This window comes from Coloeus monedula, assembly GCF_965178545.1.
Source record: "Coloeus monedula genome assembly, chromosome: 12".
NCBI lineage: Eukaryota > Metazoa > Chordata > Aves > Passeriformes > Corvidae > Coloeus > Coloeus monedula.
Window position 1 is genome coordinate 3,732,174 of NC_138792.1, and position 70,672 is coordinate 3,802,845.

Consider the following 70,672-nt stretch of genomic DNA (forward strand, 5'->3'; position numbering starts at 1 on the left):
TCAGCATAAATTTGACTTAGTTCAAGCAGCCCTGTTACCCTTGGCTAGCATCTTCCTCATCAGAACTATCCAAAGTAGAAAATTAACCTTCACCTCTGTAGAATATTGAAGGAAAACTCCATGAAAAATGTTTAGTGGAAATGGTGTTGTTTAGAGCTTCTTGGTGCCCACATGGAAGGTGTTCTGGATTTTATCACTGCTCCTGACCCTCTGAATTACTTTGTTCCTCCATTTTCTGGTGCTCTTTTCTTCAGCTTCACTTTTCCACTGTTGGTGCAAAATGTTCCCCACCCACGATCTTACCAAATCTGATCAAGATGGTCCCAGATGTTCTAGAGGAGTTCCTGCAGAGCCAGGAGGCACCTGCTGCAAATCCAAAGTGTCCTCGTTTGTGTGGAGATCCCTGGTCAGAGTCTGCTGGCTGTGCAAATTCTGCCCAAACAAAGCATTTTTTGAAATCAGCAGCTGAATGGGAAAATGTTGATTCCAGTGAAAATTCTCGGCGGTGTTTTTGGGGAGGGGAAAAGTGAAGAGAGCAGTGGTTCTTGTATTTTTTTATATATCTTTATTTTTTGCTTTTGGCTAGTGTTTGAAATTGCCTTAGGAAAAAAAAATCAATTAAATATTGTTGTATAATATGCAAGTTGAAGTGAAATGAAAGGGAAAAGTTGAAAGGAAATCCACTGAGAAGCTGCTCATTGAAGAAGTTCTGAATTTGCCTTGTAAGGAACATCAACATTTTATCTGTCCTTGTCGTGATTTGGATCGAGTCTCCCTGAAATGTTGGAATTTCCCACAGAACAGATGCTCAGCCAGTTAATTTGGGCTTCATCAGCAAATACGTGAATTTCCAAGGCTGTGTGTCCCTTGTCAGCTGGAAGGTGGCGAGAGCCAGAGGAGCCATCCCAAATCAGGGCTTTTCCCACCAGAGCTGTGGGTGTGTCCATGCCAGAGGCTCCTGCAGCCTCCTTTGCTGTGAGGATGAGCTTCCCCGGCTGGAACTCAGGTAGAATCCTGATTAAATCAAGCCTGAGCACACTGTGCCTCAATTAATCCTTGCATTAATTTTCGAAAGGACTTTAAGTGAGTGATGGGGAGGAAGATAAAGGTAACCAGGGCCAAATGCTGGGTTTGTTTTTTTCCCCTGTGCCTGCTGTTAGTGACTATCTTGCCAGAACAAAAGCTGAGGTGGGTGGTAAGGACTGGTGGTGTCTGGCTCTTACCTTCTGCCTGCCTGGCAGCTCTTGTGCTCCTAGAGCTAAAAAACAAGCCTCACGCCCAGCCTTCAGGAAGACTGTAGGGCCAAAATGCTGGGCGGGGGGTGGGCAGCTAAATGCAGAAATGTGACAAAACATCACCCAGCCTGGCCTCGTGCCTCTTCTCTCCCAGGGGCAGGGGTAGCCAGGTACTCCTGTGTGATCTCCATCCCGCTTGGCTGAGCCTCCTGCTCCCTCTGCAGGGGATTTCTGCTGGGGCTTCAGCTCTCCCATGTCCCTGTGCAGAAACCCCTGCTCCTTGGCAGCACTGAGGTAGCTCCCCTGCTCCCTTCACCCTGGGGCAGCCTCACCTGGCTGAGATTTGCTGTCCAGCTGCTGGAGTTTGGCTTTCCCAGCACCTCCTTCAGTGCTGGAAGGAGCTGCCTGAGGCTCTGCAGGGTTGAGTGGAGGAATGCAGAGGTCCCATTTGGCTGGCACCAGCATCTTGCCCTGCTTTCTGCGTGCTGTGGTTGACTGGAGCCTTCACTGCTGGCTCTGGGGGCTCACAGGGGCTGGCTGTGCCTGGCTGCCACGGTGCTGAATCCCCCGTGTGCCAGACAAGGAGCGTTGTGAGGGGGAGATGTCACGACAAGCTGTATTTATCCAGGCTGTTGCTTGGCAGTGCTGCTCCAAGGTGCATCAACATAATGAGATACATAAAAGGAGAAGGCAGTTAAATGTGCAATAACATCACAATAAAAGTAAAACTGAGCATTAATGAAAACTCTGAGCACGCTAAGTGTAGCTTCGTCGAGCATTCCCACCACCTTGGGCCTCGGTGGTCAAACTTAATAATAATTTCTGGCAGTGTCATTACCGGAATTAGATGAGGGTTTAACTGTCTAGAAAAAGATGTTGGGAAAAAAAAATGGGTCTTGAGACTTCACAAGTGGTTCTGCTGTGTGGATGTTACCGAGGTAGCAGAGGCACCGGGTGAGCTGGGGACTGCTGCAAGGGGCAGGTGGTGACTGGGACTGCAGGGCCAGCTGGAGGAAGGGATGGGTGGAAGAATAGCCAGTGTGGTTACTTTGGAAATGGAGCTTTGCACTTGCTGCTGAAGCACCTGGGGAGCTGCAGGGTCTGCTGTGAGGGTTTTATGTGTATTTACCTGCTCGGCTCTCACCCCACAATGCGGCTTCCCAGGGCCAGCAGTGCTCCAGGGCACGCTGCTGCCTTTGTTTCCTGGGGGTCCCCTGAGATTTCAAATATGGGACCCCAGAAATAGTGACTGCTGCCCAACATTAAAAACTGAACTGTTTGCTTTTCCCTAGTAAATAAAATCTCTTTTCTCTCATTTCCCTCCCTGGCAGGTTTTGGAGGCTCGTTTTGCAGTGGCTGAACGCTGACACCATGGCGCCGAAGCTCCCAGGAATGGGGCCCTTCTCCCTCCTCAGCCTAGGAGTCCTAGTCCTGGTTCTGGCTCTTCCTGCTGATGCTGGGTAAGGTGGTGAGTGCTGAGCTGTTGGCCAAGGCTGCAGTCCTCTTGCTGAACTTAAATATCCTGGGGTCAGTACCTGCATGAAGTAGCCCAGGGCAAAGCACCAACAAGGGTCTCTGCTGTGTTTGACCCTCCCCTTGTCCCTGTCCCCCTGCCTTTCACCCAGGGAATGTTCAGTCCCTAACGTGGCTGACACTGGCATTATTTGAGGTGCTCTCACTGAGGACAGTTGTCAGCATTTTTTGCAACAAAACCTATTTTCAGCTTTGGCCTCTGCACGATTCATTCTGAGCAAGGACTCTGCTTGCCTGAGTTTTAACTTGGAAGAGAGATTCCCTCCGCTCCATTTAATATTTTAATACTATTTTAAAGAACAGAAAATCAATCTGCTTCATCTGTTTGGCTGCTAATGGTGTAATGACCCACGGGCAGCACACCTGAGCTGCTGCAGCACCGTGGTTATCTGCCAGCCCTGGCTGGGCACGCTGCTCTCCTGTGCCTGGGTGTGCAGGCTCTGGCTGTCCTGGCAAGGAGAGTGCTGCTGCCAGCCTCACCTTCCCAGCCTCTGGAAGCTGTCTGGAGGAGATGAAAGCCTGTTAGTCCATGACTGCATCCCACCAGAGCCTGTGCTGAGTGAGCTCGGGGAGCCCTTCGAGGAAGGAAGATGGAGATGCCACCAGCTGTGGGGAGAGAGGAGCTCTGCTCAGAGGGACAGAAATGCAAATAATACATGACTTCTATAAAACATTTAGAAAAGCCTTTAGAGTGCCAGGTATGGACACTGAAATGCTGTCTGCTGTTACAAGTCCAGTAGGGATCAAGGACCCTCATGCATGAAAAGACATTGGTGCTGCCCCTGCCGCCCTGTCCTGCCTGTTTTGCTTTGTCTGCTTGGGCCTGGCTTTGCAGCTGCATCCTGAGCCTGCCTTGCCCTGTAAACGCTGACCCTGCCCTCCTGCAGAGGCACAGCCAGCCCTGGGCTCTGCTCTCTCACCTCCAGCTGCTGGGGCCAGGTCCCCTCCCCACCATGGCTGTGGGGGTTGTCCCCATCCCCTGTGCCTGCAGCTCTGCCCTCCTCACTGCTGCCTTTTCCTCCCCATCACGTATTCACTGGAGCCACTGCTCCCTCGCCACCTGCCACGCAGGGATTGCTCAGAATATTGGTCCCCAGGAGGATTTGCTTCCTAAATTGTGTGCAAAGGGACCCCTGTGCCACTGTGGCACAGCTCCCCAGAGAGCCTATGCACAGGTGGCAAGGTAATGACTTTTCCTCAAGCCTATCCTAATTAAATTTGCTGTAAACCTCTGTCCTTCCTGCCTAAAGGATTTTAATTATTTTAAAACCCTGATCCCCCACATCTCTTTGCAGTTCCTTTGTGCCTTGCTAAAGGGCAGCTTTAGCTTTATGTTGAGGTGAGGTGAGGCAGCCCAGAGCTTTGCTGGGGAAGGAATTTTAAGCCCAAAGCAGGTGCCAGGCAGAGGTGCTGCTGGCTCTCCCCTGCCTGCACCTTCCCTTGTCCTGCCTACGCTGCTCTTCCCCCAGCACCTCCCGAGTGAATCCCACACTGCTCACATTGAAGTCAAACCCTCAAATGCCAGGCTAAGTAAAACAGCTTTGAAATTTGTAAACTCATTTTTCCCATCACCGCCAAGCCTCCGCCAGGAGTTCCTTCACAAAAATCCGTCCTCTCACTCTTTATATGATGGGTAATTTTTAAAGATAGCTTATAAAACATTAATGAATGAGCTTTCATGAGCATGCTAGCTATTCATAAGTTATAGATGGTTATATACTCATCAGCAGACACTGGGACAGATTGCTTTTAGCCATGACATCTATTGAAAGCTGGTACAATTGAAACCCCACTAATTACTGCAGGCATTTGTTAAATTTCTCAAAACTCTGCTTACCTGCAGGGAGTTCCAGCCCCGATGAAAAGCCAAAAGCAGCATTTTGCATTCAGATGGAAATCTTGGGGGCTGTGATGCAGTTTGTAATGTCAGGTGTGGTTTGGATCTGGCTGGTTGTGTTAGGGCTGGGTTAGGTGTTATCCCAACCATGCCTCACCTCCGTACCCTATGGAAACTGGGATTCCAGCACTGTGTTACCCTCCTGTGTTCCTGGAGACTCAACTTCCTGGCTTGACCACTCCTCCAGGTGTTGCTTTGCTAAAAAGCAGAGGCCAAGTGGTCCTGTGAGAGGTGGGATGTGACCCCTCAGAGAAGTGGACCTCAGGCACTTGAAATGCAATTTCCCAGAGTGTTTGGTCAATGAAGCCAATGAAAATTAATGTCAGAATTGCCCAAAACGGAGTATTTCAATTAACTGCAGCATTCTAAATAGTATTGATTCAACCTGACTCTAGAAGTACCTGTACCCTGCTCTCAATTTTTCCTCTTTTGCTAGGAAATACTCTTTGCTCTATTTTTATCTCTCAGAATCTGGGTTTTCTGTTGGGTGAACATTTTGATAGAGAACTCCAGGCCAGCTCTGGTACTTGTCACCTTACTGACCCTGCACAGTGTATTTACAGATGCACCAGTAGTGTCAGGGGTAACCATTCTGACCAGATGAGATGCAGCAGGATTAAGCTTTGAACTCCTTAAATAATATTCCTTTTCCTGTAGTTTTTTGTTGGGTTTCTTTTTTTCCCCTGGTGCATGCTCAAACCAGAGGCTGCACACAGCAAAGGAGATAAGGCTGAGGTGGGAAGGAAAGGGGCAGAAGTGTTAGGAAGTGACAATTTAGGGGCTTCTCTTCCCCCAGGATGACACTTCAGATGATCATAGGTGCTGTCCTTGGTAATTGTAACCATGAATTTCACCTCCACCACCTCTGGTTTGTGGCATTCGTGGTCTTCCTCTGGCCAGTGCTCCCCAGTTATTCCCCTCTCCATTTAGTTCCAGTTTGCCAGTCAGGGCTTCCCTGCTCCTGAGAGGCCCCTGGAGCCACTGCTGAGCATCCCTCTGCTCCAGCAGCCTTTTTTCCCCTGCCTGGCTGGGCTCCCTCAGCCATCCTTCTGCCTCTCTGTGCCTCTTAATCATTTTTTTGGGCCTCACTTGTCTCTCTCTTACTTCCTCTTCCATCTTCCTTGAAAACTCTTCATCTCTATAGATTTTTCTTTTTTGTTTCCTGTTACTTAATCTTCTCCCTTTCCATTTGTTTTGGTCTTAACAGCTATTTCTGCTGGGGAAAGCTGTGCTTGAAGCCACAGCACTCTGTGCCATCTGAAATCTCTTTTAGAGGCAGGTGGTTCCAGAAGGACTCGCAATCTCCTTTTCTGTTGATTGAAAGGAAGACACAAAATGCAAATGTATTACTTGAGCCCCTTGTGTTTGCAAAACTGCATTGAAGGTTTTGTTCAGTGAGATGTGCTTTTTTTAGAGGAATTTACTCCTTGTTTTATTCCACCTGGGGCAGAATGTGTTCTGAGAAGATCATCTTGTTTGGGGGCTTCCAGGCTTCTTGTGCTGAGCAGAGATGGGAATGTGGAAACTCATTTGTTTTTATGAACAGGGAAAGTTCAGCAAACTGCAGAGATGGTTCACTGAGTGTTTTAATGATCAGGCTTTAAGCCTGAATTCTTACTTTTCTGTCTCCCCTCTTCCCTGGGGCAGAGATCTTTGCTCAATCTGGCAAATCACTGGTGTCACTTTTTCCATGCTGCCTGTAAGGAGATGGTGGCACTTGAATGACTGAGCTTCCCACAGCCTCTGCTCAGAAAATGCCCCTTCTTAGGGGCAGGCAAGGGACACTGGGACAGGCTCCCTGTTAAATTAGGGCTCCTAAACCACCCCCTGTGGTGCTGCTGGCTCTGAGCAAGGAAAGGTGGGAATGGGGCAGCAGGGAGGCCTCAGTGGTGAGGTCTGTGGGGAGTTGATCAGAAATGCCCTGTGCTGAGTCCTGCAAACACATCACTTTATCAGAAGCTGAGCCCCATCCTGCAGTCCAGGCTGGAGCAGGAACCAGCATCCCTTCATTCCCTGTAGCTGCTCAGAGCATGCACAGCGTAGATTTCCCTCCTAACCTTTTTTCCCTGGTTTTTCCCCGCTCTGTGTGCGCCAGGCTCTCTCAGAAGCACGTCTCGGACGTGGTGGATGACAGCAAAGACAACATCACCATTTTCACGCGCATCCTGGACAGGCTCTTGGATGGATACGACAACCGCCTGCGGCCTGGGCTCGGAGGTCAGTCGGGTGCTTCCCACAGCTGTGTGGCTTTAGCAAGGAGAGGCAGCACAGATGACTTTTTAAAAACTCTGGTGCTGTCAGAAGGGGAGGCAGGCTCAGTGCCAGGCTCAGCCTGTGGCTGGTTCCCCATTTTGAGCCTGTGCTGTTTCGCTGTTTGATATCTCGTGGGCTGAGAGGTGCAAGTCCCTGGGTGCTGTGGTGGCCTGTGAGAGTGAAAGGACAGGTCTGTAGATGGAGCAGCTGTGGATGAACTTATTCCTGCTGTTTTAGAGGCTTTACCCTTCCAGAAATGCTGATACATTCAGAAAAGAAAGACATTGAGGGGCTGGAGCATGTCCAGAGAAAGGCAGCAGAGCTGGGGAAGGGTCTGGAGCACAAATCTGATGAGGAGCAGCTGGGGGAGCTCAGCCTGGAGAAAAGGGGGAGACATTCTCACCTTCTACAGCTCCTTGATAGAAGGTTGTAGCCAGGTGTGGGTCAGTCTGTTCTCCAAGGTAACAAATGACAGGACAAGAGGAAATGGCCTCAAGTTGCAGCAGGGCAGGTTTAGATCAGATGTTAAGAAAAAAAACTTCACAGAAGGGGTTGTAAAGCACTGGAATAGGCTCTCTGGGGAAATGGAAGAGTCACCATCCCTGGAAGTGTTGGTGTGGCACTTGGGGACACTGAACATGTGCTGAACATGCTGGTGGTGCTGGGTGGACAGTTGGACTTGATGACCTTTTCCAACCTGAACGATCCTGTGGTTCTGTACCACCAGCTTGCAGAACCTTCAGCTCGTGTGGGCATTGCCTTTTAGTCAGTTTGCTTTGCTACAGAGCCTCTATCTCCACATATTCTCAGTTATTTCCTATGCCGCTGTCACCTGGCAAGCTCTCCCCCTGTGCTGCTCTGGGCACCGGGCACTCACCCAGGCCCTGCTGCCACCATTGCTGCTGCTGCAGAGGCTCTCTGCAAGCTCCTGCACTTGTCTGAGGTGCTTCAGAAAGCAAAGCCATGGCAGTCACCTTCCCACCTAATGCCTACAGCTCCAGTCAGCATGATGTGAGGGGGCAGAAGGAATGGGGAGATGTGTGGGGAAGGCAGCTGTGAGGGTAGGGAGACGTGGGCCTGGCTGGTTTCCTGGTGTGTTGTTGCTGTGGCAGAGGGGGCCCCTCTCAGGTGCTGACAGCTGTGTGTCCCTGGGGCTGCCGGGGGGATGTCCCTGCACTGCTCTGAGCTCTCCTGGCCAGCAAAGGTGTGCTGCTGGACCGTGACTTCACCCAAAGCTGGAGTCACCACATGCTGTCCCATTTTCTGAAGGTCCTGCTGCTTTCCTGAGCTCTTGCTTGCTGATGGGATCGCCTGGAATGGCACTTTCCTTCCCCAGAGCAGCCTTTGCCTCTTCCCAGCCCCCTGTCCACCTCTGTGCCACAGCCCAATGCCCTGCAGCTGCCCTTTGAGACCACGCCAAACCTGGGGAAGAAGGGCTTTTCCCGTGAGCATCCTCCTCTCTGCTGTGCTGCGGGACGCAGACAGGAAAGGGTTACCGTGGCTGCATAAGCAATCAATCAGTTTTATTGCTTTTGTTGCTTGTTTCTTTCCCCTGGAATTAACTGTGGTCCCACTAATAGCTTTGCTTCCTCAAGTCTCCCCGAAGGCTGTATTGATTGAACTGAAACAGGTTCTGCGAGGGGACTGAGGGGGCATTTGTGTTCACTGCAGGCTCAGCTGCAGACAAGCCCGTGCAAAGTATTAACAAGAGGACTCCCAGGAGCCCCTTGCTGGGGGAGTTCAAACCTTTCTTGGAACATCTTTGCTCTGTTGCTTTAGATCCTTTAATAATGTGTTTAACATAATAAATTGCCTTTGCCTGAGCCAGCCGCTGCGTGTTTAAAGACTGCCTTCACCTCAGTGTTCCCCTGCTGAGGCACTCTGGCAGACCCAGATGGGAGGTGTTGATGAGGGCTGCAGGTTTTGGGGGCTCTTGATTTGAGTGAGTTGTCCTCAGTGTGTTCCTGTGTGCATGGAGCAGCCTGGTGAGCCAGGCTCTCCCCACTTTTAGCTGTTTTTTCCAGCCCTTGGAGGTCTCTCAGGAGGAGCATTAGAAGCAAAGACCTTTCCCACTGCTACTGGTGGCCAGAGAAGCTGAAATGGTCCTGCAGACTCCAGAGTTTGGGGTTGATGGAAGAGCCTGGGGTGGCAGTCAGCAAGAGATGGGCTCCTGCTGTCCAAGGCTGTGTGAGGGCTGGGAAAGTGATTGCTTTGCTCCAGGTGAGCAACTGTGCTGCTGTGGGAATGTGTGATGGACAAGGAACATTGGTTTTCCTGTGAGACAGCACTGGGCAGTCCCTGCAGTCTCCCCATTTCCCTCGGGAATGAATTCCACTTGCTTTTCTGAAGATGTCAGGCAAGAGCATCCATTAGTACCCTACAGTCCATGGAAAGGGCAGATGTGATGATCTTGTGCCCACACCCAGGCTGGTGGAAGGATGGAGTTCCCTAAACTGTGCATAACCTGTGGGAAGCAGGACATGCAGGCTCTTTGCTTGGTTGATTTCCCTGTTCTGGATGGGATCCCCCTGCAAACACTTGGGGTATGGAGGGCTGAGCAGGGTTTGGGGCTGCAGCACCTCTGAGGGCTCTGCAGTGCTGTGTGTGCTCAGTGCTGTCCCCCTCCCTCAGCTTTCTGTGTGCCGGGAACCGAGCAGTGTTTGTTTAGACTTTGGGAGAAGACACTGTGTAAGCAGCAGAGTGTTAATGTGGTGACTTCTCCCCTCAAGATAGCCTCTTTGTATTTATTTTCTTATCCCCTCTGTTTTCACCATCTGCTGCCACCCACTCTAATAGCTCCCATGCCAGAGCTCCTCTTCCTACCAGGATGCTGCAGACATGAGCTGAAGTAAGCCCGTGCTGAGGCTGCTCAGGAGTGCCTGGTGCTGCAGAGCCAGGCTCCAGGTGAGGGTGGCCCTGGGCCCCCAGACTGGACACATCCTGTGCAGCCAGGGGTCTGTGCTGTCCTGAGGCAAGGGGAGGTTTGTGAGCACAGTCCAGGCGGACTTAGAAGAAGAAAGGCAGAGGGAAGGTGGCTGTCAGACCCCTCCTTCTGCACTGGGGACATGACCATTTGTGTCCCAGTGTCTGGCAGGAGGTTTCTCCCTGTCTGTGCCAGCTGAGCTAGGGCTGGATTCCTCTTAGGAACAGCCCCGAGTCATTCCTTTGGCCCCATGACCACTGAAAGACAGTTTGGGCTTGGGGAAGGGGTAGCTGCATAAACAGATCATCTTCTAGGACTCGGTGGGGGAGGAGAGGAGGGCACTGTCAGCAGATAACCTGTGCTTCCCCTGGGAGAACACGGGACAGATTGGTTATTAAGTCAGAAGAGGAGCAACAATGGACCCCGAGGGAATGGAGACATCTGTTGTCCTGGCCAGCTTTGCAGGACCAGAACATGTCCCAGGAGAGCTTCTGTGGACAGCACGGGCCTCTGCTCCTGGTGTGGAGCTGTGAAGTCGTGCAGATCCTCTGCCCAGCCTGGAGGGGCTGCAGTGGGAAGTGTCTGTTTGTAGCTCTCAGGTTCTCCTTGTTGGGGCTCCCTGCAGAGCCTCATTTATGCATCTGGAGCTTACCTGGAGCTTGCAAGAGCAGGAGAGAGATGTGGCCAGGAGAAGGAGGTGGAACTGTCTGACCAAGGGAGAGATGTCCTGTGCCCAAAAAGAAGAGATGCTCAAGGAGTGGGATGCAAATTATGGGACCATGAGTGATGCTTCAAAGTGATGGATGCACGAAACTCCCCTGTGTGTCCCTGCAGTCCTTCCAGGGCCAGTGTGCTGTCCAGCACAGTGACCACAAGGGTCAATGCAGTGGCTGGGGCTTTGAGGGTCACTGGTGCTCCCTGGACAGCTGTACCCCCTCTGCCTGCTTTCCTAACTGATGACATTTGGGCCCAGTGTGCTGCAAATGAAGCAGAGCCATCCTGGGAATGCCTGGGCAGGGGCAGGAGAGGACATTTCCAGGCTTTTTCTTCCTTACAGCCTCGAGAATGCTTTAAATATGCTTTGGCAATGCAGGGCTATCAGGGAACACCCTGCTGCTCAAGGAGGAGGCGTGTGGGACCTTTCCACAGCTGTTTGCAAAGCAGGGCAGGGGTTTCTTCCAGCTCAGCCAGAGACTGCCTGCTCCACGGGGCCAGGGGTGTGCCTGAGGTACACCTGAGGTAAGGCTGAGGAACCCAGAGGGCATCTGGAGCAGTGCTGGATGAAGTCTTTGTATTGAGTGGCTGGGAAGCATTCCAGAAAACTGCTGGCCTTTTCCAGGGCATGCCAGGAGGGAAAGATTTTTGCCCCAAGGAAGAGGAGAAGAGAGTAAGCTGGTCAGTTTTCTAAAAGATGAGTTGTAAACATCCCAGATAAGCCAGTTTCTCCAGTTGCAATTAAAAAGCAATCTGTGCCGTGCTAAGCAGCTAGGCTGGGATCAGTCAGTGTTATCCCTCCTGGATGCAGCATAACTGACAAAGTAACTCGTGGTATTTCCTTGAAGCTTCTACAGCATCTCTGGAGTCCCTGAACAGCTCAGCCCTGCTGAGGGGGTGGTGGCTGCTGAGCATCCTGCCAGGCCAGCTCTGCACCAGGGGTTTCTGGACACTGAGGAGCTTCCTGAAGTGTCCATGGGGTTCAGCAGGACCAGCAAACACAGGCATCTGCATTAAAGCAGTGCCATTCCCCAGGCAGAGCAAGGCACTTCACCCTTTGGGATCCTTCTTGCTTGGGCACAGGGCGTGGCACCCATTCCTTGTCCCTGGGCTTGGTCCCACCCAGGCAGAGGGGAGCCCCAGCTTGTACCCTCCCAAGTGGGCATATCCAGAGAGTGAAAGCAACCCAGGCTCCTCCTCCTCTTCCCCACTGAGATGTTTTTTGTGGCTTGGTGACAGCACTTCCCAGCCCATGTTGGGCTCAAGCAGAACTTGGTGCAGTCAGGGCCTGCTGCTCACAACAGGACTCAGATCAGGGCTGCCCACCTGGGCCAGTGGTGCCTTTTATCTATCCTTACAGTGTGAGCTCTGTCTTGCCAATGGTTTTGATCTACAGCCACCTGTTAATATTTATCCTGCTGTTGTATTTCCATTATTATTTTGTTGGTGAAGTGCACCTCAGTTGGGGTTTCTCTCGTTTCCTCTTTCTGCAGTGCTGTGTTTCTTTCTGCTCTTTTAATGGTGGTGTAGTCTGGCAGGATGGCTCCTGAGGAACATCTGTATCCCTGTCTGGCCACCTGTATTTCACTAATTCATGTGCTGATGGCCAAGAGGTTTTGAATCTGGGTTCAGAGCAGCTCCCTTTAGGCTGAGACATTCCCAGGAGATGCTTGGTGTGTTACACCTCAGTGCATCTGTCATTTTGGCCTGAGCTCCTGCAGGTAAGGGCTGGTCTGTCACTGTGGGAGCGTTAAGGCAGAGGGGCTGAAATAGTCAGAATAATTAAATTACAGAACTTCCTTCTCCTGAAAGTACAGTACTCTCCAAGATGAAACAGCGAGACCTTATCTGCCTGGCAGCATCCAGGAAGAAATCTTGTTTGCAGTGAAAGTAACCTATAACAGAGGTAGAAATTGTTAAATTGTCCAGATTGAAGTTTACGGAACTTTTATTTCCTAAAATCCGGATGAAACGTTGAAATTGTCCTTTTCACTCGTGGGTAGGTTTTTCACCTGTGTGTGATGAAGCTGCCTCAAAAACATTATCTAGATCTACTGTTTGTGTGAGAGAAACACGAGATGACAAACAGAGTGGTCCTCTGTGGTTTATTACAGTTTCTACGCTTTCAGGTCTGTGTTTAGTCTGTTTTTCTGTCTTAATGTTCCACTTCTCCCAACTTCTCATCTCTTCCCTCTGATCTGACTTCATGCTTTGTATTGATTACTCCAGGGAGGAATTTGATCCTTTCTTAGGAAAAAAAAAACCCAAATCCAGGTCTTATCTCAGATTTTTGTCTTTGTCTGAGCTTCCTTGATGAGTTTTAATTTGAAGCTGAGGCATTGCCTGAGCAGCGTTTCCTTCTGTTTACCTTTCTGGGCAACGGGGAGCCTGCTCTGTCTTGTCAAACTTGTGAAGTCAAGATCTGTGAACAAATTAAAGAAAGGTTGTCTCCTCCTCGGGGGCAGCTCTCCGAAGGCAGCTTTGCCATGGATTCTCCTCTCTGGTGCAGAATTCCCGGTGGTGTTGCTGTTTAAACCCCCGGTGCACGGCGAGAGCAGGCTCTGTGTGAAAAGGCTTGCACACATCAGGAGGCAGGCGAGGAGCACGGCCCTGACAGCTGTGCCTAAGGGTGGAAGTCTTTTCTTAAATAAGTTATGAATGTGCTGAGGGCAACAAGCCTGTATGAAAGCTTCAGGGATATCACAAACACTCGGGAGGGGTCAGGAACCCACTGTGAAAAGAGATTGATTGCTTTTGGTGTGAAAGAGCACCTGGCTTTGGGTCAGCACTGAGTGCTTTGGGGGCATCTGGCAGCTGCCAGTGCCACTGCAGAGCTGTGAGTGGGTCACCACGCCGGGTCCATGCCCTGCCACCCTCTGAAGGGGCAGTTGTGTGGCCAAAGTCCATCACCAGCTGTCCTTGCTGTGCACGCTCCTGGGCTCTCCAGAGCGCCCAACCAAGCCCTCAGGCTGTGGGGTTGTGATCTGTGAGGAGGGGAAGGTGTTTCTCCTGCTCCTGTGGATGCTGTTTTTCAGCTGGTGCCTTTCCTTGCTGTGTGTGTTTCCAGCGAGGAGCCGCTGACCCTGCCATGCACCCACGCAAGAAGATTTTCCCCAAAGGGCGAGAAATTTTTCTTGGAAAGGAAAAGAAAGGGAAGCCATCTGGAGGGGATTTTTGCCCCAGTAATATGTACTGGAGTAACATTTCAGAGCTCCAGTGCTGGATCAGACACCTGCAGTGATGCAGTGTGAACGTCGGGCAGCTGATCCCTGCCCGAGGGGGAGCTGTGGATGTGTCAGAGACGGAATGATGGTGTTTGTTTGTAATGACTCTGGAAGGCGATAGCTGATGTTTCAGCATGTTGAACATGTGTTAGATGGGTTTAAGAACATTAGTAGATGATGTTATAGATGGCTATAAACTGCTTGTGAGGATGTCTTTATTGATCTGTTGGACTATGGCAGCTTCTCCTTTATTAGAATTTCCATTCGTTCAGTCCCATGTAAAGGATTTATAATGTGGCTTGGATATGGATTGAGAAATAAGATTTTTTTTTATTGGATGTTAGAGTTTAAAAACAACTTTAATTGGTTTGTTCTGGGAAGCTGGTGGTGAAACAACTGGTCAAATGGTGAGGAAACAGCAGCTATTTCATTTGTTGAGCTAGAGGATAAAATGCTTGCAGCAGTTCACGTAGTAATACAGAGGCACTGTTTATGTGTGATGAGGCAAAGTCATTGATTGTGTTGGTGGTGAATCCATCTGGAAGAAGCAATCAAATCCCATCTATGTGAGCCCCCTGTGGCGGGGGGATTAATGCTGCTGATTCAGACCTGTTAGCTTCTTAATGCTGTTCCATTTATTTAAAGGTTATTGTTTGATTAAATAAAAATACTGGGGTGTTTGTGAGGGTGAAAGATGCATGGGGCTTTGGGGAGTGCTGTGAAACTGTGCAGGGTCCCTTAAGCAAATACTATTAAAAGTCAGAGGGAAATACCCTGTTGCAGTAAGTGGCAAAACTCTCACATGGTGGGGCAGGAATTTCCTGTAATATTTCTTTGTCTATGAACCTGTAACTTAACTTTAAAAATGTGCCTCTGAAGGATGTGCAGCTAATGTTTGTAGAAAAAAAAAAAAAGAGTGCTCATGGAGTACTGACAATTATAGGCGCAGAGTATAGCCTAGAGAGGGATTTTAATCTGCAGTTTGCATCGTGAGAAAAGGACACCCTGTTCTCTTTACCTGCTGGAAGGATATAATTCAAACAAAAGTTTTGATAACAACAAGCATGGAAGAAGCATATGATTTTTTTTTTCCCCCCCTCCCTCTCCCAACCTGCTAGAAAATCCTATTGATGACAAAGTTCAGGCTGAGTCTGGATGAACGACTTGTGACTGGAGAGAAATAAATTGTGTCTGAAAAGTCCAGAAGCTGTTTCAACATAGCAAAAGCCATTTCAGACAGCTCTGGTTTGGAAGGATTGGTTCTGATATGAGAAACTTTGTTGAGGGAAAGGGTCTGAGGACCATAAGAAACCCCCCCAAAGCACAGGCGTTGGCTGGGTATGGTGCCAGAGGCTCTGCACAGGGCTTAGTGCATCCTTCAGAGCTCTTGTTGAGGAAGTTTTGTGTCCATGCAGGCCAGATCAGGGGCTTTTTGCTGTCTGCATTCCTACTTACTCACCTGAGTACTTATCTCATCACGTGAATGTCACTTTAGCCAGCTGTGGCCACTGTCCTGCAAAAAATGAAGGTGCAAATTCTGCTGGGCTTTTTTTCCCCCCTCAAGTCGTGTTTTCTGTGAAGGGTCTGTGCACAGGTGGGAATTGAATTCCAGGCTTTTGTGCATGAAAGATTAGAACTGTTCCCTTTGGAGAGATGCACCTGGTCTCGCGTGAGAATTTGAAAATGCCTTTTCCTAGAAAAGGGCCTTGTCTGCTTTCATGAGCAAGGGTTAAAGAACAAAAGCATGAAATCTCCTTTCTTCTCCCCTGATCAATCTAGCCATCATTATGAGAGCAGCTTTCTGATAGCTTCTCTTTGTCATGTAATGTTAATACCATTAAGTCCACTTTGGCAAGGGAAGCGATGTATAATTAATTTGCAAATCAGTAAAGTGGATGTGATTTTTATACAAAGGAGAAGGTCTTTAACTGCAGAAGGCTTTGTGTGGGCATGGCCATGCTTGGATGGGACCCCCCTGAAGCATCTCTCTCCGAGCAGTTCCTCTGTGTGTCCCTCTGGGGACACAACTTAAGTGGGGCCCATTTGCTGCCCTCCAGCAAAGGGACTGAGTCTAACAAATAAATGGGAACCAGGTGGGGCAGGGCTGAGGTTAGGAGTGTTCAAGAGCCTCTGAACACCTGCCCAGTGAGTTGGTGGAGCCAGCAGAAAATGCCTTTAAGACTTTGCCTCCATCCACTTGTTTTGTTGATTTAGGTTTCTTAAAGCTTTGGCTCTATTGGAATTATTATTATTTTGATGCAGAAAGTATTAAAAAGGGGAAAGGAAAAAAATTCCAAACCCTATCCGGACTGATTTGTTCCCAGAAAGATGTTCAATTTTGTGTGTATAATTGAAAGGGGCTAAATATAGCTGTATTAATATTTATGGGCCTTATGTTGGAGTCAATACAAGAGTTGCTGTTCAAGGCAATTAAGCTTTACCTTTTCACATGTAGGATTTCGGTGTTTGGAGATGACATTAGTGGTGTGACCTGCATCCAAGACAGAAAAAACGAAAAGCATGCCATCATCTGTCGAGTGTGATAGCCTGTATTTAGGGCTGTTTGCTGACAGGCAGTTTGTCTCCAGCCAGGGTGATCTCTCCAGAGCAGGGCTGCTGTCTTAATAGCAGGGAAATCAGTGCTCTGGGAGGCTTGCAGGAGAATCATCCCTGCTGTGTTTTGGGAGGAACTGAGCGATGAGACTCTGGTGACATCACAAAGTGACGATTGCCCACCTCTGCTGCCTCTGTAGGTGCTGGGGATAAAGGGAAAATGATGATGGTGGCACTTCATGGATCCCATTTGTCTTCACACCATCCACACCCCAGAGCTGGAGCATGGGAAATGTGACTGTCAGGAGTGGAAGTGCACGGGGCCGGGAGGGCTCTGTGCCCTGTCCCTGGGCTCGGGCTCTCTGTGCCAGTGTGCAGGGCCAGTCACAACCTTCATGTCACCAAAGCACCAGGGAAAGCAAATCCTGTCCAGGGCTCTGAGCTGCTGTGGGGAGCGTGTGCACGGGGAATGAGGTCGGGGCTGTAACGATGAAAACAAGTCAGTTTGAGTTAGTAACGAAGGCAAAGGGATGGTGTGCTGGATTTCTGAAGCACTGCCTTTCAAGGGAAGGGTATCACTGGGATAACATGACAAGAATCCCAGCAGTGGCTGAATTGCCCTGCATTGCTGCTTTTTGGGAGCTGCAGCTCCTCACTGCTCCAGTTAACAAAGAGCTGTTAGATGCTGTAAAACCTCTCACTGACGGGGACTGTCTGAGTCCCGCCTGTCTCCTAAATTTGATCGATGTGTCAGGCTTTTCCTTTCTTCCATCTGGCTCTGGTGACCGCCTTTGGGAAGGAGAGCTGCAGCAAGGAGCCGTGGTTGGGGTTAACCTGCCCTCCCGAGGGCTGCAGGTGGAGATTGTCTCAGTGATGCTGATTGTGGTGCTCATCCCTGCTCCAAGGACTCTCAGATTCTGAGTGGGTGTGTTTCTGTTCTTTCCCTGGTGTGTGGTGTGTTTTGGTAGCTGGAGGCCTTTTAACCTCCTTCAGTAACCATCAGGGGGGTGCATTTTCCAAGGATTTTCATTAGCTTTGGCTGCTGGAGGACAATGACTGCTTAAACAGGGAGGGAAAAGTGGAAATCAAAGGGCACACCTGCTGAGGTAAAAATGGGGGCCATGCTCTTGGTGGTGGAAGATGAGTTTTCAACTCCAAGTGGCCCTTTGGAATTCCACCTCAGCTCTGGGGTTTCACTCCGGGTGATGCTGACCCCAGCACAGGTATTTCCAATTACTGGTAACATAATCCTGGCCCAAGGGTGCTGGCTCCAGAGCAGAGGAGTTTTCCTTGGTGTGCCTGTGAGTGAGCCAGTCCCACCTCATCCCTGTTCCTTAGCAAGGGCAAGCCAAGTCATACATTAAGGAACAAGGAAATTGCACCAGTTAAATTTAAAAAACTCATTTAGCTAAAGCAGTGTAAGCGTCCATGAATATTTATCTGATGTTATGGAAGCGTGTGGACTCCCACCTACTTTATTAAATTGATTTTCAATAAAAATGCAAGTGGAAGACGTTTGATTAATGGCTGGTGGGACGGGACAATTAATGTGAAGCCTGGAGTCAGCAAGAAGTGTCCCCTGAGCCTGTGTGTCCCGGCTCGAAGCTGGGCTAAGAAAACGTTTCTAAACTCCTCCGAGGGACACCAGCAGTGTTTATCCGTGTGGTTTTCTAAAACAGGGTGAACAGGAGCTGCTCTTTGGCTGAGGCTTTGCTGAGGTCCTGACCTTGAAGCTGGCATGTGGTGTTTGCTCCCAGTGTTCTGATTTTCCCTGCTTTTCCCATCCCTCGGAGGAGGCTGCACCTGAGAATTAAAGCCAGCAGCGCGCTCCGGCGCTCGTGTCGGGTTTGAGTGAGGCTCCCTGGGCCTTTGCATTTAAACATGCCTGGGATTAGCTCCATCAGCCTCCAGATCTGCTCAGCTCCTACCAATTTCCTCGCTCGGATTTGTCTCCTGGAGGAAGGCAATTTGGAGCTGTAATGTTACAGCTCTATTAAGGATCTCCAGCGCGGTTTCCCGCCGGGATCCTCGCGGGGCTGGTGCCGCCTCTTTCTGAGGAGCTGCTGGGAGATGCTGATGGTGGGGCAAGTGAAGGTACCTGGGGGAACCTGAACAGCCCTGCATGGCCTGGGGGCTCCCCTATCCCGGATGGCAGCAGAGCTGGAGGCTCCTTGCAGCCTGGAATAGAAGCTCCCCGCTGGGGTCTTGTGAAAAATCTCGAGAAGCTGCTGTGGGAGGGATGTTACCTGTCCCGTTCTCTGCAGGGCTTTGCAGAGCCAGGGGTGTAGGGTTTGGGGGGTGATGGTTAGGGGCAGGCAGCGTGCCTTGGTGGGGCAGGGAAGGCTGGGATTAGGCAGGGAGGTGGCTCCATCTCAGCACCCCTCAGCTCCACCCCTGCGGGGCATGGAGAGGTACCACAACACCCTGAACCACTGAAACTGCTGCCCAAGTGGCACCAGATAAATTATACCTGGGGCACGAATCCTTCCCCCAGCCAGGATGGGAGCCCCATGCCCAGGTTCCTGCACTGGGGAGAGGGATGAGCGTTTTGATGCCCTCACCCCTTCCCAAGGGGCACATGGCACCCAAAGAGCTACAGCCAGGTGGCACAGGGAGAGCCTCCAGGGGCAGGGAGCTGCAGGTGCTGCTGCTGCTGCACCTCCAGCATGGAGAGGCTCGTGCAGTCTCTATTTTGCTGTTACTTTGGGGTTTTCTCTACATGCAAATGTGGCAGCAGAGAATAGGCACAGACACTGTCAGCACATGCTGAGCTGGTTGGGCACTCCCCTCATGCTCTGCTGGGGAGCTGGGCATGGACAAGAGTGATGGGAACAGAAAGGAATTTAACAAAAAAAAGAAAGATGGGAGCAGGTGCTGGCAAATAACTGTATGGCAGGAAAAGAGAGGGAGAGTTGTGGTTGAAAACAGAAGCTGAGGAAAGGCAGATTGGCAGGCAGCATATTTCTGGAGACAGCTCTCTCCTCTGTAGGCTGAGTCACCTAAGAAACGTGTCAATAAAACACACTCTCGGGCACTGTCTCTAATAAATATATATTTAAGAGAGACATTTCTTCAAAACTTCTGCTAGGAGATGTCGAATTCTGAAGGGATGCCATGAAAAATGACATCTCCCGTGGAAGCAGGGAGTTGCCATGGGAACTGGAACGCTTTGAACATACATCACTAAAACAAGAAAACATTTTCTCCAGCAAAGGAAATTAAAAATTACATACATCTGGAGGCATCTGCCCTCTGCCTGTCTCTGATGGGAGTATCAGAGTACCATGCAGCATATCATAATTCATGTAGCGGGCAGGACTGACAATTCCCTATCAGCTGCTGAATTTCTGTGAGTAACTGTGATAAAAAAAGCCTTCCTGTCCTTGGGACAGGCAATGCTGGTGCCTGAACAGTGCTGGGGAGGGGGAGGTTCAGAGGCAAAACGGAATTTCGTCTGAAATTGTTTTGTTCACCTGGGGATAAAACAGCAGCCTGAATGCACAACTAAGCCCATCTTGCCACATGGGCATGACTCCACTGCTGCCAGGGTTTGCTGGCCCCATTTGGCAGCCAGCAACTTTTCCTGGGAAGCAGGGGGAAGGCAGCTGAGAGGAGCACAGTGCAAGTTTGGGGGTTTATCTTGTGCTTTGGAGACTCTGTTTCTCCGTGCAGCAAACCCAGGAGGAGTTATTTGCACCTGGCAGTCAGTGCATTTCTTTCTCTCCTTTCTTTCCCAGTGCCTTTCTCGGTGTGTGCAGAGGTGGCAGAGGGTGAGCTCAGGGGAAATGCTAAATTGACCAGTGCAGGGCAGTGTGAATTAAATCAGTTTATTTGCACACTGTATTGGCATTGCTGAAGTAAGTGAGCGCTGGCCACACAGCCCAGTGACCCGTGTGTGACAGGGGACAGACAGCTCGCTGCAGAGCTGGGCTCTGGCACAGCTCACACCACACTGGGGTGCATAAAGAAGGGAAAACGTTTGTCTGCAGTGCCCTGGCAGTGGAGGAGGTGAAGGATGCCAGAAGCATCACCGGAGGGACACTGTCTGAGGAGCTGATTGAGTTCTCCACTGAAGGAAACGCCAGCCAGGAGCTAATGGATGAGGAAACCAGAGTGCAAATTACAGTGTTGCTCCCTGCTAGGGTACTCTTGTATCTTGTCTCAGTACCTGGCGCTGGCCTCGGGGGACAGGCTTGAAAATTGAACGGGCCCTTCCTCTGAGCTGTACAGCAACGCCCAGGAGTCACTTTCTATTTTTTTATTTCCATTTTTTGCCCACTACAGCCCATCACGTGGCCTGGCAATCCTCAGCCTGCAGAGCAGCCTGGAATGAGATACAGCCAGAGGCTCGGGAAGGCAGCACTGGGGCTGGAAGGCAGGTGGGGAGACCGAGGCACAGCAGAGCTGCCTTCACTGCATGCTCAGTGCCACGGTGCAGAGAGCAGCAGTGCTGGGGCTGGAGCTCGGGGCTCAGCCTGCAGACCTCACACACCTCACTGAGACATTTCTTTTGTTCCTTCTCCCTCGGCAATGCCATAAATGTAATGCAGTGTGTGTCTCATTTGGTTTGAGTGAGACTCTGTTCAATTTTGGGGTCCTCATGACAAGAAAGACATTGAGGGGCTGGGGCGTGTCCAGGGAAGGGAATGGATCTGGGGAAGGGTCTGGAGCACCAGGAGTGGCTGAGGGAGCTCAGCCTGGAGAAAAGGAGGCTCAGGGGAGACCTTATCACTCTCTACAACTCCCTGACAGGAGGGCGCAGCCAGGTGGGATTGGTCTCTTCTCCCAGGCAGCCAGTGCCAGGATGAGAGGAAGTGGCCTCAAGTTGAGTCAGGGGAGGTTCAGCTTGGATATTAGGGAAAATTTCTTTACTTAAATGGTTGTCAAACCCTGGAACAGACTGCCCAGTGAAGTGCTGGAGTCACCATTCCTGGAAGTGTTCAAAAACCACATGGATATGGTACTTGAGGACACTGCTTAGTGGTGGTGCTGGGTTGATGGTTGGACTTGATCTTAGAGGTCTTTTCCAGCCTTAACGATTCTCTGATTTTTCTTGCATTTCCCCGTTTGCTTCCTGCCTTTCCAGTCTTTGCAGCTGCTTTCTCTGTTGTCTCTCAATGATTATCAGCTTGGCAACAGCAGCTTTGTATTGCACCTTTGTGCTTATCTTTTTCCTGGGGATCCGCCTGATGAATTGCAGAGCTCAGTAATTGCTTTACAAACGCTAAGGATGTTACTGGCAGCGATCTGAAGGTTTTGCAGCTCCTCTTAAAGCAACTGTGGCCTGTTGGGAGGTGGTGATTTCTGTTAAAGAAAGGCTTGCTGAGCAGGAGTTAACAAAAGGCCTCGGTGGTTTTGGGAAAGGGAGTAAGCAAAAAGCTGCCAGGGACAGTCTGCCTGAGGAAGAAGCTTCAGAGGTACACGGGGTTCATGTAGGTTGTGGAGAAGCCTGGTCTAATAAGTGGTTTTGCCAGCTGGGTTGTACATGTGTGAAGGGGTACAGCAAAGGCCCCTGTGGCTGCTTTGTTCTGGTGCCTCATCTCTCCTGTGTTTGCAACCTCAGCCACGGCACTGAGGCACTGAACCCGCTGCAGTCCTTCCTTGAAGGTGCTGTTCTCCAAGATCCTTTGATATGGTCAGCAAGAACGCTGTCATTGATCCCTAAAGGGGAAAATTAACTTAAGATGAAGTTAAGGCAGGCCCAAACCAGAACACAGGTGGTTTGCAGGTAACACGGAGTGGTTTGCCTATTGCTGAGGTAGCAGACTGGCATTTTTGCCCTCATGTTACTGCTCCTGCAGCAAAATTCTCCTGGCTTTGGTTTCCTTAGGGCACAGCTGGATGTACCAGCTGGCAACACGGCGTTGCCTGACTGCTCTTCCCCTGTCCACAGGGACCAGCAGGGATTCCCTTTCCCAAGCGCCTCTGGCTTAGCCATCAAGGACAGGCTTTAATACTGAGCGTGTTAAATTATGCATGCTAATTTATATTCACACGTTTTCTCACTGTATTTATAATATATAACAAACACGTTTACGTAGCATCTCCCTTCCATTACCACGGGGTCTCAGAGCACTGCAGAGCCTCTAAAAGCATGCTCATACATACATATTCCTCCTCTGTCTTCCTGGCATCTGAGGGTGTCCTGAGTCCTTAAAATAGTAACGACAGTAGCTTTGTTCATTCTGTCTTAGTTCTGTCTGTGGCAAAAATAGCACAGCTAATTTGTAGGCTCTGTTTGTAGTCTGTATGTGTGAGAATGAGGGGTGTGTGTAAAGCCTCTATGGCTGCATACCCTCCAGCACTTGCTGCTTCTGACTCTTTCTTCTATTCCTGCTGGACTGGATGTTTATCAATAACTTGCACCACATCCTGAGTCTTAACCCCTGGATGTGTGTCTTAACGTGGTGATAAGAACAGGTGCACGTGGATAAATGGGGGGGAAGCTAAACTAAACTACGTTCTGTGGAGCCTTGTGGTAGGTTTTTAGCCAGGGCTTCTAGTGGTCTAAGGCTTATCACACCCATCTTCCTGCCTTTTGTCTTCTATAAGCTTTAGAGCCTGCTGGCTGATCTGAGCAGAGCCTGACAGAAAAGGTAGGTAACTCTGAGATCTGGAGTCCCTGCAAGATTTGTGGAATTATGAAGTCGAGTGGAAAAAGACCCAAAGCAGAGAGAGGTAACTAGGTGGGATCAACTGGTGTTAGGCATCAGAAAAACAGGGAGGAAAAGCTGATCTGCAGGAAGCAGGGTTTGTTGGCTCCACTGCTGGTGAAGCAGCATCTCTCCTAGGCTTCTCTGCTGGATAAAGCTGTAACCTGCACCCCACAACAGGTGGGTTGTGACAAGGGTGAGAAAATGTCTTTCACCAGTGTGGGAGGGTGCGAAATCCCTACAGCACCTTCTGCAGCAACACCTGGACTTACCCAGCGTGCCAGGTGAGCCTGGAGTCCCCTTATCTAGCGTGTGTCGAGACAAAGGGGCAGTGCAGCGAGGTCAGACCAGAAAACTGGGCTGCCCTGTGCTGTTACTCCCACAGAAGTGCTGGGGAGGGAGCGCAGTTACTCACCCAAAAGGGACCAGCAGATGCCCCCTGTGCCTCTCAGCACTGTGCTGAGGAACAAGGTGTGTCTGACTCCTCTGCTTTAAGCAAGAGTTGTGCCTTGATCCAAACTCGGTTATGGAGTTGTGTAGGTGTAGAGAGAGCTCAGACCTGGGTCAGAGCCACGAGCACATGTACAGCACATTTGCAGGCTCCTGAGGGATTTCTCTTCCAAAAACTGAGCTGATCTTCCCTACGCAACCTGATGCCTTGATGTGACTACCTAAAAACAGAGGCTAGACGAGAATAAGAGACTAAAAGTAGGTATTTGTTTGAAGGGCCTTCAAAGGTACACCCTGAGCAGTCAAAAGGCTACACCCAAGATGGACCCTGGGTCATGGGTTCTTCACACTTTTATAAGTTTGGTTCATTTGCATATCAGGATCAATTCTCCAATTACAACTTCAGTTAATGATGTAATTACCCCAAGTTTTCTCCTCCTCTCAAGGCTATAGTTTACACATTTTGGGGCCTGGAACAATGGAGGTGTCCTTGAAGAGCAAACCTAGAGAGGTTTGTTATATCTGACCAGCATGAGAGAGCAGCAGCAGCTGACAGGCCACACGAAACTCAGAGTTACACACCAGGCAGTGCAGGGTTTGAAAAATATAAAAGGTAAAACCTAAGGCATCAAACCCAAGGAGTTTTCCACATCCATCTATGCCTGACAGCGTGCCATAAATCCCAGACAAGCCACACTCAAGTGGTAACTGGGTCACTTCATGGTCCTGCAGCTCATTCCCGCAGAGGACATTGGTTGCAGCCATGTGAGAACTCTGCATCTGCAGCATGGGGTGGGAGACAGGGAATAAATCTATTCCCTGCCTCAGCTCTCCGTGGCCCTGCTAAGAAAGGGAGGGAGGGCAGGCTGTCTCTCTGAGGGTTTGACAGGCATCATCTCACTTCATCTGTGCCGAAGAATTGAGCACATGTAATTGCAGACCGTGCTGATCTCTCTCATCACGTGTGAGTGGCTTCGTTGTTGGCTGTCTCTCGAGACAGCCCCTGAAATTCTTTTGAATTCCTCATTCTCCCTGAAATATCCAGGTTGAGGGGAGAAAGGAGAGAAGCACAGCTGGAAGTGACACCACATGTGTAGCTGTGTTTACAGATCGGATGATTTCTCTCTACTCTGGCTGGAGGACATGCAATTGTAGACACTGATGTGCCATCACACCAGAGAGAAGGTAGTAATTAATCACCATGGCTCACAGAGCAGCAACTTGGGAACTGGCTGTACAGCAAATGCTGGCAGTGCCAGGGGATTGGAGCAGCAGCAGTGGGTGAAAAAAAGCCACAGCACCCCAGGATTGGGGAAACAGGCTCGATGCTTTCCTGGCGAGCAGCAGATAGCCTTGTTCCCCATCTGGATGTGATGCCTTTTTGATCATAACCCTGCAGAAGTCACTGGGAGCGTAACTGAGGGCGTCAGAGCTGTTACACAGACCCAGTTATTCTGGAATCAAGCAAATAGCCAGGCAAAACTGCGTGAGACAAATTGTCTGTGACACGGCAGAGCTAGATAAGGATCCAACCCAAAGGTCTTGTTGGCAATCCCCTGCAGGCTCTTACTCACCCCTGCTTTTGCTGAGATAAGACATTTGTTTCAGACGTTTCTATTGTTTCTTTCCTTACTGTGTGGTTTATTCTGCAGAGTACAGATTTCCCAGTGCTCTGTCCTTGGCTGACCCCACTTTGCACCAGATGAGCATCCTGTCATCTTTAACCACACTGTCCCAGGCCACCAGCCTTCATCCATGGACCCTGCTCATCCTCACCTCTGTGCTTCCTAGAGAGAGGCAGGTGCCATCAGAGGTGGGGAGGTCTGGGTGGGCTGAACTACCTGTGGGATTACCTGCAGGGCCAGCGGGGTCTCAGCTGTGTCCTGGTGTTTCTGCCCAAGTGAGTTTTCCTGGAGACGTGGGGGTGTTTCAGGCAGTTCAGGGAATTAGAGCTGATGCTGCTGTTACCTCTGTCTGGCCTCTGAAGGGCTGGGCCAGCTGCCAGCCCCCCTGGTGGCACTCCTGGCCCTGCTGGCTGCCATTTGGCCCTGACAGGACCGAGACATCCTGTTCTTGCCACTTCTTCTCAGAAGAAGAACACGTACACACTGCTGTCCACTTTTGGGAAAGGTGCCCGGGCTGAGCTGCCAGACAGGGGTGAATGTCTGTGATAGGAGACTTGGCTTTCGCTTATGAGCAAGTAATTTCATACTCAAGGTTGCTGGGCCACTGCAACAGCCAAGCAATGTCTGAAAAGATGTATTTTTGCTTTGGGACTGGAAGTTTGAAGAGGCTGATCATGACCTCTGTCTGTGTTGTCTGAGATCCCCCAGTCATACCCAGCTGAGGAGAGAGAAGGGCTTATGCTGAGACCTGCCTGCATCTCTGCACTCCAGCTCTGCTCTCCCTTTCCCCGAGGCTAGAGGGAATGCCAGTAGGTTCTCGTGGTTTTTTGCCACCTCTGTTCCCCAGCCTTTCCCTCCTGACCCCAGCACAGCCTCTGCTCCCAGGATGCCTGGTGTGGAAGCACTCCAGGTGCAGTAGGGATGTTTGTGGTCGTGACATTAGCAATAGCTCACGCTGCTTTGTGGCCTTTTGTGTGGCAGGAGCTCTGTCAATGTCCTTGGAGTCAGCTTTATCCCCTGGCTGGGCTGGACAAGCCCAGGAGGCATCAACAGCACTGCAGTGATGTTCACAGAAATGTTTCATTCTCTGCTGCTATTTCTGAGCTCCCTCAGAAAAAAAAAAAATTGCAAGAAAAGCAACTCTTAATGTGTGTGGGGGAGTCTTACTGCCCCCACAGCAGGAGAGCAGCAGTGAGGGCCACATCAGGGCTTTCTGGTGTGTGCTTGGTGATGTAGATGTCTCCATTTCTGCAGCTTTAGGTTGTGGGCAGAGGTCACCCTCTCCTCCTGGGCAGCTACCCCTCTGCTTGTGCTTCCCTGTCCTCTCCCAGCACTGGCCTGGCAGTCCCAAGTGCCAAGTCACAGCGAGGGTGCCACGTGCCACACCACCCAGAGGTGTGCCACACCACCCAGAGGTGTCCCTCCCTTCTTCAGTGCCTCTCTCCCTGCAAGGAGACACCATTCAGCTCCTGCTTTCCAAAACAAGGCAGCACCACAGGTTAAAAGGCCACCTGAAAAACCACGGGTAGGGACTGGGAAAGGCAGCCCATGGACTGAAGTTGTCCTGAAGAGGGACAGGAGGCACCCGAGGGTGGAGTTTCTGGCTGGGGCTGTAGAGTGACACCTCTGAAGGCAAGGGCTGCCCAGGGCTGTGGTGCAGCTCAGCTCCAGTGAGCTCGTGGAGCTTGTAGCAAAGGTCATGGAAACCTCTTTTATTCCAGAGGCTAAAAGTGGAAGGAAAATTAAATCCCCCCAGTGGGAGGCTGAGAAGGTGAAGAATGAAACACACAAAGAGCTTCTGTGTGCAGCTGCAAAAATTACCTGCTGCTGCCTGTTAATTACTATGGCAAGGAGCTGGGGGAAGGTATGAGGTGGAAATCAGTAGTACAAGCTGACTTCTTGTGTTTCCCTTCCCAGGGATGCCGAGTTAGCTGGAAAGCACCGCCCTGGTGTCCGGTGTGGTTGCTTTGGGTTGTGTGATGTGATGTGGGAGAGAGCAACGCTGCATCCCCTCTCTTCACAGTGACACTGCTGTCAGCACAGGCTGGTGGGAATCCTTCCCCAAGGATTCTGTGTGTTTGAGGGGACACTGAATAAGGGGACCTCAGAAGCTCTTGAGCTGAGGGTAAATGCGATTGTCTAGGAGGGAGTTAAGGGGCACTGTCAGCTTGTTCCTGCCCTTCTTAGTGACCACACCTGGAGGTGGGATATTGGAGGCCAGAGCAGAAACATCTCCCTCCAGGAGCTGATTGGAGTGGATTGAGGGTTTGCACCTCTGAGTGCAGAAAAACCTGAACCCTTCTGTTCTCAGCCAACACCACCCCGCACAGAAACACCAGCACAGACGGATTTGTCACCTCCGAGCTCCCTTCGGTCCTCGCACAGCCCTGGCGCTGCCTGGAGGAGGATCCCATCCCCTGCCTCATCCCGTTCACCCGCGCCGGGGCCGTGCAGCCTCCCTGACGTCAGCGCAGCATCCAGGAATCCCCTGCACGGAGCCGCAGCGCCTTCGCCCCTGTTTTTCTCAGCACACATCGCTCGGGAGCCCCCAGCGCCTGGCTGCAGGCACATCATTCCGGCTGGCTGGCGGCACAGCCTCCGGGAACCCCCGCCCGCTGAACGTGCGCTCAGCGCAGCCCCAAACCTCCGCAGCTGGCACACAGCGGCCGAGCCGGGGCATCGCGGGGTGATTCCTCAATAGACAGCTCTCGATGGGTGCAGGGCGAGGTTTAACGCGAGCCTGCTCGGCCCCCGGTGCCCCCCGCCCAGGATCGCCCGTAGAGGCGGCTCTGCAGCCGGGGAGGGAGAGGCAGCGAGGCGGCGTAATTTGTATTCCAGCTCTGCCGCTGCTCCCGGTGCTTCCAAGAAGAGAGTAAAAATAGCACTCCGTCATTTTGTAAATAATAGCTATCTCCTCCCGGGCCCGGGGAGTCACGAGCGCTTACGGGGGGGATTGCAGGAGAAACGGGGGGTGTCTGCCTTGGGCCAGGGCCAGGAAGATGGGCAGGACTCGGATGGGGGTGCAGGGCAAATGGAAAGCCCGAAGCACCTCAGCAGCAGCAGCTGCTGATTTACACCTTCTGCACAGCCGGGGAAGTGACAGACCCTGCTGGTGTGGGGCTGGATCTGTCCCTCTCCTCAAGGCTGGGAGCGGGGCTTGTGGCGTACACAAGCAGCCAGATCTGGGGTAGCAGATTCCTGGAGGAGAGGGGTAGCTCTTAAAAAGCAGGCAGGTGTGTAGGAAGTGCCATGGTAACACTGTGGGAAGGGTTGTTTTGTTTGCCATTTGCATTGCAGATCTGCCCAGCTGTGGGGGATTTCTACAGGTGGGAGCAAGGCAGCGTAGCCTGGCAGGCAGAAAACGGGCTCTGTAGCCCGTGGGACCTGCAGCACCTTGTTCTGCTCACACACCTGCTCCACATTGTTTCTAGAACCATGGTTGTGCTGAAGCTGGGGAATAAGCTGAGCCTATAAAACGGCAAAGCCCCCAGACAAGGGAATTGGCCTCAAACAAATGACTTGGGAACATGGCAGGACACTTGGATTTCTAAATTCAGTTAAAATACTGAACCTGAAAATCCCTTCCTGTTCCAGTTTCGTGTTGGCTCTGGGGTCCCTTTTGCTTTCCTGGTGCAGCAGCTCTGCAGGGTGACTGGAAGGGGCTTGTGCAGCCCACCAAGGGCTCTGCTGGGCTGTGTTGTGCCATTCCTTAGGGCAGCCAGAGCTGGGCTCTGATCCTTGCTCTGCTCCAGCTTCCTACCTGAACCCAGTCCTTGCATTTTTGTTTCCCTGGTAATAAACAGGTCTGGCAGCATCCACCTGCCACCCCAGCAGGCTTGAAGGCTCAACCTGTGCTTGTAAAAAAATTGAATTAGAGGGAAGGATGCTGCTAGGAAATGAAAAATGCCATTTTGTGTTCTGCAGCAGTTCTAGGAAAAGTGCCTACCCCCCTATACAGTCCTTAATTATTAAATCTTTGGGGAGAACTGGGCAAGACAGCCAAGCTGCAGTGTGAGCACATCTGTGGATTGAGCAGAAAATAAGAATTTCCCTGCCATGTCTCTCAGCAGAGGCAGGAGATGCTCTTCTCTCAGCTTTCTCTTGCTGAAAAAGCAGATGCAGTTTCTTCTCGTTCAGGCTCAGGGTGGATAGGTGTGAGGGTGAGGAGGGGAGGCTGCCGGGGTGGCTCCTGATTCCTCTGCAGGAGGAGGTCTCACAGGCACAGAGGTGGGAGCAGTGCAGACACTGTTGGGCTGTGGGAGCACAAAGGAAGCGAATCTCTGAGGCTGGAGCTTGCTCTGTTCTGTGGTGTTTCACTTATCCCTGGATTTCCCAGCCCTGCTGAAATCCCTGCTTGCGTAGCAATGATTTAATTTCAGAAATCCCTCCGGACCCCAGCCAAATCCTGCCCTTAGGAGCACACATTAACAGGGAGGGTTCAGTCTGGCTTTTGTCATGAGAGGTGCAGGAAGCTCATTTTTCTCTGTGCTGAGGGACATCAGGGAGCCAGCGATGAAGCCCCAGCTTGTCCCTTCACTGGGTGCTGCATGGTCTGGGCAGGGGGTAAATCTGCAGTCTGGAAATGGGGGATTCTCTTCAGACCTGGGTTGTAATTAGTTATTAATATTAATAAGTTATTATTAGGTTCTTGGAGTTTCCTAATGCCATTATCTGTGATTGGATTTACCAGTAGATGGAAGGGTCGGGAAGGGGTCTCTGGAGCTCTGTGACAGCCAGGTTACAGCATGATGAGGACATAAAGGCTCATTTAAGGATTGCAGGATCATATCAAAAGGTGTCCAAAACTAATTCTGCCTTTTTGTCTTCTCCTGACTTCCTGAATCCCTTCCCCTGTGCTTGGACCCAGAAGAGCACACTGTAAGTGCTTTCATGGACCCTTGTCCCTCTGGTGCAGGCGACAGCTCATCCTGCACCTCCCAGGGACTGTCTTCCCCAGCCGTGGGTGGCCACAGCTCCTGATCTGCTGTCCATGGCTGCAACTGAATGCCAGGGAGGCAGTAGGAGAGGGGAGGGAGAGTTCTTTGTTTTCTCCAAGACATAAAGGGCTTTCTCTCGCCGCATGGGGTAGCGGGAAGAGCCTCGCATCACTAAATGTTCTCTGCTGTGTGCCTCATCTGGGGACTTGTTTGGAGGGGGACTGAGAATGCCCAGAGTGTTTCAGCATTACAGAAGGGGCTCGTTTTGTTTAGACTTCTGGGTGTTTCACAAAGTGTACCGCGTACGTATTTCTGTTTAACCTTCTTTTTATCGCATCAAGACGAGATCAAGGGTTAGTTATATAGCACAATAACACCAGCCACGGGCTGCATCCAAAGCTTCTCAGCCATAATAACTAAAGACATGTATACGTATATTTTAGCCATTAAGGAGAAAACCATTCCAGAATGCATTATCTTATTTTGGGATGTAAAACTTTGAAGCACAAACCTAAGCTTCATAGTACTGCAAAATAACTCTCAGGGGACAGAAGGATTTCCATAACTAAATTAAACAATGGGCCATCCAGGCTACTTGCAAGGCTGCTGCAGTGGCCGAAATTGGGTACTGTGCATAAAACATGAACTCTGCTTCACAGCTTTAAATTGGTTCTTTCATTAGGAGAGCAGCTCTGAGCCAGCTAATGCCACACAACAGCGTGATCTATCCCTAAAGTGGGGAGGATTTATGGGAACTGAGTGCTGAACTCAAGGCAGCTCATCCATCATGTTTTGAGCACAACCCAGTGGGCAGAGCATAGGACTGTAAATCTGGGAAATCACCGTGCCTCGATTTCCCTGCAAAGTGGGGTGGCAGCAGAGGTGTCAATTAGGAAACATGCCAAAATCCAAGGGAGCCAAGAAGGAGAGCTCTGTGTGCTGTTCAGCACGTGCTGGTGGCTGTGTTCTGCACAGCACTCCAGGTTATCTGAAGGCACGTGGTTAAAATTGCCCCTGGTTTTAGCACCCGGGCAGGGAGTGGGGCTCTGTGGCTTTGCAGGGGCAGCGAAGCTGCTGCTCAGCATCCGTGAGGGAATCTCAGCCCGGGATGCAGGGGCAGCACGTGATGTGGGCGAGCAGCAGCTTTGTGAGAGCGAGGCACTTAGGAGAACAGCAAGCACGGTGGCAGTAAAAGGCAATCAGAATATTGATTCTTTTTACATACAGATAAGCCTGGAGCTGTAACAAACCCAGGGTTTCCTAAAACGGCTGGAACATTGCTAGGCTGTTTATCTGGCTGGGAGACACAAAGGGATTTCAGATTAAAAAGGAGTTTCAAAGCATCAGGGCTTACCTCTCTACTGAAAATGTGTGGATCTGTACGAGGGTATGGATCCTACAGCCACACTGATTCTGTAAATATGCATTGTCTGGCCGTGTGGGACAGATTTGTCCTCAGTGTAAGTGTGGGAAGCAGCAGAGCTGCAGTGGAGATGAATGTGCCCAATTACGAGTGATAAAATCAGCCGTTGTTTGGGGCACAGAGCACGGTGCTGAGGGTTCAGCAGAGCAGGAATAAACACCATATAACAAACCTCAAACCCTTCCCTGCACAAGGAAATTCAGCTCTCTAATTGCTTTTTTTTTCCCTTTTTTTTTTTCTTTTTTGTCCCAGACAGTGTAACCGAAGTCAAGACAGACATTTACGTGACGAGTTTCGGCCCTGTCTCAGACACAGACATGGTAGGTGCCCCTGGCTGGTCACCCCATGGGGAGGGATGGCTTCTCCTCACCTGCTGTGGATGTGTCCCACCCTCATCCCAGGACAAATGCGGGATTTTCCTAAGTGACAAGAGCTGGTGGTATCTCAGTGCCAGGGGTTGTTTCTCAGGCGTGCTTGGGCTTTTGGAAACCAGTTGATATCTGGAGGAAGGCAGATGCTCCCTGGGAAGAGAGGAGGATGCCAGAATCAGGTCTGGTTTGGTGGCAGTGAGAATGATTCACCATCAAACCATCCTCAGTGCCTGAACCGGAAGGGAGGCAAAAGAGAAAACAGAAAAAGCATGAACTGGTTGCACTATTTTGACATGTTCAGGGAAAATTATTAATGAAAAGGCCTGCGGTCTGAATTTAGGCTTGTATTCCCACAACAGTTTGTCTTCTAATTAAAACAGGACTGTGGAGCATAATTAATAGTGAGGTTTCTCGACAGCATTTCTTGCAGCTCGTATTCCACACGCACCCGGAGAAGGGCTGGCTCTGGGTGGTTGCTCAGGAGTTCCAGGATGCCACGTGAGGACAGTTGTGCATTCAGGCCTGACACCCTCCTGCGTGTCCAGCCCTTGAGGTGGCCTGGTGCTGGCATAGCCCGGGCCTGTGGTGGGCAGTGCCATGGAGGGAGCCCCTTTTTGGGGAGGGAGCAGGCTGGAGCAGTGTCCTGTGGCTCTCCCAGTCCCTCCAGAGGTGCAAGGGTTTAAATTGCTGGGCTGGCATGGCCTGAACATCTCTCCAGCTGTCCCACTGCAATCCTGTGCTGGCAAGCAGAGGAGCTGGGAGAGAATAAAATCTCTGTGTTTCATGGAGGTGCTCGCTCCATCACTCAAGCCTGCGTTGCTTCAGGAAGACCACTCCCTCCAGGGTAGGAAGTTAAGTTGGTGTCAGTGTAATCAAGATTATGAACCTCATCTGAGTTCTCCCTCTCTCTCTCCCTGCTTTCCTACCACAGCAGAGACCCATAATATATTCAGCAATCGTAGCCCTTGGGGAGTATCTGATAATTACTTCCAAGGTGGAGCATATTTGATTAAGGGAGTGTGTATAATGAACTGTGAAGAAAAAAAATATGAGGTATTGAAAAGAGGAAAGTATTCTCTGCAATGTGATTTGACAAAATGAATTTAAAATTAGGAAGACAGTTAAGGAATAATAAATTATTTCCCCTCCGCGTGCTTTCGTTCCGTGTATTTTACAAATGCATAGCGAATGCGTTTTAGCTCTGCTGCTAAAAGTGAGCCAGAGAAACCCCATCTCCTGGGGAAGCTGGGGAGGGCCTGCTCTGGGGCTTCCTTTCATCTCGGGAGAGGGGAAGTCCCTCCTTCCCCGCCGGCATCTGCCTGGTGCTGTGCTCCCACCCCTCCCACAGCCATTACTCAGTGCCCTGGGAAGCGGCTCCGGCGCATCCCGAGCCTGTAATTATGGTGATGGAGGAGAGGCAGGTGAAGCTGCCGTGGGCAGCAGGGTAGAGCAGCTGCTTAGGAAGGGTGGAGGAGGAGGAGGATGTGGAGACCTTTTCACCGAGGTGCTCCAAGGGACTCCTGATCTCTCTTTTAGCTGGGAAAGCAGAGCCTGATCGGACCTGACGCACGCCCCGATCTTCGGTACTGAGCTCTTGCAACTCTGCCTCAGTCCCAGGGAAATTAGACAAAGGCAAACAAAAATCGAAGGGGATTTTTTTTTGTTTCATGGATGGACTCTGAGGACAGAGTCAGACTTGATGTTTTCAGTCGCTTCTGTAGGCAGAGAAGAGCATAGCATGGAACTAAGTGTGCTCCTTGGAAGGGGTGAGTTGGGAATGATGCTTTTATGGAAAGAAGCATAGAAAAGAGGGGAAGACTCTGAACATGATTTCTCTTTCCTTCAGGAAGGATTCCTAAGCATTGAAGAAGAAAAGCAGGGCCTTGGAAGTCATTAAAAATGTTTTCCTTCTTTGTCTGGCACTTTTTAAATAGGAACAGGGAATGAGAGAGAGTTCTCCTGATAAGGACTCTCCCCAAACCTCCCGGGACTGCACACAGGCTCCTTTCTTTGGGTTTACCCTGAGAAATAACAAATTAAAGACCACTTCCACGAAGGGGCAAAACACCTTGTACAGGGCAGAGCCCATGGGAATGTGGAATCTCCTCTTTCTTTGCCCCAGCCAAGCTCCAGAAGGTTCATATTTGAGCAGGGGTGTCTCCATGGTTAGGGAGCAGGGATGGATTTATTTCTTGAGATGCTTCCATTCTGCTGCCATCTGCTGCAAAACCTGTAGGAATCTCTCTGTCCTGTAGGAAAGTGATGCACAGCAGTTTTTAAGCGCTGCTGAGAGGTGCTGCAGGAAAGAAATCACTCACAATGATAAGTTTAGTTGGTTGTGCGGCCTCCAGGAACCCATAAATAAAGATTACGAGTCTGCAGCAGCAGGGGGAGGAAGAACAGTTGGGACAGACAGGTTTTCCAAAGACCCCATCTCACCCTAAAAGTGGTTTCTGAATCTGCATTCACTGAGAGAGGAGCTGGCCTTGGCTGCAGGGGTTCAAAGAGGTGACTTCTACCTGCCCCGGCTGGAATTTAGCCTAGGAAATGGGTCCCTGCACTGGCAGAGAGAAGAAAAAAGAACAAAAAAATAAAAGAAGAAGAAGAAAAGGGAAATAAAACAAGGAAAAGAAGACAAAAGAAAGTCACAGGATCTTGTAATGCAAGTCTGTGAAGTCCTCGATTCAATGATTTTCTAAAGGTGGCCTGGGGAACAAAATAACATTAAGACAATGTCATGCAAGTTAATTTCTTTTTTTTTTTTTTGTGAGCAGGGATATAATTACCAGCATCCTGGCCAGATTCCATCTCCAGGATCTTTATTTTTGCCTTCTAAAATACCTGTGCAGCTGCACATAATGGCCTTCCTCCCCTGAAACACCTGGATAGAGGTGCTGGTGCTGCAGGGCTACCCCAGCTCTGGCCACTGTAGGCTGTGCTGCAGCTTCTCTGCAGCGCTCAGAACCACTGACACGCACATTTTGACATCACGGGTAAGTCATTATCCAAAACGTGGGGAATCCCATCTATCCTGCACTGCTGTTAATCCCTGCTTCCTCTTGAACCACACTTCACATCACCCCAGGTGTGCCAAAACCCAGTTTGCCCTATGACCGAAGACGCCACCTCTTGAATCACCGCGTTTGCAATGAAGAGCTGAGTAAAACACGACTTATTTTTCTCCCCTCTCTCCCCAAAGGAATACACCATTGACGTCTTTTTCCGGCAATCCTGGCGAGATGAAAGGCTGAAGTTTGATGGTCCCATGAAGATCCTTCCCCTGAACAACCTGCTGGCCAGTAAGATCTGGACTCCTGACACCTTCTTCCACAACGGGAAGAAATCTGTCGCCCACAACATGACAACCCCCAACAAGCTGCTGCGCCTGGTGGACAATGGCACCCTCCTGTACACCATGAGGTGAGTCTGTGTCTCCTTCCAGGGAATTCCAGGTCCCTCTGCACATACAGGCACCTCAGGGTGCATCACAGCAGGGTTTGTGCAGGCTTCCACTAACTCTGTTAGCAAACTTGAGTCCTACCCTGCTGCTTTCCCTGCTCTCCTTGTTTCCTCCCTATGTACCATCACTGATCCTCAGCTTGGCACATTTTTACAGGTGGATTTTTCCTCATCATCCACATTGATTTTTTGCCTTTATGTGCCGAGTTAGAAGTGTTGGGATCTATAGTTTGTGAGGTTAATGTGCCACCTGGCTTAATTTTCTTCCTGACCTGTGATGGGATATGAATCAGGTATCCAATGTTGGTATGGGAACATCAGGATGGGAGAATTTGTTATTCTCCAGCAGCTTGAGAACAGATCTAAATTTGTTCAGCATGTTAGAGCAGAACCATTTCACACATCTAATGAGACCAAGCTTGCTTGTGACAACAATGGGGTTGTTTTTTCCCACTTTGTGGAATAAAAAAATCCAAATCTATGTGATCAATGCACATCATTAGGGAAGAAAACCCAACAAACAGCTAATTAAAAACTGTGATTTGGAGAAGCCAGGGCTGCGGGAGCCATAGGTTATAAATGAAACAGCAAGCTGCTGATAAATGCACGAGAAAGGTATTGAGTTGGTTTTGGCGAGGTGTAAATCTTTGTTTTAAAAAATTATTTTCTCTGTCTCCATCTCCAAGCCAGTCCTAACTAATAACAGGCTTCATTGTGGGTTCTGTGTGCTGAGATGCTGCACTTTCACCTCTGGTTTTGAGGACCAGGCAGAATTTCATCTTTTCATAGTTAAACTGGCTGTGAATCTACATGGTGTCAGCAAGTTTTACAGCCTACATTGATAAACAATGCCTTGCTTTCATGCAGCAGTTCTCAAATATGAGCTAATCCTGCCACTGCCCTGGGGGTTTAGGTCTCCACACATCAGTGATCTCACATTAAGGCAGATGGGGTAAATGAAGGGAAAAGCCCAACTTGACTCAAGGGCTCCGTTCTGCTCCCAGCTCTCTGACCTGCAAGTAGACAACTCACACTCCCCCCTGTTTGTATCACTGTCTGACTGTAAAGTATTACAGGAGCTGCTGGCATAAGACAGCAAAAAAAAAAAATACTCAATTTCAGGGCTTTTATATCATTTCACTACTTCTTTATTCAGCAAACAGCCATTAGCTTCAGCAAGTTTTGTGTGACTAAGAAAGTATTGGATTTATTTTTCCATTCAGGGCTGGGCAGGTGCCAGGATGGCAGCAGCATCATGGGACTCTTGGGAATGAGCTTCTGGAAGAAAAGAGAGCCTTGGGATTTTTTAAAATAAATTCAAACCATCCTTCAGTTTAGCTGTCTGCTGAAGAACTGGGGAGTGAAGAACCTCCTCTTATATGTGTTCCTGCCCCCCTTAAATACATCCCTAAGGCTTTGTAAGAGGTGAGGAGCCCACTCAGAGGCTGAGGGCTGGATGTGACACTTCGGTCATGTGTTGAATTGCACAGAACCAGGAGCTCTTGTGCACAGAGATATTTTCTTTACCCAGTGTGTGAAGCCCAGGTGGGGCTCAGGGCAGCACCTCCTGGTGCTGCTCATGTGGTTAGAGCTGAGCAGATGACCACAGCATGCTGGGACAGAGCAGGACTCCTCTGGGATTGCAGTTAGACACATCCAGGATGGGATGTCTGTCCTGGGGCATCGGATGATTCCCTTTCTTCCTCTTGGTGCTGCTCAGGACCACCAGGGTATCAGAAAGGAAGATGCAAGGGCACAGACTGCAGGGCCAGGACCATTTCTCAGGTTCAGACACCAAATCCTACCTAGCTTTGCCACTGAGGTACTCCCACCTCAATTCCCCTGTCAAATGCTGATGAGGGTATCACCCTCCCTTGTTAACAGCTGTGAAACCTCCTCCCAGGAAAGGGCTGGAGGGAGTCTCTTGTTTTCTGTCCAAGTGATGCATTTGCTGTCCTCCCCCATGCCCAGGGATGTGCATGTGTGTCCTTCTTAAAGGAAGGAGTAGAACCTTGAAGCCAAACTCACACAGCTGACATCCAGCAAAGTGCAAATACCAAAGGGGTACGCTCTGCCCTGCTGGTTGGGGAGAGAGTTTGGACTTCCACCAGATTTCCAGTGGCCTGGCAGCACTGCCCAGTTGCAGGCTCAGTTTGACTCCTGAGAACCTCCTGCTCCTTTCCCTTGTCCCAGCCAATATCCTTGAGGGATCAGCTCTGCTGATGTGCAATTAGAGGCACGTCTCTTGCTCTTTATCCTGCTGGGAAAGCCAACTTCTCTTAGTCAAGGCTTACAGTTATAGATGAACTTGCTCTGGTGGAACAGCAAGCCTGACACATGCATCCAGCAAAATTACGCCTGTGTGACAATATTTATAGCTCCTGGAGAGAGCCTCTTTATCACTGACCTGAGCTCCCAGGCACTGCACAGCAGCTGTAGCCGAGCATCCAGAGATTTCCTTGAGTCACAGCGCATGCTCCCCATGGATCTGTGCAATGTCACAGTGCACACCCCTGACCACTGACAGGCCTTGGCACCTGGGCCACAGAACAACCTTTGTGACCAGAACACTGAACTGCATTTCTCTATTGCCCAGGATTGCTGATCCCTCTGCATCTTCCCTGCTCCTCTGGCTGCCTCAGACGGCACGGGGAGTACAGTTTTATTATGTAGCCCTGCCTCTGCAGTCTCTTTTTGTGGAGCTCCTACACGATCCAAGTAGTTCACAAAAGCCCAGCTATGGTCTCTAAGCTCTGGTGTCAGACCTGAGTGCAACAACCTGGGAACTGTGCACGGATTTACATAAGGAAGAGACAAAAGCTCAGCTGCCGCAGCCATCTCTGGCTGTACTCTGGCTCGAATTGTGTGGGGCACAATGTTCTGGTTCTTCCCAGCCTTGAAACATATAAAAATAGTGAAAGTTTAATGCTGTGCTGATGGGATTCAACTTTGTGAATCAAGGCTTTGAAAAGCTCTTCTGCTCTTAAACAGGGCCTGTCAGAATGGCGTGTTGAGGCTTTGGGGTTATTGTCACAGTGGTTCCCAGACAATGTGTGCTCAAGTTATGCACTTGGAGGACGTTTTCTTTCCCTGTCCAGCTGACACATTCACTGCATGCCCAAAGACTCTGCCTTGAAAGCCTGTGCTGCTGAAGACAACGTGGAAGGAGGGTCTGTGCACCCTCAGGTGAGCCAGAGGCAGAGCAGGAGGGAAAGCTGAGCCCAGGACACATGCAGACCTACAGGCGCTGTGGAATCCCAGAACAGGTCCTCTACCGACAGCGTTTGAGCTTCCCACGCTGTCTTTTGAAATCACAGAGCTTTGCAGTTGTCTCTCCCCCAGCAAAGGCTTTGGGGTCTCTTTACTGGCTGAGGGTTTTTTAGCCCCCAGGCAACTTGTGATTGCTCCAGGCTTTGCAGCACCCTCCCACACGATGGAGGTGCAGCCTTTCTGCAGGAGCAGCAGCTGGGACATCGCAGCTCCAGCTCTCCTGGGCTGCTTGTCTGTGTCCCACGCCAGGGCTGATCGTAGAAAACATCACAGACGGATCCAAGCAGACCAGAGCTTGGCTGGCTGATAAAAACACAAGCAGGCAACAAGGTGAGATTTGCTCCAGCTTTTCCCAGCCAGAGCAGATCCAAAGACAAAAAAAATCTATTTTCCAGGCTTGGCTTTGTGCAGGCAGACTTTTTAAAGGAAAGTGTCCCAGGAGGGAGAAATCTTCAGAGAATACCTTATCTCACTGCATTTCTGCCATCATGGGCTGAAATCTCCAGGGGCTGGGGGAGGATGGAAAGTGAAATCAGCACTTCCAGATCCCGCACGAGCATCCTAGAAACAATTTGGCTTTCAAGCTCAAACCCCGGCAATTAAACCTAACCTAGATTCTCCCACAGCCTAAACCGTAAACACTGCTCGGCCTGACTGTGGTTATTAATGAACCTCCTGGAGAAGAAATCAGGACAAAACTCCAGCAGTATCCCTGGCATAAACAAAGGCAGCCCTGCCGTGCAGGGTGCTGTCATGTTTTTGTACCACTCGCACGCCGAGGGATTATTACATTTGCGTCCCAGAGATTGGACTGAGATCCTGGCTCATCCTGCAGCTGCACGCAGGTAACGACAGGGGCTCTAATGACACATCAAAGGCTTTGCTAAGCTCCTGGTAACCATGAGAACGCAGCTGAAGAGGTTTGTTATCCCGTCAGCCCTGGCAGAGGGATGCTTAGCCTGATTCACGCTTCTTGCCATTGTGTTGGCGCAGTTCAAAGGACTTCCCGTGACTTTAAAGAGGGAAAAAAACACCGTTTCTGTCCTGGGTGTTCCACTTTTGGTGCCACTGTGCCAGCAAAGTGAAGAGAAAACACGAGGAGTTTGGGGTTTGGCTTCAAGACAGTTCTGCATAAGTTACTGCAGGCTCCTGGGACAGATGAGCCAAAGGATATGACTGCTGGCTGCTGTGATTTCTGGCAGTTTGGTTCTTTAGTCTTTCTAAGGACATTTTGGGACTTCTGGATGTGAATATCCCATCAGAGCAATGAAACAAAACCCAGTGAAGCTCTCTGGCCATCAGCTCCCTTGCACAGGGTGAGGGGCACAGATGAGAAATTCTGCCATAAACCCCTTTACCCAAATGCTGCAGAGGCTGTGGTAATTGTCTGGGAAGGGAGAGACATTCCTTGCTGACATTTTGATGTTTCACTTGTCACCTGTGACCCTGCTGACCTGTGGCTGGCTGAAGCTGTTGAACCAGACTCACCTCACTGGAAAATGATGTGACTTTTCCTTTTTTATTTAATTTTGGGAGACTGAAAAACTCCTTCAGCTGTAGGTGGAGAAGTGGCAGATTAGGTTGCTTTTTCAGTGGTTTTTTGATGGATTTATTGTTTTATTGCTTGCTGGCTCAGCTAATAAAACAGGCTTTCGATTTAAAACGCAGCTGCTGCATTCCCAAACATCCAGGGAATCACCCAACATCCCTATGAAGTTGTCTGGTTCCCCTGACAACACTTGCTCTGGTTGGCCATGGCCTGGAGAGGGCAGGAGGGTATGGCCAAGGCCAGTCTCTGCTGCTGTCCTGCTCCCCTCTGAGGCTCTTCCTGGCTGCTCTCAATGGCACAAACCCACCAGCCCCACAATCTGCAGTCCTTGGGGTCGTTCAGCCTTCTTCAGAGTGGCTGATGATCACAGCCAACACTTGCAGAGAGTTCAGTGGATGGGAAAGACTTTTCTGGGTTTTTTGGGGTGAGTTCAGGATGCATCAGAAGGAAGGCACTGGTCAGAGATGAGATCCTTTGGAAAAGCCATCTTTGGGAACTCCCAGCTAAGAGCCTTTTGAAATAATAAAGCAATGAGTGAAGCAGATATAAAAATAGGAAGGTAAAAGGGAAAATTCTGGTGTGGGCTGCAGAGGGAGATGGGGGAAATGCATCAACATTTCCCTGACACAAGTGACAGTGACAAAATGAGAAGCAAAAAGTCCATTGCAGTTGGAAAAGACACAGAAAGAATTGAAGAATAAGATCTGTGAGAATATGCTTGACAAGCTTGCCAGCCGTGAGCTCCCCAAGTGAATTTTGAGCTGGCTGAAGAGAACATCACAAAAGAAACAGAACTGGAGGAGCAAGGCAGTCAAGTCCACACCGAGTTGCCAGGTTTCATACCTGCTTCTGGAAATCCATATTGGAAAAGAGAGGCATCAGAGCAAATGAGCAATTTGTTCATGGTGGCCTTCAAGTGTCCAGGAGAAAAGAATTACAGCACTGTGCTTGTAGGCTTGTCAAAATCTCTATCAGTCTTCCATGAGTCTTGACTGAAGCCTAAAGATCAGGTCTTCTACTTTATTATGTAAAACAGGTGCATTCAGTGCAGTGATGAAGAGGTCATCGAGTCAGGGGGAGTGATTTGTGTCCAAGAAGTTGCTTTGGGCACACAGTGGTTCTTGGCTTGGCTGAGAAAGCCAGGCTGGAGCCAGACATGAAGCAAGCAGGGCAGTCAGCATCCCTCTCTGTCAGGGTATTTACAGGACTTGGTGTTTCCACGGGCATGGATTCAGAAGGGACTGGCACACTCAGTGTAGGCGAGGTCCTTGGTCTCTGGTGCCCTGAATTGTATTACCAAATTAAAAAAACAGTCTTCATCTTTTTTTCTTTTTGTCTGTCTGCCTGAAAGAAATAACCTTTATTTTTATTTTATTTCCTTTTTCAAAAAAAACGTTATTCTTTGCTTTCAGCAAACAAAACCCAAAGCCTTTATTTTTTCAGGGTTTATTTTGCATTTGACTAAGCCTTGGTATTTTCTGTGAAGAATATCTTAGCTGAACATTTTTCTAGCTGAAGGAAAATATCTCAATAGTAGCTTCTTGACCTGAGTTTTGCACAAGCCACCTTCAGTCTGTGCAGTTGCCCTTTGCATCCACATGTTGCTGCTGTCGTGATTTGTTTGCTGTTTTGCTGAGCCATCAGAAGCGAGTACTTTTTTTTCCTACAAATGGTTCCTTCAGAGAAGATTGTTTTATACATCTCCTGGGAAGTTGTCCCTCCTGGCTGCCTCTCCCTGGCTGCACACTTTGCAGTACTCCAGGAAGGAACACGAGCTCCCTTTTTTGGAACCCTTTATAATGGATCTTTTTATGCCTGGCCCCCTGTTCTGCAGCACATTGCTTTTATGGCTGTGCCTCCCTCACAGAGCTGCTTCCTGACAAGGTTTATGTACTAGTTTGAAAACAAACCAGTGGGAGGCACCAAGTCAAAATAACAATTTAATGGGGAAATTAAAGAAAAGGAAAAACTAAAAGAAAACACTGGTTCAAACTGACAGAGTCAAGATACAACCTGAGTCCCTGTTAAGCAGGGTGGTGGTAGCAGTCTGGTAGAATGGTGGCTGCAGTCCTCTGAAGTGGTGATCCTGTCGAAAAAAAAAGGGTCTGCTCTTCCTCAGAAAGTCCAGTGGTGGCTGTGCAGCTCCTGTCCTCTGGAAATCCAGTGGAAAGGTTGTCTCTGGTGTTCAGAGTCTCAGATTATATCCACGATGGGATGCTTGGTTCCTCCCTCTGGGTGGAGCATCTCACAATGAGGCCAAGTGTTGATTAGGCTCATTAACAGAAGATAGTCCGGAGGGAGTTATCTGGGAGTCATGCAGCAGGACAATGATGGGCCATTAATAGAAAGATAGTCTGGGGGGAGGAGGCAAGGAAACCCTGCCCCACCTGATTTCAACAGCTCATGAGGATGGGAATAGAATACACTGCAACCCAGGACAGTATCCTAGCAGGATTTGGTGGATTTGGAAAGCACAAATTGTCCTGCATGCCCCCAGGCAGCCCCAGGACATGCAGTTCTGAACCTGCCTGCAGCATCCTCTGCAGTGCTGCCAGCGTGGGAGGAGGCAGGGGAGGTGGGATGAGGTGTCCCGCATGGACAGGGGGGTGTTGTGCCCTGGTGGCTTCATGGGTCTGGCTGACTTTGAGCAATCTGCCAGCCCTCAGCTCCTTCCAGAATACCAGGAAGAACAGGCCTGTTCCCTGGAAGCCTCTGAAGCCCTTTCCCTCTGCTTTCCAGCATGGTCCCTGAGGTGTCCCCCAGGCCCAGGAGCTCTGTTCACAGCACATAAGCAAACAGGAGTCCTGGGCTCTGGCAGATTTTCCCATTGCACTGAGTGGGTGAAGATTAACTCGGTCAATAGGGTTAAGTTTAGGCCATGGGAAAGGCTGCCAGATGTGTGTCCTGCTGTCCTCTCCACAGCTGGGGGCCTTCTGCCGGGAGACCCCAAGGCTGGTGAGCACCTCGAGGCCTTTGTCAGAAGGGCCAGGCCTGTCCCTGAGCAGCCCCTGTGCTTTGTCTTGCAGGCTGACCATCCACGCCGAGTGCCCCATGCACCTGGAGGACTTCCCAATGGACGTGCATGCCTGCCCCCTGAAATTTGGGAGCTGTAAGTACCCCCAGCAGCCTCTGCAAGGAGGTGGCACAGAGCTGAGGAGCTGTCCTTTGTGTGGCTGGTGTCACACAGTACTTTAGTAACAGTGATGTTCATCGTTGCTAATGATAACGTGACCAAAAGTTTTTTGTGGTGTCTCATAAGTGCAATTCCTACCATCACTGAGTGAGTCTGTGCTCAGTTCAGGCTTACAGGATGGGTTAGACACCCGTGGTTCTGCTGTAAATTTATTTAGAAAGCAGCCAGGTGGGGATTGGTCTTTTCTCCCAGGTAACAAGTGACAGGATGCGAGGAAATGACCTCAAGTTGTGCCAAAGGACATTTAGATTGAATATTAGGAGAAATTTCTTCACTGGAAGGGTGGTCAAGCATTGGAACAGGCAGCTCAGGGTAGTGGTGGAGTCACCATCCCTCAAAGTATTCAAAAAGTGCATGGTTTGAGCACTTGGGGATATGGGCTTGGCATTGCTGGGTTAATGGCTGGACTCAATAATCTTAGAGGTGTTTTCTAACATTAATGATTCTATGATTATCAATCTGAGTTGTGCTTTTCCTTCATCACAAGGGGATGCTGGGAAGACAGGTTTGGGGATAGCAGTGGTGGCTGCTGCTGGCTGTCCCATCCTGCCAATCTGTGGAGAGCCTGAAATACCTGGCTCCCCTGGCTCCATGCTCCAAGGGAGCTTACAAACCCCTTGCCCCTCTTCAGTCTGTCAGGCAGGCTGCTCCCAAATGAAACTCTGGGAATCTCAGTCCCAGCAGCCAGGGGTCCTGGTTTAGGGAAGATTTGCAGGCTGCTGGTGAGTTGAAAGCTGCTCCCAGCCTCCCAGGCCTGCAGCTGCTTGGGCTCCCCATAGAAGTTCCCTTCTCTCTCCCATATGCAAGTTAAATTTAATTTGGTTTTGTTCCTAAAGTGAGTGGGAGCCAAACCCCAAGACCCCAGTTCACCGTAATGTGAAAATAGGCATCCTAGTCTGGCCCTGCCAGGAGTCTTTTCCATCTCCAACGAACTGAGCACCACTCTGAGTCTGTGTTAGATGAGAGAGTTTCCCACCTCCAGCTAAAGAATGAGCCCACATCAGTAACCCCCAGAGAAACCCCAACCTTCCCGAACTGACACTTCCTTCCTGTAGCCATTGGGGAGCTAACTGAGGACAAAGTTGAAAAGTTTGATTGGCAGCAGAAGAAATTGTGTTTATCATGTGCATCTGCTCCTCTGCCTCATGACAAACTGTGCCCATGAAAGTGGATTATTCAGAACTACTGAATTTCTTAGGCAGCACCTAATTAAATGTAGAACTCATTGCCACAAGACATCACTAAGGCCAGTAAAATAGCAAGCCTTAGAGAAGGATGAATTATTAATGTTAATTGACCTTGTGAGGAGGGATATAAAATCTCCTACCTCAGGCCTAAACTCTGGGATTATTACAAGACTTGCAGGAAGGCAGATTACTCCACATCTAATTGCTTATAATGTTCCTTGGTGAGGAAAAGAGATTAATGTGTGTGTTTCTGCTGGAACACCCTTTGGGGTTATTTTTTTTTACTGATTTGACCTCTGAATGATGAGAGTTTTGAGACAAGGAGCTCAGAAAGCTGCCCCTGGTTAACATTAATGTGGCTTTTTCTAAAGCACCCACACAGCATCTGAGCTCACCTCTCCTGTGTTGGAGTAGGATTAAACCAGTGTTTTCACTAAAAAGCCATTGACAGCTGGAAGCTGCTCATTTTCAAGAAGCTTAAAGTGGGTCAGATTTGTAATTAGAAGGACAATGCCAGTGCCAGACACATGCTGCTCAAAGTATGCTGAGTTTGCCTCACAGACCATTTTCTGCTGATCCCCAGAACCCAGAAGGCTCAGCAGTGGCCTCCTGTCCCTGGGCCACCATGGCAGCCCCCCGAGGGGGCAAGGCAGAGAATTTGCAGGAGAATTAAGGGCATCAGGCATTCCAGAGAGCTTCAGCTGCCCACCTGCATCATCCCTCAGGCCAAGCACAGTGAAGGGATGGCTTTGTCTCTCCCCCTGCTCCCTGGAAGACGAATGTGCTCTACAGAGAGCTGTCCCTGAGCCATCATGGGACACTTGTACAGCAGCTAGCTGAGACTAGGGGAGGAGGAGATGATGCTGAACTCACCAGCTCCTCTAAATGCCCACTAGCTGTCCTTGTTTGGATTGGATTTTGCATTGCAAATGAGACATGGAGCTGAACCGAAGCAGCTGCCTGGCATTAAACATGTTCCAAGCACCCATGCCATGCCTGTGTGACATCAGATACCCTTCTGTCCCAACCAGATATGTGGATAATTGAATGTTCAGGAATGATGGCAATGGAGCTGCGGGCAAGTTCCTTTTGTAGGCTGGCAGTGGATGGATTGTGACTGTAGAGCAGGAGGTGTTGCCCATCAGGTGAGAAAAGCAGTGGCAGAGCTGTACAAAGCTCTGAAGGGGGGTGGAAGGCTCCAGAAGCATGTTGAGAGCTGGAAGGAGGGGTTGGAAGAGCAGAGTGTTGCACATGGCATGAGAGGTGCCAGCCTGCATCAGGAGTGCTCAGGCACTGCTCTGGCCTGCTGAGAAACCTTTGCTGATCATCAGAACCAACTCCCCCTGCTTTGCACAACCCCTGCTTAACATTTAATGGGTTTGCCAAAACCTGCAGGGCAGGGACAATAGGGTTGTTTTAAAAAGATCACAGAAATGTGGTTTTCTCAGGACACAGTCTTCCACAAAGCAGGAGCTGAGACATTTCTCTGGTAGACCTGACCCCAGCCAAAGAATTCCTTCATGTCTTAACAGGAGAAGCTGGTGGGTGAAAATGAACCGAAGGCTTGGTTTAGTGAACTTTGTCCTTGCTTAAAAAAATGGTGCAGAGTAGGTAGGGACAGGAGCTTTGGGCATTATGGGGAGAAATAGCAGAGTCTGGAGAGACTCCGTTTTTGGATAACCATAGGACTGGCAAAACCAAGAGCACGTGGGCACTCTTGAGAGGGGGACTGGCTGTGAGGACAGACCAGGGGCTCAGTCACAAACACAGGGACAAAGCATTTTGGTGTGAGAGGACACCACCTCCAAATCTGAGAGTCTTGGAGAGTGTTGCCTCTGAGTGAGGGGAAAGACTGTTAACTTTTTCTATTTAACCTGAAATTTAGCTCCATTTGCATTCAGCCTTTGTTGCCAGCTGCTGCCAGCAGGACTTTCCCTGTCCCTGGCATGGCAGGGCTGTGGCTGTCCTGCTGCCCCAGCATCCTGCTGGCCTGGATGCCTTCCTGTGTTGTCCCTGCTTGGAGCCAGCCCTTGCAGAGTCAGCACATCACAGGGCCAGCCTGTCTCTCAATGACAGAGCTCTGCCCCTCTCCAGCTCCCTCCCAAAAACCCCAGCTCGCTCCTGCTCGTTTGATTTAACAGTTGTTGATCTGCCTTGGTCTCTGGCCATGCTTGGCTGTGCTCAGCCATGTGGCTCTGAGAGATGCACAGCAAAGATTAATTTGGCTACAGGCTAATTTTGGTGTATTTTAGGGCAGGCAGAAGCACAGACCTCGTTCTTCTCCCTCCTCTGCAGATGCCTACACAAAGACAGAGGTGATCTACACCTGGACCCTGGGGAAGGATAAATCCGTGGAAGTAGCCAAGGGTGGATCTCGCCTGAACCAGTATGACCTGCTGGGCCATGTGGTTGGGACAGAGATGGTTCGATCCAGCACAGGTATTTGTGGCACTACAGTGTGGGCTGAGCTCCTCCTGGGATGAGATGGAGCTCGGAATGCCACGATTTGGAATAACTATAGAGGCAGTCCAGGACCACAGAACTTCCTAAGGCAGGAGAATGTGGCTGGTGACATCTTCAGCAGTCACCAAGAGGCAGCAAAGGGTTTGTTTTCCAGTGGTTTCCACTGAAAGAGCCTTACTGCCCACAGTCTTTGGGAGAACTGATCTCAAGCATCTCAAAATGATCTGCTGTGTGGAAAATATGCCCCACGTTGTCCAGCTGGTTTGTGGTGCTGTGGGTTCATTTATCTTGGATTCCCTTCCAACCCCTCAGGAAAGCGCTGCAGGCAGGGGAGGCGAAGGCAACATCATGTTCAGTGTGATTTTCACTGCATCTGCTTGCACAAATATTATCATAACTAATAGAAGATTATCCCAAACAAATGTTTCCTCTGATTAATGACCAATATTAATCATCTTTTTCTCCCATCTGCTGCTCCTCCCTTCCCCTCTGAATCCAGGTACTTATAGCTTCTGTTATCTCATGTGTGTCTCTCATATTTCCTTTTTTTTTTTTCCCTTTTATTTTTTTCCCCTGTATGCACCAGTAGTTCTCTCATTTGAGGATATTTCCTCTCTGGTGCACTTGATTTTAATAGTGTCTGTCTGTAACAACTCATTTCACCTCCCTTGGGGAAATGTGGGGAGCCCAGGGAAATAAATGTCATAATATCTGGCCCATCTCTCTACTTAAGTTGTAGTAAAATGTACAGATGAATAACCTGGAGTGGTAAGAAAGCTGCTGAAGGCTCCTGTGTGTAATGATTTAGCAGAGCCACGCTCACAACAAAAAGGCACAGTAATCCCACAAAATACCCAGAGCTTTGGGGAGGAATAGGACGCTGAGGGAAAATAGGGACAGCTGCCTCTTCGGTTCACAGGTCAGACCTTTAACAGCAGAATTTCCCTTCGTTTTTGAGGTGGTTACAGTGAGGGAAGGTGGGATATTTTCAGGATTACCAGAGAAAATAAAATCCTGTGTCCTGAAGTCCTATGAAATCACTATTGGGTCTCTCTAGGCTTAAGGGATTTTACCCTCAGAGTGGGATGGGAGCAGGGTCAGGAGAGACCCCCCAGGGGCCCCTTGTGCCTGGGGCGAAGCAGGGAAAAGTTTTATTGCCCGGTTGTTGACATTGGTCTGCCTTTGTCCCACACCCATTTTGCAGTGAATTAAAGCAGACTCGGAGAAGTGTTTGGAAAGGACAAATGTGATGTGAAAGCCCCCTGGGCTGTGCTGGGGCACACATCTGGCAGGGCACAGCAGCTGGGAGTGCCTGCTGCACCCCTGCACCCCTCCTTCCCACTGAAATCCCTCTGAAAAGCTGGGAAGTTTGTCCAGGATGCATCTCTAGATCTGGGGTCAGGCTGGGGAGCTCCGTGGCTCAGCATCCCTCCCTGGCTGTCTCTGCAGGGGAATACGTCGTCATGACCACACACTTCCACCTCAAGAGGAAGATTGGGTACTTTGTGATCCAGACCTACCTGCCCTGCATCATGACCGTCATCCTGTCCCAGGTGTCCTTCTGGCTGAACAGGGAGTCCGTCCCTGCCCGCACGGTTTTTGGTGAGTCTGGGAGCACAGGGACATCCTCTCAGGCTGGGGAGAAAGGGAAAGGTGAGGGGAAATACACTGAGCATCAGAGCTGGTCTTTCCCAGGCCCTGACCAGCATTTCTAAGCTGCTGGCCATTCCCCAGGATAGCTTTCAGTGTCTTCCCAGCATCCCTGCTCCCCCCGAATCACTGCAAAAATACTCCTGGCCATGTCTCTGCTAGAAGCCAAGCTATAAATATTAACAGTAGTCAAGGTATTGATCATCTAATTATATGCATTTGGCTGTGGCTGCTTATCTGTAGTGGCTTGAGAGCTGAGCAGAGGATAGGGACACGGGGAGGCATTTAAAGCCCTGCCTTTGAAATTGCTAATGTGCCCCTGGTCGCAGCTCCACATAACAAGTTCCTGGGCTGAGGCAGCATAACTGCACGGTGAATATAGTGTTATTATTTCCTTCAGCTGCTTTCAGGTCCTCTCACCGAAGCAAAGTGCCAGGCTGGCACTGCACATATATTAATAGCTTTTACAAGCATTTAATAACAGAATTGCTTTGTGCTTTCCTGTCAAGACCTTTAGTTCAGGATCTACACAGGCACCAGAGCAGGTGTGATGCTGCAGGATTGTACCTTCTGGAAGTAACATTGCCCAGCAGATTCCACTTAACAGAGAGGATATTGAACAAAAGTCCCCAAGCAGAGAGGGGATATGTGGTATCATATGTCATTTCCTCCTGTGTTACCCTGAGAATTGCAGTGAAATAGGTTTCCTCAAGAAGCAGCTCAGATCAAGCAGGCAAGAGCTGACTGAAAAATTAAAACCTACCTGTGTGAAAAATGTCCTTGCTCCCAAATTGCCTTGCTTTCCTATTAAGAAAATAATGAGAACTCCAATTGTTTATTCCTTTTTTTTTTTTTGCCCCTCACTAAGTATTGTCGACAATATTGAATTTAAACTCTTTAAATTACCAGCAGTATGGCTAAAGGGAACTGAAAATTAGTCAATATTTTTATAATGTTTGTAATGCATTTTTAATTGAAAAGTACATTATTGGGGAAATGGATGGTAATGGTTGCTTGCTTTAATGAAAAAAGCTCTAAAAGACATTTTGCAACAGACCGTTTTTTTAAGATAAATCATTGTGACATTTGTTCTGGCAGCTTGGGCCATTTACAGCAGGACCCAGGACCCCAGGTGTCCATCCATGCAGGTCACAAGACACTATTTCCAAAAGCCTAAGAGAGCTGTTTTGGATGAGTGGCCAGTTTCTGATCCTCCTGGAGGATCTAGCTGTGCTTTTTACTGTTATTTTATTATTTTCATTTTGCTGCAAAAGCAGCTAGAGGCTTCTCCATGACATATTCTACATGAGCTGGGTGAAGCATCATGCAACTTACCCTGCCAACAGATAAGGAATGCTGTGCAGGTGCCTCCCTGTGAGCTAGGGCTCTTATGGTGAGCAGAGATCTAGTCATTGGAGTTTGGGGAAGGTTAATCTCATCCTCATGAAGATGTTTGCCATTGATTGTACTCAAAACTGAGCCAGAATAATGCCCTGAGCAACCTGAAGCTGGCCCTGATTTGAGCAGGGGTTGAACAAACTGTTGCCCAGAGAAGCTGTGGCTGCCCCATCCCTGGAAGTGTTCAAGGCCAGGCTGGAGGGAGCTTTGAGCAACCTGGGATAGTGAAATGTGTCCCTGCTTGTGGCAGGGGGTGGAACCTGATGGTGTCTAAGGTGCCTTCCAGCCCAGGCCATCCTGTGATTTTATGATTCTCTGAACCTGACCTCCTGCCTGCCTGTTCTGTTATTCTATGAGCTGCACTGAGGACTCGTTCTGGGTAAGACTCCCTTCATTACAGCAGGAACGTGGCTCAGGAGCTGCCTCCTGCTTTTCCATGAAGGGAGTGGCAGCAGTGTTGAGAGAAACGGGTACGAGTGCACGATCTCACGCCGTCCTTGCGTCCTGCTGTGCCCCCACAGGTGTCACCACGGTGCTCACCATGACCACACTAAGCATCAGCGCCAGAAACTCATTACCCAAAGTGGCGTACGCGACGGCCATGGACTGGTTCATAGCCGTCTGTTATGCCTTTGTGTTTTCTGCGCTGATCGAGTTCGCCACCGTCAACTACTTCACCAAACGCAGCTGGGCCTGGGATGGCAAGAAGGTGCTGGAGGCCCAGGAGATGAAGGTCAGCCAAGGCTGGGGGGGAGGGGGTGGGGAAGAAACGCTGCACGAGGGAGCTGTGCCGGGCACAGCAGTGGGTAACGTGCGGCCCCACAGCACTCGGGAGGCTGGATGTTACTCACTGCCTTCCCAGCTCAGCTCCTGACTGCAGCGGTTCTTGAGGGGTGGGGAGGAATGGCCTGGGGCTGGTTGGTGTGCTTAGCTGGAGGGAAACACCCAGGCATGGCTGCTGGCTCTTCCCTCTGCCCTCTGCACGGCCGTTTGCCAGAGGGAACGTGGCGGGTCCATGCTTTGGGTTTGCTCTGCTGGTGGTCTTGTGTGTCTTTCCTTTTCTGCCCGACCCAAACCCCAAAGCAATGAACCGAACCAACCCAGCCCTCCAGCCCCATGCCTTGTTGCTAGCATGCCAAAAAACCCAAATACACCCCAGGACACCCACTGAGCCGTGTCCCCTGGCCAGCTCTGACACTGGTGCCGATGCCCACAGCTGCCAGCAGCTGCTGCTCTGGGAACTTGGGCACGGAGGGTGGGTGGGAAGCCAGCAATCACAAACGGCAACTGGCAGCAAATTAGTGCCTGGCATCACCCACGTTTTCCCTCCCTGCTCGGGATCAGCCTCTCTGGCAGCTTCCTTCCTGATAGGCTCTGCTACCCCTGCTCGTGCCCCCCTCCCTCTGAACTGATTTAATCTTGGCTGAGCAGAGAAATCGCTTACTGTAGCATGCTGCTCCTTGTTTATATTTATTGAATCAATTTGAAAATCAGCTTTGTCCTTGTTCTTGGTTCTGGAGCCGTTATATTTTTCTCCTTTGCATTTTAATGTGTTGTTGGAAATTGTTGTGGGGCTGTATGTTAAACACCTGACAGAATTGCAGCAACTTTTGGGAAGACGACAGCCAGTCATCTCTGGTGTGGAGGTCAAAGAAGGTGAACAGAGCCCTCCCTGGACGTTGAATGTCTCTCTCTTATCTTTCTTGGACTCTCTCTATCTGTTTGCTTTTGCAGCTGTGGTCTGAGCAACAGACTCATGGCAGAAAGTGTCTGGAGGGGTCAGGTGATGGCCTTCTACTTCCATCATGAACAGTGATGCTAACCTGGCCTCTAGAGATGAGAGAAGCCTTTCCTGAGTCATTGGCATGAGTGAAGAGTCAGGAGAGGCCCTCAAAACCACAGTGTCCCTTTCAGGGATGGCCAAATCAGCACAAAGTCAGGATTCACACAGCCTTGGGCAGTTTTGTGAACGGGGTGGAAAAAGCAGTAAAGGCTCAAAAGCTTCAGTTTATCTTAGAAGCAGCGTGTTCCTCAATTTATCCACTGACCCAGCACTGCAAGACTAACAGTGCTGAAACAATAGGGTGAGAGCATGCAGAATGTTCCTGCACATGATAATCAAACAAGAAAACAAAGCAGGACCAGGATTGTTTCAGAGGGGGAGCTCTCTGTGAGTTTGCTGCAGTTGGTATCAGCCTGGAGAATCAGGAAGAGCTCCAAATTTGCGGTGCTTTTTCAAGCTAACTCTGATCTTTACTGATGAAGGGAACCCTCTCTGCAGCTCAGAAAGCTCCCTGAAGAGTGATGGGCTTTCAGGGAGCTTAGGAATACGATGTGTCAACATATTTGCTTTTCATCTTTATTCCAATGAGTATTTCCAAGCAGTGAATTTGCTACGCAATGGAGGTGCCTCACTGGCTCCGTTTCAGCCTTTAATTAGCTCTTCTTGAAACAATTGACAAGCCAGGTGGTTGAAACCACAAAAGGAAGAAGAGGCAGAAGAACAACTATTGGCATTTTAAAGTGCTCGTATCAAGGGTAAAGCTGCCAGTGACAAGCCCAGGCTGAGCCCTGGTCTCTGGAAATCCTTCTCCCCAGCCAAAAGCAGTGCTCTTTATTGGTGTGATGGCAAGGATCCTCACTCCAGGTTTGATTGCATGAACATGGAAAGGAATCAGTGCAGGCAGCAGCAATGTTTCCCATCCCACTTGGATGAAATCACTGCCATGGAAAAGCTGCTGGGTGCTGACAGACCCCCCCCCCCCCAGTGTGTTCACTCTCCCTTTCTCCCCTTCAGCCAAACCAGTGGTTTAGATGGGAACACCTGGGGTTTTTATCAGGTAGAATCTAAAATGCTGATCTTGGTGAGTTGCTGGTGCCTGCATCAGAAAATCATGATGATGTTCTGGCTGTAGCCACAGTTGGGTTCTGGTAGCTGGGAGCTACTCTGTACATTCTCTGCAGTTCTCCAGTGAAAAGCAGGCAGATATCACCAGAGATGTCACTAAAAACTCCCTTGAGCCTGCACTCTTGATAAGATTTGATTAATGTTTCTTGGACCCAAAGATTTTCCAAGCCTTTCCTGCCTGGAATCAGTAATTGCTAATTGTAGATGAAAAGTTCATTTTCTTTTTGTATGGTAAAGTGGCTGCAGCCAACTTAGAGGTGCAGATCAAATTGGAGACATGTATTGGGGTCCAATGTGGGAAACTTGTTAGGAAAGGAAAGGTGATTTTTAACAAAAAACATCACCAGGAGGAAGGCATGAGATGGCAGAGAGGTGTGAGCTGAGTGAGAGGCCAAAGAGATTGAAAGATGAATGAGTTCAGTAGCCAGCAAAGCTCCTGATCTCCAGCATCCTCAAAATATCCTATTAAAGGGATCCACTTCAGCACAGAAGGGCTGTGTCTGGGCAGAGAGATCCATCCACCCTCCCAGCCACAGGAATGGCCACCTCTGGAGCCAACAAGGTCATTTCTTGAGTGGCTGTGACAGTGAGGATCTGAAGAGAGAACAAGCAGCGGTGACTTTGCTGCTGGGAAACTGCAAGGATGACATTTACCAGTGAGTTTACCCCAAAAAACGTGTTGTCTGTCCTTCAGGATGGAAGATGCTTTGGGTTCTTGGAAGACACTTAAACCCACTTCTGACTGCAATGCCATGTCTGTGCATAAAACCTGATCCAGCTCTGTGTCTGTGCCTGAATGAGATTGCCCTGAAATTCTGCGTTTCAGGAAGCAACAAAACCAGTACAAGTGTCTGCAGTCAGACATGTAGAAACAGAACATGCTTTGGATGGAGCAATAATCCTGGATCTTTATTTTTGTCTTAAGACAATAGGTCTTCAGTGCATGGTGAGGTTAGGTACAGGCTTTTAATGCACTTTTCTCTAAGAAAAACATGCATGAGGTGCCTTTTCTACAACCTGGCTTTTTGTCCAACCCACTCTTCAGCAATTCTCAAGTTTGCCCTTTGATCCAGCTCCCTCGGGAGTCACTTTTCTTTCTCCTTTTTGTCTTCCCATTTGTGGCATCTTTGTTACAATCCTAGAGGAACTAGAACCAGCCTTGACAGGCCACCATTTTCAACCAGGTTGAAGTCTTTAGGGTTCAGGATGGTTCACACCCTTCTCTTTTTTGTCTGCCTCACTATGGGCAGAATGTTTTTGCTGCGACTTTCCCTTGCTGGTCATGCTCTGCAGCCCATGTGTCCTTTGTTCTTCTGCACTTGCAATCTCCATGATTTCCATGAGGCCCCCAGAGGTCTTTTCCAGCCTGATTGATTCTGTGATAACACTGCAAGTGATTTATGTTCTCAGCACCTTCAGTACAGTCCATGAATCGTTCTTCAGCAGCATTTCACCCTCTTTCTTTCATCACTGTGTGGTGGGTTGGGCTGATTATTGACTCCATCCAACCTCTTTGGTGATCCATGGAGCACCAGGTTATGGGGCTCAGTCCCATATAATCTGAATTATCAAGTCTCTGGCACGCTGTAGGAGGAACTTTGGCTGGTGTGAGGAAGGAGTGACACCTTTGCTGTAACAGCAGCTGCAGTTGCTGGGCTTTGAGTTATGGGATGCAAGTATATCAGAGACAGGAGCTGCTTGGGAGTCATTAAAGTGACTTTTCTCTAGAATGATAAGTGGCAAATACTTGGATTTCTCAAGTTCTGCAGATATTGGTGACCTTAAGAGTTGCCTGTGAGAGAAATAGTGCTTCCAATCCAAATTTCTACCCAAGGAGCAGGTACAGAGAACTAAATCTCAAGCAGATCACAGACAGAAGCAGTAGTTCCCATAATTTAGATGTTCAGTTGTTAGCTCCTCAGCAGAGAGGCTTGAGGACAAGAATATTTTACAAAAATACTATTATTTTCCAGTGTGTGTGTGTTGTTGAAGAACTTGTCAGACTGCACCTTCCAGGGGACAGATTTATCTCTAGCCCAGATTTTACAGCTTTTCCCTCAGGAGAGCAGCACAGGGACATCTTTGTGCAGCAATTCAGTCTCCCTATGCCTCAATGGGGCCTTAAGTACAGGAGTTGCATTGCAAAATAGGATGTTTTAAATAGGACAAGCTTTCAAAGCAAATGTGGGGGTTCTCCCTGTTTCCCTCTCTCCTCACAGAAAGGACTGGATGTGGAATTCCTCACAGACCAAGGTGCAGGGTGCAGGCTGGGGGCTGCTTTGCAGCTGACAGCAGCAAGCACATTTTGCTTTGATTGTCAAAATCTTGCCTGAAACACTTATTTCTTATAAAGCACAGCCCAGCAAAGAGGCCGAATCATTTCTTCTGACATCTCAGGGGCAGAACACACAGAGAGCACACGTGATCCTTGGCGTAGGCAGCGTGGGTGTCCTGGGTGCTCCCAGCTCTGACCAGGGTGAAGACTCCATGGGCAGCTACAAAAAGGCCCTGGCTGTAGGTTCCCAAGCCTCTGCTCCACCTGAACAGCCTGACCTGAGGTCCAGGGAAGCCCAAATTAATGCCTGGGGACTCTGGACCACACTAATGGGAGCAGTAGCTCACTGTCACCCACACAGCATGCAGATTTGCCTGACTTTACTCCGTTTCAGCTGTTTTCACATGGATCCACTTTGCAAACTCTGGGGCAGGAAAACTGGCCAGGTTGAAAATGTCATGGCACTTGTATTCATCTTATTCCTCTAATGAATAGCATGGCTGATGAATACTAAAATAATCAGTGCACTGCCGATTGCGTTCTGCGAACAACAATCTGTTTTTCATTTCATTACTGATTATTAATTATTTTATTGCCTCCTGTAGCTGTGTTAATAAGTAATCATACTGAAGCATACCTAAGTGTTTTAATAGGTGAAACATCTTTTGCCCTTTACTTGCTTCTTGTCAGTTCTTGAGCAGGAAAAGTTCATCTGCTGTGCAGAGGGAACGCATTAAAGTGGCTCTAACAACTGCAGAAGCAGAATCAGTTAATTGTTAAAGACCATAAAATACCATGAATATGGTCCAAACACTGGTTTAGTCTGATCTGGAGTCTGAAGACATCTAGACCTCCTCCAAACAAGTAATTTCTGTAATTGCTGGCATTATTACAGGGCTGCCTGGCTGTGGTGTTGTTGGAGAGGGGTTTAAAGATTGCACAGAAGTCTGCTTTTAGTGTCCCTCTGAAAATCACTGTGGAAAATGCGTTTCCTAAGGTAACCAGGAATATCCATGGTGATTGTAGGTACATTTAAAATGGAAGTACAGCACTGAAAGGTAAAGCCCTGGGACCATCTCTGCAGAGCAGAGGCTGGGCAGATCTGGCCCTTCCAGCTCCCAGTGCTGCCCAGTTCCCAGGGTGGTGTGAGGAGAGGGACAGGTCCTGCTGGCTGCACTCTCTCCTCCTGAAGTGCTTCCCTCACAGGAACATGCATGACCATGCCCAGCACCCCTGGGAAATGCCTGAATGAGCCTCACCTTGTGTTCCAGTTGCTTTTGCATAGAAAAAAGTCATCCAAAGGCCCACCTTGTTAGAGTTTGGAGACCAGAATCCCACCATGAGGCATCACTGTGGCTGGTGCTGGCTCTTGGTGTAGTAGCAGGGGGTGACACCCGTGGGCTACCTGAATGCTGGGACATGTAGGGTGCCTGATGCCTGGATATGAATACATTTCATTCAGTCGCCTTCTCCTTGTAGGCTTGGATTGCTTTATACAGCACAGTGCAGCTGATCTCAGGTCCCTGGCAGCAGCAGGAAGATCCCCAGTGTGGGAGCAGCACCTGCTGTGACTCCCTAGGTCCATCTTCCTGTCCACCCATCCTCACGAACACCTGCACTCTCTGATTCCAGCATTTCCCCTCCTCCTTCAGTGCGTCACATCTGACACACACAGGGGCCTCTCTTGTCATTCTCTCTGCAATTCCTCCTCACTGCAGCACGGATGCTGTCCCTCAGAGCCCCGTGGGAGGGATTCACTCACCTCCCATGATTTGCAGCACCCCTTGGGTGTGCAGGCAGGACGAAAGGCTTCCCTCTGCCCTGGGGTGCTGTGTCGAGCATTCCAGAAATCCAGGGCTGGTGCAAATGCCTTCCATCTGTTCTGTGTCTTAGCTGGGTGGGTCATGAGGTGCTCTAAGGGGTTCCAGAAGCGTTTTGAACATCATGATGTTAAATTGTAAGGTGTTCCTGTGAGGAACTCGGGGCACTGAGGAAGTCTTACGACATGGCAGTGAAATACGGTGCAAAAATATTGCAATGCTGCTGCCCATGTTCTTAATACGGCTTTTTGCCACCAAAAAAAGGAATAAAATCAAGCTGTAATCCTGTGTGCTGTGTCCTCCTCTCACCTGACCCAGGAAGCAGCCAGCCAAGCAGAAAATCCAGTTCTTCCCCAAGGATGACCACACGGGGTGTCATTCCTTTTTGCCATTCTTCTTTCACAAGGTACACTCCTCCCTTCTTGGGCTCCTGCTCCTCACTCCTTTCTCCACCTTCGCACCCGGACGAGCAGGTAAACTGAGAGGACAAAACGTTCTCCGTGCCTTTCTCTGCCACTTCATCTCTGTTGTTTTGTTCTTCTTTTTTTGTTTTCCCTTCCACCTCCCCTAGAAAAAAGAGCCGGTGGCACTGGCGAAGAAAACCAACAACACCTACAACATCGTTGGCACCACCTACGCCCTGAACATCGCCAAGGAGCCCGGCCTGCCCACCATCTCCAAGAGTGCCGCTGCCACGGCCACCAGCGTGCCCCCGAAGATGCCCCGCCTGGAGGAGAAGCTCCCCGAGAGCAAGAAGACCTACAACAGCGTCAGCAAGGTAGACAAGATGTCCCGCATCGTCTTCCCAGTCCTCTTTGCCATTTTCAACTTGGTCTACTGGGCCACCTATGTGAACCGGGAGTCAGCTATCAAGGGAATGATCCCCAAACAGTAAAACCGGTCACACAAACCTTCCATCAGTGAGCATCATCCCAGCAGGAATTCTCCAGGGCTTTCTTCTTTTCTTGTTTTGTTTAATTATTATTGTTCGTTTGATATTATTATTATTATTATTAGGTCATTCTTTTATAATGTAAACAAAACTGTGATTTTAATTTAATCCCATATACTTTGGTTTCGTTTACTTTGATGATGAAAGTTAAAAAAAAACCTAAGGGATCATAACAAGTTGTGCCTCTTAACATCTTAAGTCTGCTGTCACCCATCTGACCAAGTCACCCCGTGCTGCCATCTCTCCTCTGCCACCTCCTGTGGTCCCCCCATGGTCTTCACGCCTCTGCCATTTCATGCTGTCCCCAGGGGCCGCTGCTCTGGGGCTCCTCCTCCTCTGTGATGGGCTGCCCTAGCATGGGGGATGCTCCTGGACACCTGAGCTCCAGGGTGTGCCAGTCACTCAGCCAGGCTCCTCTTCAGTGCCTGGCACTGTACACCCGGGCTGTGAGTGCAGGTGAGCTGGTCACCTGTGGGGATGAGGGAGCAGCTTGGCACGGGCCAGCTCGTGGCCCAGTGTCTGCTGGGGCAAACCCACCACTGCTGTGGTCCCCAGAGCCATTGCAGGGGTGGAACAGGGTGGCAGCATCTTGTAGGTATTGCAGGTCTTACTCCTCTCTGTCTTCACCAAACCCATGCTCTCTCCAGACAAGAACAGGTGGGAAAGGTCCTGTCTGCCTGCCATCCTGCACGCTTGGGGCAGTTCCTGTTGGTAGGAAGTGTGGCTCCTACCAGGGAAATCATTTTTCTCAGCATCAGTCAGGAAGTCAAGACAGAAGCCTTGGAGGAGACGGTGGCTGTGAGGCTGCACACATTCAGCATCAGGACTGGAAACCACAGAGGTCATGTTCACATGGGGGGTCTGTCACTTTCTCTTGGCCCCATCCACTTACCCTTCTTAGCATTTCCTCTCTGTCCCACCCCCTTCTTCCAGCTTCCCATCCATCTTCCTCTGGCTACTCGGCAGCCCTCAGTGGCATCTCAGTGCTCACACGAGGATTTAGGCAGGGCAGCTCCCTCCTCTTGGGTAAGCCATGCTGATGGGGAGGAGCAGAGCCTGGGGAAGTCCAGCTCATGGTACATCCCTGCTCTGGTGCAGGATGTTCCCTGTGGGACCCACCACAGGGATGAGGCAGGGGACAGGTGGTCCTCAAGACTCTCCCTGCCCCTGGTGAGCTGGTGCATCCTCAGCACTGTGGGAAAGCAGCAGAAGGGGCTCTTTGGAAGAGCAGGGTGACACTGCTGTCCCATAGAGCCATGAGAGCCAGGTGCCATCCCACAAAGCAGCTGAGGTAAGACCCAGTCTAACACCTGCACACTCTTCCAAGGAAAGCCCTCCAGTGCCTCGGAGAGAGGCTTTTTCTCCCTTCTGACCACCACAGTGGACCCAAACCAGTGTTTGTCCCCTTCCCAGCAGCAGCACAAAGTGGTGACACCCAAGCCATCCATCCCTGGGTCCATGGGCACGCTGTCCTGATGCAAGCAAGGACATGCTATGCCTGATGCTTCCTTGCCCCCAGCCTGTGGGTAGCACAGTCCTGCTGCCACAGTGGGAAGCCTCCCTCTGCCCCTCTGGCTGGCCCCCAGAGCTGCCCCCAGCACATTTTGGGCTCATGCAGCCAAGCCAAGGCCCCAGCACCCCCAGCGTGGTGCCTTCAGCATTGCTTTGAGCCACTGTGCCAGGCTTAGTTTCCCCCTGCCTGTGCAGGAGCTGGGCTGAGCACAAGGCACAGGATTTGCCCCACCTGGAATATCCATGGGGGCAGCAGGATGGAGTGAGGAGGGCCAGGGCACTTCGTCCTGCAGCACTGGTGGCACTGGTGCATGTCCTGCCTGTCCCTTACCAATCTCGCTGGCTCAACAGCAGTGCAGTCATTCCCCTGCCCACAGCTGAGATTTGGAGGGGAGTTTGGAGATGTTTAGTCCAGTCCCAGTGTCTTGGGTCCACAAGGAAACCCACGTGGCTGGCAACATTGGGAAAGAGGAACGAGACCCCCCTGCCCCAAGCTGCTGCTAAGGAAACCAGCTCTGTCCACATCCTCTCTCACAGCATCTGCACCCCAAACCATGTCATTTCTACAGTGCCTTTCATCCCCAAGGGCTCCCTGATGGGTGGGAAGGCCCAGGAGCTCCCTTCCTCTGCCTGCAGCATCAGGGTGGAGGAGCAGAGGGGAGGGTGCACCATCCCCAGCCCTTCTGCTGGGCAGGGAGGACGTCCTGGCTTCTTTGGCAACTGGTTCTGCTTGGTTTGGGCCTGCTGCTGCTGCTGCAGCCACCCCACTAGGACATCCCAGCTGCCCCATCACTGCCTCGACGTGTCCCCAAGCCCCTCGCCCCCGAGGCACCCCGTGCTCCCTCCACCGTCCCTCCAGCAGTGAGGTCCCTTCCTGCCACCCTTCTGCTCTCTGGGCTCTCCAGTGGGGAGGGCTACAGCTGTTTGTTTTGGAAACATTTCCTTAAATAAGCTAGATGAAGGGTGGTTTCATAAACCATTCATGTCACTGTAATACTCAGGCCTGAGTGAATGGAATAGAAACCCCACAACAAGCAAAAGCGACACAATGAAATGGTCACAAAGAGTACGTTGTGTTTACTAATGGAATTAAAGCAAGTTTAGATACTGCATCCAGTGACTTAGCTGACTTAGCTGGCCCTGCTGCAGAGCTGGTTTCCTCTGCTAGCCCGGGAATTCCCCAAAATCCCTTCTCCCCCAAGAGCCACGTCGCTGTCTGTCGGTGTCTGCTTTGTAGAGCTCTCCCTAAATTGTCAGCTCTTACCATCAGCTGCTCAGCAGCCCAAGCACCCCAGGGCTGCCTCTGCTGCCTGCCCAGGTGGGCTCAGTGCTGTGGGGTGATGCTCAGGAGCGGGGCTGGGTCTCTCTGAATTGGGGCAGTGCCTGAGCCTCCTCCCTCCCTTCCTGCTGTGATCCAACCGCTCTCACTGACCTGCCAGGGTGAATTCCTGCCTGTCCCTCCCCACAGTCCTTCCCTCTTGTCCCTCCCCAGGACACTACCCACTGCTCTGGCTTGCCCATGACACCCATCTGCTGGCTCATCTTTGCTCTCCCAAAACCTTTTCCTGATAAGAGGCTGCCTTCCTGTGTCTGTGTGAGCACACCTCGAAAGCCAAGTCTATTCCCAACCAAAGCCTGGCATGGGCTCCGAGTCTTTTTGCCAGCTGGAAGCAGAAATACCGGCATCCTTTGGTTAAAGACAACAAACCAAACAGGATTTCTAGTTTGGCTTCCAAGCAGGAAAGCATTTCGGGAAGATAGTTATAAATAAGTGGTTTAACATCTCCTGCCAGCAGACATCACAGAGAAGATAATGTTCTTTTTTTATAAAACTGTCAGTGACTCAAATTAGGACTTTTCCTTCCCAGTTAACACGAGGCTGTTGATGGGGGCTTCTTCTAAGAGCTTGCCAGCCCAGAGCTAACCTAGCACCAATTACTGGAGGTTAGGCTTGCTGTGATGGCATATAAGGGCTCCATTTTTGTAGCTGATCCTGTACAGAAATTCATCTGTATATGGCCGCTGATAATCTAATCTACAGCTGTGCAGAGAGCAGACACTTCATTTCACCGTGAACCTCAACACTCCAGTATTTCTCTTCTTCTGGCAAGGCCCAAACTTCCCTGACTTGATGAGAATCACCCAGGCAGGAATTGGAAGTCTTTGAGGGTGATAAAAATGATCTGTTCAGTCTGCACTCTTGTTTTGCAGCTTGCACTGCCTGGGAAACACAGAGTGCAGTCCCAGGCTGCAGCTGCTGCTGGAAGTGTCAGAGGGACATTTGGGCACAGGCAGCTCGCCCCTTCCCTCTTCTGAAACCACACATGGGCAGCAGAGAGCTGAGCCTGGGGAGGCAGGGACAGCTCATCTGGGGTCCCTCAGCAGGCAGGGACAGCAGCACATGGTAACTGAGAGCTCCACTTTAGTGTTAGCATGGAGAACATCCCTGTGGGGTGACGGGAGAGGGCTGGGGCAGAGGTACTCCCTCAGTGCCGCCTGTTCTCCTAAGGGGCTGATGAAGTTACCCTCACAGAACGTCTTGAAAGCTTCTCAAACATCACCCAGCCAGGCTGTGACACTCAAGACAGAGCTTCCCTGCTCTCCTTTGTACACCCAACTCAGCCTAAGCAAAGCTGGCTGCACCACAGCCAACTCAGTCCCCCTGTGCTGATCCCTGCCAGCTCGGTGGCACTGGCAGGGTCCTGGTTCGCTCGCTGCAGCACATCCCTGTGCAAGCAGACCCCAGGCTGGCTGTTCCCAGGCACAAGGTTGTCCCCAGCCTGTCCCTGCAAGCCCATCCTGTGGGCACCAGGTGCATCCATTTCTCATCTGCCACCTTGATTTCTTCCATCCATGTCTTGGATTCCTTTCAGCCATCCCTTGGGCAGGATCACATCACATCCCAGGAAATGGTTGCTCCTGTTGCAGGTCAGCTCTCCTAGGGAGAGCCTCTGTTCTGCTGAGAATCCCTCTGAGACCTTCAGAAACCTGGGGCTGCTGCCTCTCCCAGAGGATCCAGGAGAGTTCCACAGCACAGAGGGTGCTCTCCCAGCAGGCTTTCCTTGGGAAGGGCTTGTCAGGGATGTGCTAGTGCCCCCCTCCCCTGTTCTTGGTCCTGCGAGTGGTGGAGAGCTAGGGTGGGGCTGTCACAGCGCGTAGTGTCCGGCCAGTCCCCAGTCCAGGCCCTCTTCCCCAAATTTTGTCCCTCCCTGGGGCCACACTTCAGCCCACCCGATCAGACACCTGTGTGGATTTTGCAGACTGCAGAGAAACATTTCCATGACTCCTGTTGAGGTTGGGGAGGGCTCAACCACGGCAAGGGACACACTGATGGAAACATAAGCACTCTATTAATATCAAAGTAGGGAGAAAAATCATCCAAGCAACTCACCAATCCTCTCCATATCAAGCTACACTACTTCTGAAGGTAGTTTTGGCAAGAGGCCACAGCGCAGATGGGATTGATGGCTCCCAGGTATAAATATTTACTGTTTGACCTTGTTATTGTTCCATCAGCCAAAGGTTTTTACATACACATATATATATATATATACACATGCTTGTGTGTATATTTGTGCTCACAAACTCTTTACATCTCAACATCAAACCTCATTGTCTTTGAAAGATAGAATGGCCACCACTTTTAATTATTTTACTTCCCTCTCATTCTCTTCGCTAAATCTTCTAGATTGAGGTGAACCCCCTCCACTGGGCTCTGGGAGGCACAGGGAATAAAGGGAGCGAGGGAAAAGAGCCTCTCCCCACTCTGGGGACTCAGTGCAGGCTTGTTGCATGGACCAAGGTCACTGCTGGCAGTGCTGCCCAATATCTTTCAGGAAAACTTGGTCCCTAATTTCACACAGTCCTGCCCCAGACACTGGGATGTTCCTGAGATGGCTTTTTAACAGCTGAGTGCTACAAGCAGTTGGTCCTCATCCCATTGCACAGCCAGGCAATGTGCAGTGTGAGGTGTCCACCCTCAGTCTGCTTCAGGAGGGAACACAAAACCTGGTGGGATCCCCTCCAGCTGTCCCTGGCTAGAGGAACATTTTGGCCTCTCCTACCAAGCACAGGGGAGCTCTGGCACTTGGCCTCTGCTCACTGCTTGACCAGGTGGGATGCAGGGATGCCTGACTGTGCTGATTGTGGGAGGTGTCAGCAGGAGCACAGGCTGCTGCTGCTGCTGCTGCTGCTGTCCTGCTCTCAGCACAAGCAGGACTGTGTTGGGTGGCCTGTGAGCCGTGGGGCCGTGGTGAGCAGCCCCTCGCAGAGGTACCCAGCGTCAGCTCCCTCAGCATCACCCCTGCCTCTCCCCCTGGCTTAGAAGAACCATTCAGGCAGTGATCCTGCAACTGCACTTGTAGCTCCTCAGTTTCCTCCTCTGCTGCTGGACAGAGGCTGTGGCAGGCAGCAGCGAGGGCTTTGTGGTGTCCCAGCTGGGAGAATGAAGGATGTCAACAATTCTTGTCCTGGGTCTGTGCCTGCCTCCCACCACGGGAATCTGCTTTACACAGTCTTGGGCTTGGGTTGGTCCCAGCACTGGGCCTGCCATCCTTCACCACGAGTGGGGTGATGCTGGTTTTCGCTTATGAAGCTCTAGGACAAAACATGATCTGGCTATTCTGTCCTGCTCCTCGCTGTCCCAGTGCAGATCCCTCCTGCACAAAACTTCACCAGCCCCATCTGCCGAGAGAGGGAAGCCTGGATCCAGGTTTGCTGCGTGAGCCAGGGTGCTCCCACAGTCTTTGAAGGCTCTTGGCTCTTCTCTTCAGTGCTGCTTGAAGGCCCTGTCAGCTTGATAAGACCATTGGCTCGTGCTGCACTGCGAGCTGCACTGTTTCCCCTGAAAAGTCTGTCGGTGCCTTCTGTGTTCCTGCAAGGCACCCAGCAAATGTAGCAGCAGCCATACATGGAATGATTTGATTTTTGCAACCACAAAAAGTAGGGGCAGAGCTGGGAAACCTGAGTCACTGCCACACTGCCTCTGCCAGGCTGCATTTAGAGTGGAAGGGTTCCTATCTGCTGTCACCTGGGAGTTTCTCAGCCACCCAAATCCAGTCAGGTGGCCTCGAGCATCCCCTCATCCACTGGATTTTCACTGTCAACTGACTCGGGGATAGCTGCAGGCAAATGTCCTACCTGAAGGTGAGGGCACCAGCTGCTCCTTTAGGTACTGAGAGTGGCACTAGCACCATGCTAGGGCAGCCCATCCTGAAAAAGAGCACACCCAGCAAATCACCAAGAAAAACGATCATTGTCACTGCCTCAGGTCCAATCTGTGCCCCAGCACGTCCTCAGCTTTGTTTTCCATCTTGTGAGACTCTCTTTACACCACTATGAGAAAGGATCTAGCTGGCAGCAGTTTAATGCATGACAATCCTGTTATTACAGCTGTAAATAAATAACAACTAGGAAAAAATTGCATTTTTAAAATTTTTTGTTGATTTTATTTTCACTATTGACTAGCTGGTAGCCACTTTCTTAAGGGATTTCTCATGGAAACTGTGACCTTTCTTCTCTCTATTCCTCTCTCTCTCTCTGTCTTTCTTTCTGAGATTTTTTTCTGTGTTTCAAATGCTTTTTGGTGCAATGTTCAATGCCTGTTTGTATTTTTGAATTGTATTTTTCAACCTTTGCTGAAAAAAAAAAAAAAGGCCCATTCTAATTGGCAGGATTTTTAGTCCTGCCATTTTTTTCAGCTTTTAGCTTTTTCAGTAAGTTAAAGCAAAGAAAAATGCCTCAAAAAATTACAGTGAAGTTCTGAGGAGAGATTAGAAAACATCAGAAACAAGAAGTACATGAGTAAGATCAGTGAGATGAGTGGAGGAGGAGGAGGACTCTTGTGACACCTACTAACCTCCTGATGTAGCACACAAGGTGGGACTAGACCTCTTCACTGAATTAAATCACTCTGCTTTTCCACTCTACCCACTCTCTCGAACTCCGATCAAAACAAATAAAAATTCATATTTTAAAAAAATAAATCTGGTTTTTGTCCTCGGTTATATTCCATGGTCTGTTTCTCAAAGCCACATCCGCTGGGCTTTGGACTACCTGCCCATTTGGGGAGTTTGTCCCACTGAGAAGCAAGCAAAGCACCCATTAAAGAATAAAATTCTGGGGGAAAGTAAAGGAGCTTGGGAATATTTTCTGGTCCCCGTTGTGTCACGTTTGAAACGCTTTCCCTTCCCATGACAGGGCAGTGGAGGGCACAAGGTTTGTTAAGTCAGATTGGCTGGGGAGTTTGGCACCAACTGGAAGGCAGGGTGGTGGTGGTGTGAGCAGTGGGAGAAGAGTCTGAAGTGTGCTTTGTCCTCGCAGTGGGTGACCCCAGTCAGACACTGCTGCTCCAGGGAGCTTTTGGGCATTTCTCTGTGTACAACATGAGTCAAATTTTCTGCTTCTCTAAGGACAGCAAGCAGAGACTTGGCCAAGACCTAAACTGACAGAGGGCAGCGTTAGATGGGATATTGGGAAGGAATTTTTCACTGTGAGGGTGGGGAGGCCCTGGCACAGGGTGCCCAGAGAAGCTGTGGCTGCCCCTGGATCCCTGGAAGTGTCCAAGGCCAGGCTGGATGGGGCTTGGAGCAACCTGGGATAGTGGAAGGTGTCCCTGCCCATGGCAGGAGGGATGGAATGGGATGAGCTTTAAGGTCCTTTCCAACCCAAACTGACCATGGGCCAGACACCTTTCCTGCAGGGAGTTTTGATTGTGGCTGCCCTGGGGGTAATTAGATTTACACATGCTGTATTTAGCAGCCCATGGCTGGCCACACCATGTCCCCCCGACCGTGTGACGTGCTCAGAGTGTGGTCTGCTGAAAGGGAAGTTCAAGGTGTAGGGGCTTCATTTGGGCACTCCACTGCATCTCCTTGGAGCCATGAGATGTTATATTTAGCAACTAATGGAAAGAAGGATTTTTCTCACAGTGTAGAAAGATCTGAAATGAAGTAAATCTCTTCAAATGCAAAAGCAGAGGACAAATCACCTGCAAGAAATGCTGAAGCTCACCCTACTGCATTAAGCTTGAAACTTTCAATGTTTCTTTGGACCCTTTTCTGCATTTTTGGCTACTTTTTAGTCAAAAATATTGATGACTTACCCGAACCAAACATATTTGATGAGGACTTCCCCCTTCCCCCCAGCTACCACTGGGAAATAGGAGGAGAAGAAAATAACTCCAGTGACAGCATCAGTTGTTTTCCATGCCTGAAAGAAGGAACGAAACGCCCTCCGCCTTCCCCGGGTTCCCTGAGCACCATCTGGATGCTGCACCAGGGACTTGCTGGCGGGACATCTCCAAACGTATTGCAACCTTGGAAAAAAGAAAAAAAAGAAAATAAAAAGTTACTCATTTGAATTTGCTGCATTCAGCTGAATCCTCCTTCTTCCTCTGAGATTCGGATGACAGAGGAGGCTTGGGAGAGCTGGGGCTCGCAGCTGCTGTGGCAGATGGAGAGTTATCATGGGTCTGAGCAGTACAGGCTGCATACTTATGTCTTCCTGAGGAAGGAGCAGAGCTTGTGGCCTCAGCAAGAGCAGCCCACCACTGTTTGGAACCATAAAAACTCGAACCTGAAATTTTCACCCCTTTCCCCACCACCCTGCCACACCCCCCCGCCTGAGTCCTTCCCTAATCAAGACTGCACAGGGTTGGTCCCAGCGTGAAAAGATCTTCCTGACTCAGAAGACAAAAATAAACAGCGATGTGAAATGCTTCCTTGCATTATCACTTCTCTATTTGAACCTAAAACAAGGACCCTGAAGAGGAACAGAGTGTAATTGCAGTGTCCACAGAAAAGAAATAGTAATGAAAACAGACAGAGCCGGGAGAATTGGCAGAGAAGAGGCAGAGCTGAACAAGTATTTATTACCCCAGCACAATAGTGCTCAGGCTGATGGGTGTCTCAGGAATGCAATAGCTGGGGTTTATTATTAGGTGCTCATAACACAGAAGTGCTCGGGGTGAGGGGAGGGCAGGACTGCTGACGTGTGGCTCCTGAGGCACCAGGAGCCGGTAATTCCTCCCCTGTTCCAGGCTCTAATGTGGCCAGTAGGGATGGCTCAGCCCCACAGCCCCGGGAAGGAAAGGATCCCCCCTGTGGCACAGTGGTTTTCTTCTGCCTTCAAAGGGTCGCTGTTTCAGAAACCTCTTCTGCAAACCAACTCCTCGTGAGGTGGGGCGAGTTCCCCAAAGCCAGCCCTCACACATTTGGGGTGGCATGATCCAAATCCCCAGCGCCAAGGCAGGGTTCCTCCTGCAGAAGGAGCTCCCTCCTCTGCTTCCTTCCCCCTCTAGGACAGGTGGGTCCAACACTGCACGACTCCCATCCGCAGGGCTCTTCCCAGAACTATTGATGCCAAATGGTTTTTGCCTTTTTTTCTTTTGCATATTCTCTGTGTTCTTCACACATATATTTGTAGCTCTGCAGCCTGTTATCTGTAGCTAGTTTTCCCTGCCTTTTCGCTACCCTGATAGGCAGAAAGGCAAAACACATTCCAAGGCCAAAAAACAGCTCTTCGAGACATACTTCTATAAACAAAGTTTAGTTTCCATGTGACGGGGGAGGATTTAGAGAGGGGAAAATCACCTCACCTCTTATGTCTCTAACCAGTGATTTTTGCCCAATATGTGAATTTGCTAAACTTACAAAACTGTATTCACCCCCTGGGGGGGTAGGCATTTTGTGGATATTTTCCACATCTGCCCCTGGAGGCCTCCAATAAAGACCAGCACTTCTAGCACCTCCTATACCAGTATTATCTCGAAAGCGTGCTGTTTTATTCCATGGTTCTTTGAGGCATCGCCATGGCTGTGCTGGCTGCCCTGCAAGCCAACACTTCTTTATTCCGCAATTCCCCCTGACTGAATGCATCCATCACCAGCTTGTCAGCAGGAAAACACGGCTGGGGACTTCATGGTGGCCCTGCTGCACAGAGAACCCCCTGGCCTGGCAGGACTGTGTATTCCCAGGAACCCAGGCTCGCCCTCACAAGCACATCACTGCCACGGGAGGTGGGAACAGCGGCTGTGACTTTCCTCCTGCCCCCACCACCTCCCCTCTTCGCACTTGCGGGATGGGTGTGGTGTGAACAGCAAGCGGGGCTGCTCCCAGCACAGATGTGCTCAGCTCCCTCCACGGATCCTCCGTGTCCTTCACGGAGATGAAGATGTTCCCTCCTCCTCCACCCCTGCGCCACAGCAGGCGCTGGGCTGTGCAGGGGACCGGGTGATGTGCCTGGAGTGGTGTCAACCACAGCAAAACCCCTTCACCCCACAGCCACAGGGAATGCCCCCATGGGCAGGGCTTCAGGGGAAGCAGGAGCTGCTCTGGCCCTGCTCTGACCCCAGGGAAAAGGAGTGGGAAGCTCCTTAGGTCTCCTGCTTGGACAAACCTGCAGTGTCACCAGCAAAGCTTTTGTCTATCCCGTGTGCTGCTGTGGTCCCTGCTCCAGGGGAAGGGTCCAGGTGGGATTCAGGCCTCACCCCAGGGCTACAGAGGGTGTCCTGCAGTGGGGATTTGGCTGACACAGCCACAGGGCACTCAGGTGGGACAGTGGACTCAGCCAGCCTGGGAACAGGCTGACCCTGAGCCAACAGGGCTGTGCCACCCCCATCACCACCACGTTTGGCAGGCAGAGAGAAAATCTCTCTGAAAAACAGCTCCGGGGGACTTTCTGCCAAAGGGAAGAGGTGCAGGAGCTGGCTGAGCATTGGGTACTTTATAAAAGCACTTTGGGATGCCCCACAAATAGCAGTGGAGGCAGCAGCAGCAGCGGTTTCAGAGAGGCAGGACTGCGGCAGGGATGGTTCAAGGACATGAGGGAGGACAGGCTGGGAGGAAAAAGCAGTATCTTGTTTATTACACCGACAGCACAGCTGGGGAAAAGAAGCTGAGCTTTCCGGTCTATAAACTCTCCTTGGGATGTGGTGCTGTAAACTTCAGGCTTAGAGCTGAGGAGAGCTGGTCTGGGGTAACTCTGTTCGTGAGGCAATCAGAAGGCAAAGGCTCCTGGCTCTCAGCAAAGTGGCAACTTGCTTGGAAGGGGAAAGGTGTATCTTGGGCTTCTGTGAAGGACAGGAGACAAAATAGTACTGCTGAGCTTATTCAGAAAGAAAACCCCAACAAAACAACAAACAGGCAGTGATCTGGATTTTTTTAAAAAAAAGATACAGAAATCAGTATAATATAGAAAAATCAGTAGAAAAATCAGTATAGAAATCAGTATAACATAGAAAACTCCTCTAAAGGCAACACACAGCTTTCTCAGCATATGAAGGCTTTACACTTGCCCAAGAAGCCTGGGAGCAGTAAGCCTGTGGTGTGACCCCAGCTCAGCCATACATCAGCCCAGACCCGTGCTGGAAATGACCATAACTCACCAGCCCATCTCCCAGCACCCAAAGGAAGCTGCTTAGGCTCCTCTTATGATTTCTCTTTGCTGAAGTGAATTTTTCAATATCTATGGCAGACTGCAATCCCCAGCTTGCCTGTAAAAGTAGCCTTTGCCTTCTTACTGCCTTATTACACCCAGCATAAATCAGGAGGGGTGGTGAGACAGGATTGATGAGGAGGATTTACTATGCTTGAATAACCATCTATAGCCACTCACTGCTGAGTGAATCCCCCTCCCTCCTCTGGAGAACAGCTGCTGCCAGAATACTGTCGCTGTCAAGTGTGAACACTCAATCAGCTGGGACTGGGCAACCTCACTCACATCCTCGTTGTGGGGAGAGAGTTGGGTTCACCTGACCGTGGTTATCACAGAATCACAGAATGCTCTGGGTTGGAAGGGGCCTTAAGGATCATCTTGTTCCAACCCCCCCACCATGGGCAGGGACACCTTCCACTGGAGCAGGTTGCTCAGAGCTCCATCCAACCTGACCTTGAACACTTCCAGGGATGGCAGTGATACAAAGGGAAGCATCTCTAAACAACTTTCCCTGTCCCAGAGATGTAGAGGTTAATTTATAGGTGAAAAAGCCCTGAGGTGGGGGTCTGTCATCACAGATGTCCAGGTAAAGAGCAGAGATGTGCAGAGTTCCCTACTCAGGGTAAGGATGCTCCAGGGCACATCTTGTGCTGGCCATGGGGACCTCAGGGTGGCCAGAATTTGCCTTTCACCCACAGCAGCCACTCCTCTCCCTTTTGGTTGCTATGCAGGCAGTGTGATGCAAACCAGCTTCCTGGGAGCGTGCTGGGGGTCAGCATCCCACTGGGAATACCTGCTGGGATGAGCAGGC

The 70,672-nt window shown here is 50.2% G+C and overlaps 1 protein-coding gene across 1 annotated transcript; it reads left to right on the top strand.

Moving 5' to 3' along the window:
* Positions 1–2,606: 2,606 nt before the first annotated feature.
* Positions 2,607–57,858, top strand: GABRA3 (gamma-aminobutyric acid type A receptor subunit alpha3; the record flags this gene model as incomplete). Its single annotated transcript, XM_082289223.1, has 9 exons — positions 2,607–2,695; positions 6,761–6,882; positions 31,673–31,740; positions 34,991–35,211; positions 43,096–43,178; positions 46,745–46,888; positions 48,362–48,514; positions 50,482–50,693; positions 57,535–57,858. The coding sequence occupies 9 exons, from the start codon at positions 2,607–2,609 to the stop codon at positions 57,856–57,858; spliced, it is 1,416 nt and encodes a 471-aa protein (XP_082145349.1).
* Between the last annotated feature and the right edge of the window lie 12,814 nt (positions 57,859–70,672).